General features: G+C 49.9%; 16 protein-coding genes across 16 annotated transcripts; 8 read left to right on the plus strand and 8 right to left on the minus strand.

Annotated features, from left to right (window-relative positions):
• Positions 1 to 889: 889 nt before the first annotated feature.
• FSUBG_12188 (sec7-domain protein) lies at positions 890 to 5,164 on the plus strand (the record flags this gene model as incomplete). Its single annotated transcript, XM_036676951.1, has 2 exons — positions 890 to 1,277; positions 1,344 to 5,164. The coding sequence occupies 2 exons, from the start codon at positions 890 to 892 to the stop codon at positions 5,162 to 5,164; spliced, it is 4,209 nt and encodes a 1,402-aa protein (XP_036532320.1).
• Positions 5,165 to 5,667: 503 nt separating this feature from the next.
• On the minus strand, positions 5,668 to 7,652 carry FSUBG_12189 (signal recognition particle subunit SRP72; the record flags this gene model as incomplete). Its single annotated transcript, XM_036676952.1, has 2 exons — positions 5,668 to 6,862; positions 6,913 to 7,652. 2 exons carry the CDS (start codon positions 7,650 to 7,652, stop codon positions 5,668 to 5,670), a joined length of 1,935 nt encoding a protein of 644 aa, XP_036532321.1.
• A 4,369-nt stretch (positions 7,653 to 12,021) lies between these two features.
• Positions 12,022 to 13,452, plus strand: FSUBG_12190 (uncharacterized protein; the record flags this gene model as incomplete). Its single annotated transcript, XM_036676954.1, has 1 exon — positions 12,022 to 13,452. One exon carries the CDS (start codon positions 12,022 to 12,024, stop codon positions 13,450 to 13,452), a length of 1,431 nt encoding a protein of 476 aa, XP_036532322.1.
• Positions 13,453 to 13,781: 329 nt separating this feature from the next.
• On the minus strand, positions 13,782 to 15,049 carry FSUBG_12191 (transcription initiation factor TFIIE subunit alpha; the record flags this gene model as incomplete). Its single annotated transcript, XM_036676955.1, has 3 exons — positions 13,782 to 14,718; positions 14,773 to 14,868; positions 14,955 to 15,049. The coding sequence occupies 3 exons, from the start codon at positions 15,047 to 15,049 to the stop codon at positions 13,782 to 13,784; spliced, it is 1,128 nt and encodes a 375-aa protein (XP_036532323.1).
• Positions 15,050 to 15,773: 724 nt separating this feature from the next.
• On the minus strand, positions 15,774 to 19,774 carry FSUBG_12192 (structural maintenance-chromosome 1; the record flags this gene model as incomplete). Its single annotated transcript, XM_036676956.1, has 5 exons — positions 15,774 to 15,791; positions 15,844 to 16,521; positions 16,592 to 19,535; positions 19,585 to 19,678; positions 19,744 to 19,774. 5 exons carry the CDS (start codon positions 19,772 to 19,774, stop codon positions 15,774 to 15,776), a joined length of 3,765 nt encoding a protein of 1,254 aa, XP_036532324.1.
• A 2,292-nt stretch (positions 19,775 to 22,066) lies between these two features.
• Positions 22,067 to 23,767, plus strand: FSUBG_12193 (f-box; the record flags this gene model as incomplete). Its single annotated transcript, XM_036676957.1, has 1 exon — positions 22,067 to 23,767. One exon carries the CDS (start codon positions 22,067 to 22,069, stop codon positions 23,765 to 23,767), a length of 1,701 nt encoding a protein of 566 aa, XP_036532325.1.
• Positions 23,768 to 24,633: 866 nt separating this feature from the next.
• On the minus strand, positions 24,634 to 26,566 carry FSUBG_12194 (cell division cycle 20 1 cofactor-APC complex; the record flags this gene model as incomplete). The annotated part of the gene is made up of 3 exons (XM_036676958.1): positions 24,634 to 26,003; positions 26,058 to 26,185; positions 26,235 to 26,566. The coding sequence occupies 3 exons, from the start codon at positions 26,564 to 26,566 to the stop codon at positions 24,634 to 24,636; spliced, it is 1,830 nt and encodes a 609-aa protein (XP_036532326.1).
• Positions 26,567 to 29,397: 2,831 nt separating this feature from the next.
• FSUBG_12195 (uncharacterized protein) lies at positions 29,398 to 30,582 on the minus strand (the record flags this gene model as incomplete). The annotated part of the gene is made up of 2 exons (XM_036676959.1): positions 29,398 to 29,902; positions 29,957 to 30,582. 2 exons carry the CDS (start codon positions 30,580 to 30,582, stop codon positions 29,398 to 29,400), a joined length of 1,131 nt encoding a protein of 376 aa, XP_036532327.1.
• Positions 30,583 to 31,835: 1,253 nt separating this feature from the next.
• FSUBG_12196 (acetyltransferase) lies at positions 31,836 to 32,237 on the plus strand (the record flags this gene model as incomplete). The annotated part of the gene is made up of 1 exon (XM_036676960.1): positions 31,836 to 32,237. The coding sequence occupies one exon, from the start codon at positions 31,836 to 31,838 to the stop codon at positions 32,235 to 32,237; it is 402 nt and encodes a 133-aa protein (XP_036532328.1).
• A 441-nt stretch (positions 32,238 to 32,678) lies between these two features.
• FSUBG_12197 (D-arabinitol 2-dehydrogenase) lies at positions 32,679 to 33,158 on the minus strand (the record flags this gene model as incomplete). Its single annotated transcript, XM_036676961.1, has 1 exon — positions 32,679 to 33,158. The coding sequence occupies one exon, from the start codon at positions 33,156 to 33,158 to the stop codon at positions 32,679 to 32,681; it is 480 nt and encodes a 159-aa protein (XP_036532329.1).
• A 1,339-nt stretch (positions 33,159 to 34,497) lies between these two features.
• On the plus strand, positions 34,498 to 35,915 carry FSUBG_12198 (TATA-binding associated factor; the record flags this gene model as incomplete). Its single annotated transcript, XM_036676962.1, has 5 exons — positions 34,498 to 34,549; positions 34,714 to 34,840; positions 34,898 to 35,244; positions 35,295 to 35,837; positions 35,890 to 35,915. The coding sequence occupies 5 exons, from the start codon at positions 34,498 to 34,500 to the stop codon at positions 35,913 to 35,915; spliced, it is 1,095 nt and encodes a 364-aa protein (XP_036532330.1).
• Positions 35,916 to 37,497: 1,582 nt separating this feature from the next.
• Positions 37,498 to 40,362, minus strand: FSUBG_12199 (transport sec39; the record flags this gene model as incomplete). Its single annotated transcript, XM_036676963.1, has 3 exons — positions 37,498 to 38,539; positions 38,635 to 38,794; positions 38,844 to 40,362. The coding sequence occupies 3 exons, from the start codon at positions 40,360 to 40,362 to the stop codon at positions 37,498 to 37,500; spliced, it is 2,721 nt and encodes a 906-aa protein (XP_036532331.1).
• A 483-nt stretch (positions 40,363 to 40,845) lies between these two features.
• Positions 40,846 to 41,312, plus strand: FSUBG_12200 (NADH:ubiquinone oxidoreductase subunit; the record flags this gene model as incomplete). The annotated part of the gene is made up of 3 exons (XM_036676966.1): positions 40,846 to 40,873; positions 40,956 to 41,095; positions 41,166 to 41,312. The coding sequence occupies 3 exons, from the start codon at positions 40,846 to 40,848 to the stop codon at positions 41,310 to 41,312; spliced, it is 315 nt and encodes a 104-aa protein (XP_036532332.1).
• Positions 41,313 to 41,995: 683 nt separating this feature from the next.
• FSUBG_12201 (uncharacterized protein) lies at positions 41,996 to 43,522 on the plus strand (the record flags this gene model as incomplete). Its single annotated transcript, XM_036676967.1, has 3 exons — positions 41,996 to 42,215; positions 42,270 to 42,633; positions 42,685 to 43,522. 3 exons carry the CDS (start codon positions 41,996 to 41,998, stop codon positions 43,520 to 43,522), a joined length of 1,422 nt encoding a protein of 473 aa, XP_036532333.1.
• Positions 43,523 to 44,022: 500 nt separating this feature from the next.
• FSUBG_12202 (uncharacterized protein) lies at positions 44,023 to 45,555 on the plus strand (the record flags this gene model as incomplete). The annotated part of the gene is made up of 3 exons (XM_036676968.1): positions 44,023 to 44,716; positions 44,772 to 44,834; positions 44,900 to 45,555. 3 exons carry the CDS (start codon positions 44,023 to 44,025, stop codon positions 45,553 to 45,555), a joined length of 1,413 nt encoding a protein of 470 aa, XP_036532334.1.
• An 8,852-nt stretch (positions 45,556 to 54,407) lies between these two features.
• On the minus strand, positions 54,408 to 55,262 carry FSUBG_12203 (myb-like DNA-binding protein; the record flags this gene model as incomplete). The annotated part of the gene is made up of 1 exon (XM_036676969.1): positions 54,408 to 55,262. One exon carries the CDS (start codon positions 55,260 to 55,262, stop codon positions 54,408 to 54,410), a length of 855 nt encoding a protein of 284 aa, XP_036532335.1.
• Between the last annotated feature and the right edge of the window lie 5,115 nt (positions 55,263 to 60,377).

Consider the following 60,377-nt stretch of genomic DNA (forward strand, 5'->3'; position numbering starts at 1 on the left):
AAATATATATAAATAATAATAGAATTTTAAAAAAAATTTCTAATTAGTTTTTTATCTAAAAAAGACTTAATTATTAAGAAAAATAATAATATTTAACTTAAGCCCCTGTAACTAAGTATTGCGCTAACAAACATTCAGGGGCTGACCTGTACGTTACGCGTATCGCTGCGTTACAGATATACTGTATGTAGTAGCCACCTGAGATAGGATCAAAAGATCTTAAAAAGAAATTATTGCGATGCCTAATAAGCTGTAATTTCAGCCCATTCTTGGGACAATGTTTCTCAATCATCACCTCCTTACGGAATACACCAGCCACACTAATAACCCAGCGGGCTAGCTTCTTTACACCTGAAGTGCCTTTTACAGCGGGTCATTCAGGAACCCCTACTCCCAGCCACATGCCTTGAACTGCTTTGTACTTACTGTAGAAGTGGGTCCGGACACTGTGCATTGGTAGGTACCTTAGTCTGACATGCGCTGGGATGGGCTGGGCTGGGCTGGGTTAATTGAGGCTGCCACGACCAGCAGCCCCTGGCCTTGGTGGGAAAGCTCCCGCGGAAAGCGAATGCTCAATGGAAGTGTCGAATACGGATCAACCTCCAACTAACTACTAACCCAAGTAACTACCTACCTTACCTTAAGTAACTTACGCTGCATCGACAGCGCTCACAATCCGACCCTTTCACGCCACATTTACTCTTGCTGAATTATTATCATCGATTTAGGCACTTCGAGTTGTCTCAATGAACACCACCGCGACTGGGTACCAGCCTTTCGCTTGGTAGGTCGTGAGACGCCTGCCGCCCTCAACTGGCACGCTCTCTCATCGACGTCGCCTGGTCTTGACAACGCCTGGGCTGGCTGCGTATCATGATTAGTCGCCGTTATGGCTTTTCGTCGCCGCCGAGGCAACTTGTCTGATGACACTGAAAAACGCCGCCATACACTCTTCGAACCCAGCGCATCCGGTGATCTTCCTCTTCCAGTTCCTTCTCAGCCCGACCACAACGATGACGAGGGACAAGGACCTGGAGAGTCTTCCCACCCGCAGCAACCTCGTGAGTTAGCTCGTGAATCAACAACTAGTCGTCCTGAAGGTCTCCCCGAGAGTCAAACCGAGAGTCGCCCTGGAAGTCGCCCAGACACCCCTCCTATACAAGAAGAAAACAGCAAACATCATCGCTTCTCCGTCTTGCGTTTCCGAAACGCGAGTGATTCTCAACTGTCTCTACGAGCCAAGCAACAATCCGAGAAGCCGCCACCCGTTCCGCGACGTAACACACCCCTATCTACCGTACTTCGCATCTGGGACATGCTTAGCTAACCTATGTTCGACTTAGCCCCCGAAATCATCACCACCGCTCCAACAAATGACTTCAATGGACCGAAAAAGAAATCGTCACGGATAGGCCTGACTGCCAGGTTCCGTCGCTCGACGGATTTACCCCGTGAGGACGTCAACACCAACAATGGAACGGGACGCCAGAAGACACTTCGGAAATCCTTCACTGATGACAGACGACGCCCCATGCTCGCTACACTGGAGGAACCTGAATCTCCGCGACCATCGACAACAGCTACAACAAGTAGTCCTAATAGTACAATCTTAACACCCCCAAACCGCCCTTCCGAGTCATCCAGGTCTGATGCTAGCTCCAACGATCGCTTGTCTCACCAGAGTTCGTCATATCAGAGTCCGGAGACGACACCCAAGAAATCCGGCCCGTTCTTTCGATTGCGACGGCATAAGAAAGCACCAGAGCCTCTCTTTCCATTTGCGCATCTTCAGCAGCAAGGAAAAGCACCCTCAGGCATCTCCTCGGCTTCATCCCTTGGTATTTCCACTACGCCACGTCCAGCTTCCGCCCAGAGCGGCCGAACAGCTGGCGGAAACACTGCCAAAGGAGATTCCGATTTAATATCAGGTCAATCACCTGCGACCACTCTGGTGGCACCTGGGGGAATACAGTCGGGGCATTCTTCGCCCACTAGGGGTGATCTGTTGCGAGGAAGGTCCTCTACTATGAGTTCGATGCGCCGTGACTCCAATGACGATCACCTTCTACCGCCGACGACACGAACGTCGTCCTCTACTGGTCGTAAAAGCTTCGGTGATTTGTTTGGCCTCAGTCGTTTGCGACAGAACTCGGAACTCAGCCGTCAGGGCACGATGACTCCTACAACCCCCGGTTCCGTTGGATCTAAAAACAACTCACTCCAGCTTGCCAGAGACTCCTTTATTCTCCCAGAACGCAACGGAGATGAGTCACCCGCCAAATATCTTGCGCGGGTCGAAGAAGTTGCAAACCGAGGCATCATTGCTGCGACTCTTTCAAAAAGCGCTGATCCATTCATGACTTCTGTCCTTCGGAGCTACATGCGTAGTTTTAGCTTCTTTGGTGATCCTATGGATATGGCTATTCGAAAACTGCTCATGGAAGCTGAGCTACCTAAGGAAACACAGCAGATCGACCGCTGCTTGCAAGCGTTTGCCAATCGCTACCATGAGTGTAACCCAGGCATTTACTCATCGCCTGATCAGGCGTACTTCATTGCATTCTCCCTACTCATTCTACATACCGATGTCTTCAACAAGAATAACAAGCACAAAATGCAGAAAGCTGATTACCTGAAGAACACAAACGGAGAGGGCATATTTGACGACATTCTGGAATGTTTTTATGACAACATAACTTATACCCCTTTTATTCACGTTGAGGATGATCTAGACCCTACAAGCGACCGCTATGCTTCACATAAATCTCGACGAAAACCTCTGATCTCCTCCACAGTAAACGACCCCGCAAAACGAGCTGTCAAAGAGCCCATCGATCCCTATACCCTGATCTTGGACGGAAGCCTCGATGCTCTGAGACCAAACTTCAAGGATGCCATGGAGCTGGAGGATCACTACAATTACCTAGGCTCTGCGACTAGCCTGAACTTGAAGGACTTGCAGAAAACGTTTTTTAGAACAGGTGTACTGCAGATCGTGTCAGCCCGGTCTCGACCCGACGCTTTCATGACGGAACAGACAGCTAGCAACCCGGCCGAGGCACATCCCGGTATCGTCGACATCAAGGTCACCAAGGTCGGGTTACTTTGGCGGAAAGATGCGAAGAAACGCAAGGCAAGGTCTCCGTGGCAGGAATGGGGCGCCATTCTTACTGGGGCGCAGCTCTACTTCTTCCGCAATACAGGCTGGGTGAAGTCTTTAATGCATCAGTATGAGAACCACATCAAGGCGGGACACGATGGAACACCGTTGATCTTCACTCCCCCGCTCCAAGAGTTCAAACCAGACGGTCTCATGTCAACTTATGCTGCTGTGGCCCTCCATGATACGGAGTATAAGAAGCACAAGAACGCTTTCGTCTACGTGCGGCAGGGTGGTCTAGAAGAAGTGCTATTGGCAGATAATGAAGAAGAAATGAACGACTGGCTCGCCAAACTCAATTATGCTGCCGCCTTCCGTACTACGGGTGTTAAGATGCGTGGTGTCATTGGCGGCAACTATGACGGACAGAGCCGCCGAGGTTTACGTCGATTGGATAGCGCTGATGCTGCCACCCTCATCCAGACACCAACCGGGCCAGTGTCTATCGCGAGGAGTCGAATAGACCATAAAATGGCCGAAGATATCTCAGCTGCTCGAAGAGACGTGATGAAGCAGAAGATTGCTGAAGCTGATGAGCATGTCCAGGAGATTCAGAAACAGCTGGAACACCAGCTCAGGAACGCACGCCACCTGCTAATCCTTGCGCCCATCCAGCCAAGAACGAGGGAACAGCTTTTATCTGCTGCTGCACGGATATCTGCTCAGCTGAAGTGGACGCGCCAAGATATGTGGAAACACAAATGCCATCGTGATATCTTGATACAGGATCTCGAAGAAGAACACCCATCCTCGACCTTGACTCCTACCAAGCAACAATCAAACCGACTTTCACAGAGAACAGGGTCGCCTACGCCACGGGGCAACGTGGGACGTAGAGGATCGCGGTCAACGCACCATTCTGGAACCGAGGCCGGCCCAAGAACACCCACCGAGCCCCAAGTCGCCCACGTCCCTAACACAGCCGAAGTCACAGAGGATGTCGATTCACCTCTGGACCAGGTCTTCACAACACCTCCTCAGAGTGCCACTAAACGCCGGCATAGTTCACGCGATCTCTCCTTTGTTCGACCAGAAGCTGCTAGCACGAGACACGGGTCAATATCTAGTATCGCCCAGTCTCCCATAGCATCCATCCCTTCCACACCGCTAGCAAAACCCCCTTCGGCCCAAGGTGAAATCAACAAGCCACCGCTGCGCAAGGAGGACGACGGAAATCATGACCCTGACGCCGATGAACGAGACTTCCTGGAGCAGACCGGCCTACTTGAGCAACGACCCAGCCGTGACCCTACAGACAAAGCAACCGTTTCAACAGGTGCCGATATACCGGGGGAGTCTGGGACACCCACAGACAAGGGTGACAGGAGCAAAATTCGCCGCAGTCTCCAACGCACACTTCGAGAGGGCGCCGGACATCTCTCGCACCACCGTGGCAGCCGCAAGGGCAAGGAGGTCGCTGGGTCAGGGGAAGAATCGGCCCAAGAGCACCAACTTTCCAGAGGCACTGGGAGCTTCGTGGTACATGGCAAGAAGGCATCAGTGATTAACTTCGGCGATGGCCTGCAGAACATGACCCATGATGAGAAACTCCGTGCTCGAAAGTCCTCACAGCAGCAAGATCCTCCGCTGTCGCCAATGCCTAGTGGACCAGAGGATGAAGACTTCTACTCTGCCGTTGGTGTGCCGGTGGAGTCGAGTGAGCGTAGAGAATCCATTGCAAGTGCAAGCACTGCAACCGCACGAAGCTTCCGCGAACTGCATAGGAAGTATTCGACCGCCCAAGCAGCTAGAAGCACATCAGCTGGCGGTAGGTTAACAATACCGTCGGACACGGAGAGCGAAGTTGCAGTCAGCTTCTCAGATGGGCGCCGCAGTCCCCTGCCTCCAATGGAGACAGAGACGGACGAGGAGTCGGACGGTACTGGTGCAAGAAGAGGCCGAAGCATCAAGAAGGACGGCCTTGAAAGTCAAGACTCGGATTCTGAGTCACTTCAGGATATAGAGCAGCTTCCGAGCCGGCCCGTGCAGCCCGTTAACGCCTGATACTTGGAAGATATGGAGGGCTCTCGTGTGGAGTGTAGTCCGCGCGCATAACGTTTATTTATATAGAATTGGGGCTTGCTGGGACGGGCGTTGTGAGTACCTTCGTTTTATACTTGTGCTATTGAGTGGCCACAGAAGAAGCAGGCGTGAGATGTCGAGCTTGATGGACTCATGTCAGGGGGGCGACGACGACGACATATGTTTCTAGATATTCTATAGTGGCTGAGGCCTTTTGTTCATTTGTACTCGCTTGCACCAGGGCTCGGGCAGAGCATTAAAAGTCAGCGTTAGAATCAATTTTTGACTTTACAGTCGAATCGAAAATGGATGAATGTGCATGTATAACATCATTCATTCTTTTGATTTCAATGACAGTAACTGCACCAATAGAACCTGGGCGTATACTTGGATGGAAAAACCATATCAAGGGTCAAGAATGTCATAATGAGACAGAGTAATGTTGGACTAATATATGCGATATGCAGTATCCGCAAACTGCTGTACTATTTCTTACTCTTCTTCTTCTTCTTCGAGGGTGGAGGCGCCTTCTCAACCTTGACACCTCCTCCGCCTACAAGCTCAAGAGTCTCCTCTTCCTTCACGATTCCTCCCTGTGTTGAATCAACAGCCTTCTTCTTACCCTTCTTGCCCTTGGGACGATACGAGCTTCTGTCACGCAAAGGCAGCCAGCGCTCAGGATCGGGCTTGGTGCCCTCGACGTAGTTCTTGGGAAGGCGGATCTTCCTGCGTCGCTTGCTTGTCTTTTCAGATGGTCCTGAGGGAGCCGAGCGCTTCAAAGTTGAGGAGCCAGTCTTACTGACTGCGGTGGCAACACCAGCGCTGAGGAGAGCTGTTATATCGATGCCCTCGATAAGCGAATCCACGGGAGGGAAGTTCTGGAGGTGCTTTTCCACACGGGAGGGGTTCGAGGGTGCGAAGGATGCGACGAGGCCAGCCGCAGCAATGTCTGAGCCCTTCCGCTCATCGACTAGTTTCTGGAATGAAGTGCCCGCGAGCTGCAAATCCTGGGCGTTGGATGACTTCATCAGTTCGACGCCAACCTCTTCGAGGAGTGAGATAGCTGAGCTAGCCGGGCGAGACTGCCAATATGTAGCAGCCTTGGCAAGTTCAGCCTTTGCCGAGGATTCCCGCCCCTGTGTCCTCAAAAGGGTCACAGTAAGCGCAACAAGACCAGGGCTGAATCGAGCATTTTGAGAATCATCAGTGTCGTTCTTTTCAAGACGCTCGAGAAAAGACTCAAGAATAGACAAAGCAGAGCCTGCTTTTCCTTCATTGAGTTGTATTTGCACAATAGTTAACACTAGACCGACATCATGTGGTCTCTTCTGGGTCAGTACTTGTAAATTCTTCAGAAGTTGCTTCCCGGATGTTCCTTGTGCGCTGGCAGCAGCGTTAAGAACAGAGAGGATGCTAGTTTCAGCAGCTGTCGAGGGATGTTTTGCTTCGGCGAGGAGGGCATTAGTGCGGCGCTTGACTCCGGCAGCCTTGAGAATTTGCAAGTCGACGGTTAGTTGGTTGCGTCGCAAGATATCAGACTGGTGCTGGAAGAGCTTGGCATTCCCTGCCTTGGCCGTCAGGGTCGAGAATCTTCGCTCGAGAAGATAGGGGTTCTCGTCCTTTGGCTCCAAAGTGACCAGATTGTTGCCGATTATTAGTGCCAGATCGGAATCTTCTTCTCTGTCCATGATAGTCAGTTCAGCCCTGAGCGTAATTGTAATAAAACCTACTTTGTGCTTGATAGAGAGTTATAGAGACCGAGAGCCTCCTTGAGCTTGCCCAACTTGGCAAAGACGTAGGCCTGCTGTGCAAGAATCGGCCGCATTTCCGCCTGCTTGTCCTCATCTGTCAAGTCATCGGAAGCATCACACAATCGACTTGCACGCTGCAATAGATCATCTGCGGTCTCAAGGGAGCCGTTGGCAATATGCGCACATGCGGCGTTATAACACAGTTCAAATCCATCAGAGTCTTGGACAGAAATCTTGTCAGTAACCGAGTATCCCAGCCAGCTAGACTGGGCAAAAGCGGCTCGAAGGTTGATGCTGATATCGTTCTCCTCATCCGCAGGCTCGGTATCGAGTAGACGGCTGTAGATGTTGCAAGCCTCATCAAAGCGCTCGGCACGGTAAGCAACTTGTGCGGCAACATGCTGTAGACTCCTCTTTTTCTCAAGACCGAAAGCCTGGAGGGCAGAAGTAGCCTCGTTGAGCTTTCCCGTCTTGTAGAGAGCATAGGCGTGTTCGAGGGCAATTCGTGCGTGGAGGGCCGGGGAGCCATCAGCAATGGCGCGCAAAGCATCGTCGAATCGATCGAGCTTCAACAAGGCGATGATACGGGTATGCTGGCTGTCGACATCGTTCTTGTTAGCCTTGAGGGCGGCGTTGGCAATCTTGAGGGCCTCATCGTGATCTTCGACGGAGGATTGGCGCAATAAGGCGCTGAGGGCAGCAGCAGGGTCTTGAGGCATGATGGCGAAGCTATCAAGACGAAGACATATCCCTGAGGGGTCACGTCGATAGCAACACCGTCAGATGGAGAGGGAATGGGATGAGACCAGAGAGTGAATCGGCTGTATCTCGTTTCGTTTTCGATGCTCTTCGCTCGTCGTCGAGTTGAATGCGATGACCTGTCGTGTGTTCGTCCAGTCCTGTCGTGATGCTGGCGGGGCAGTTTTGAATAGCGGGGGCACAACAGAATAATTCCAATTAAGCTCTTTCTGTGGCTGGCGTTGCAGCCTCAACGTCGGGCAGTGTCCTGCACAGTGTAAGAAGTATACTCATACTCTATTTGACCACTCACAGGTAGGTTGTCAATAGGTATAGTAGGTAGTTAAGGCACTGTACCTACCTAGGTTAAGGTACCTTAGTTTCTTAGGTACTTATATACCTAGGTAGGTTAGTAGGTACTAGGTATGAAGGAAAACGAGAAAGTATCGTGCAAAAGTTTTTAATGTATTCGCTACTACTTTTAAATTCTTCCTCAATAACCCTATTTGTGATGCAAGTTGGCAGGTACCTATCTGTTTATGTCTTCAAGACTTGACTGTCTGAATGCGTTGTAGGATGCATAAGCTACCTTAAAGCTGGCAAGCTCATTGTGTGTAGGTGTATACAATATGAAATGGGTTCATAGCTACTAATTTACATTTTTCAATTTCTTACCTTTACCTGGAGGGCGTTACGGTCTCCTCGAGAGATGACTCAGTCGAAGGTGTTCTTTAATTGGTGTGTGTGATGAGATCAAGATCCCAAGCCGACGGAGTAACGAGTTCTACATTGTAGCTGTAGACCACCAAGAAACAACAATATTCATATGTAGCATCGGGTATCATATACATCAAGACCAAGTCCAAAGTAGCTTTCGCCAGTACTCAGCGTCTGAAAGGATTCCACCATTTCTTACGCACTGGTGCCTCTTGGCCATGATAGGCATACAATGGATAAGCGACCCTATTCTCATACTCTTCCAAAGGCATCTGCTTCGACAAGCGCCGCCTGATCTCTCCCAACTTGGTTGAATCCGAAGCAATGGTCACTATGGAGACTCGGTTATGAGACCCTTTTATTTCCGACAAGTGCCGGCTTCTGGAACCATGTTGATGATGCCGCCGATCGGAGGACGTCCGTCTCCGTCTCCGGCTATGGCTCGTGGGCCTCCGACTTCTGGTCTTGCCACGCTTAGCCCGCTCTTCTGTTGGCCGTATCTTAGACTTTGTTCCTGTTTTCTGGCTATGACGGCAGGATCTCTGTCGTCCTCTGCTCACGATGCTACCCCGTGAACTGGAACTTGACATTAATCCGACTCTGGTTGACAAGTCATTCATCGCGCGAACAGCGTCTAGACTTGAGCCTGTGGATAGAGCAAGAAGAGACTCGCAATTGATCGGCTGTCCTTTCGGATCATGAAATGAGCGGACTGCGTCGGCCAGGTTGTTTGTGAGTTTCCTCACAATGCGTCTAAGAGCTGATCGTGCAGGAGCTGGGACAGGCTTCAGAACAACTCATGCATTTTTACATACGCAACCAATGTAGAGAGAAGTGACTTACCATCACCCTTTTCAAACCGAGAACCATCTTGTGAAAGTCGCGAAGCATATTCTCGACGTACTCGAGCTCTGTCAGATCGAAGTGAGATGCTCAGTGTTGAGCGAGTCTCACTCAATGCCCCCGCATCCTCATCTTTAGGGAAACCTTTGAGAAGAGACAGGCATTTGGTGTAAGTGCCCAACAGGGAGTTGACAGCGGTTCCGAAATTACCCATAGTTGTTTACAAGTAGCAACTCGAGTGCGTCGCGTCGCTGGTCAAAGTCACGGCTTGCAACATACAGGTTCGAGATCACTCCATCGGTAAGCTATACATACACTGCTGTCCCAGAAGACTGCACGTGGGCAAATAAATCCTCCAGAGTCCGGGCACTGCTAACCATCTTGGGGTACAGTAGAGCCAGGGAGGGGCCAAGGCTTCTTACTTTCTGTTGTGCTTGTGCTGCTGCGCACAACCCACCCTGATGGCCGTTACGTACATGATATGTCCCGGCTGTTCTCAATTGCTACGTTTCAGGGTTGAAGAAGAATTTGGCATGACCACATAGCAAAGATGGGGGGAGGGCCTTTGGCAATCTCACTTAGTCTACCGGTTCCAACCGGCCATGATGTTCAATTTGGAGGTCCATGCCCGTACTGCGCAGCGCACACACACACTCATTACTATGATTTGCAAGGAAACAACCTGGCCAACCTTTGATCAAAACCTGGGGAGCGATCACATGCGTGCGGGCAACTTGGTCGATAACCTTGCAGCAACAGTAGGCGCCGATAAGGCGTACATACCGTACATACATACCACGTACGACCTCTAACTTACATGCATCCGATATCTGGAACACCTGGGACCAGGGACATGGAGTAAGAGGCGATCTCATGCAGCGAGTCAAGAGACATCGCTTTTCTCGACCGCATTTTGGGGGCTCCCTCTTCCAAAGTAAGTACCTGATGGAGACCTGAATACTTACTTATTTACTTACACCAACAAGGTTACTCTAGTACCTACCTAGCTATCTAATCCGATGACGGATTTGCCCTCCCGCCCATTGGCATCAGGTCGCTCGCTCCCGCTATTATCTACTAAGCTATGTATGTACAGTAGCAGCTACGGAACGGGGCCCGCCAGACCGGAGAGGTGACTGAGCAGCGGGGCCAGTCATTAGGTATGTGGCAGGTAAGCTAGGGAGGGCAATAAAAAATGACCCCTCGATGGGTGGAACAACAGCGAATTTTGGTGTAGTTGGGGTCGTTTCAATCCCCCCCGGAGGGTAAGGTACTACTTAACTTAGACTAGGTACTAATGTACCTAGTAGTTAGGTAATAGACGGGTACGGGTGCGGGAACTACCTATGTACCTCCCAAGAGTCAAATTTTGTCACTCCTGTCCAAACAAAGTCGCAGGCTTGGCAACAAAGAGGGTGTGGGGGTGGACCAGCCAGAGGAGGTCTGCTAATCTGTGAGACCCCATGCAGATGCTTCCATCAATCACCATTGCGATTCCGGCCACGACCACAATCATTGCGCAAGGGCCCTGGTTGATATCAACAACTCTTGGGTCTTGATTTCCTGCGCCCGCCCGTTACAGATCGCGTGGCCGCCCTCCAACTCGACTCGACTTTCTGCCTCTTGATACTTTCCGTCTCCGTCTCCCTCTTCGTCTCGACCTTGATCAATTCGACGGCTTCAGGGACCAAGCGCCAAGGGCCAATGGGAACGATCAGCCAAGCTTGTCATGTCAGAGTTGAGACATTTTGTTTATCAATCGGACTCTGGTGTGGGTTATCTTCTCATGGGTTCCAGGCCAGGGGTTCCCCCAAGAGAAGACAAGAAAACAGCGCGCCTTGCGCCAGGTAACCAAGATTTGGTTTGAGGGTCCTGCGTCTATGTACATACAGTACAACACTGCGAAGAATTGTAGCTTGACAACAGACCAACAAGATAACGGCGCTATCTTCTCTTAGCTGGGACTCTACTGCATCCCCTGAGTTCCCCGTGGTCTAGCGTGGACCTAGATTTCTTCTGGCAATAGACTGGAGTTGTGATTGTTCTCACCGCGTTCCATGACTCTACAATACATGGAGGAGATTGTTGATCGTGGCCATGGCTATGGTCATGGGCATGGGCAATCTCTGCTTTTATCCTCTCGGTGTTACTGGGCATGTACCTCAAGCAGTCACTGTTAGCCACGGCTAACCCCCACTGTCTATAATCGTCGGCTTGTGGTGCCATGACCATCTGCGGGTCTTCAACGTGGGAGTTTGTGATGCCATCAGCCGGCCTGCGGGCGCAGCCGGTCTAAGATTCGTGGGTTGTCCTGATGGCGAGACCAGAGCGGATGATAACGTCTCAAAAGCGGACCCTGGATATACCTGGAAACCGTTAACAGTCTACAGCCTCTCACGTGTATCATGCCACTGTTCTCAGGTACACCTGCCTGGACTTAGGTACCGTCCTAACGCGGCCAGACGGAATCACACAACCCCAACATCCCTGGGAGTCCAAATCTCGACATCGCCCTGCTTTATGATTAGAGCCGCCCGCCTACCTTGCCCTGCCGTGCCTTGCCCTGCCTTGCTGCACCTACCTACAGTACAGATTGCTGTTGGCTTCTTCTTCTTCTACTTCTTTTTCTCCCGTGCTCCATCTTTCATATCTAAAAGACTACCCCGTACCCATTCGTAACCATCCGTACCCGTTCTGTCCATATCAGGCTCCTACTGCCACCGACATTTCCATGGACGACCTATCTCAACCTCGATTCTTCTCTTCGATACCTTGGTTTGACGCAACTTAATGTCACCCTCATCCTCACCCTCTCGCTCTCCCCCACCGGCCCCGACGCCGCAGCCTGACGAGTCTCAGTTACCAAAGGGTCAATGCCGCTATATCCTCATGATACCTGAGCTCAAGGGTCAGCGGTGCGGCTGCGTGGGGTTCGATCACAACAAATCTTTACCTGGCGCCACTTGCAACTGTGGGCATCTATCCTGCTTTCACGTCGCCAATGCCGATACCCCAACACCAAGCACTAACAAGTCCGAGATCGATGCGATTCAACAGCGAGTACGAGCCTTGGAAGAACTTGCGAACCCACAAGACCGTGATCGACTTTCCCATGTTGTTCGTCGCATCAGCGAGCTGGAGGAGACAGTCGAGAAGAACAAGGACGAGACCGATACTGAACTCAAGGGCTCATACCGCAACGCATCTGCTGCATGGGCGCTTGTTACACAATTGCAGCAACAGATTAAAGGCTTGGAACAAACCCTTCGATCACAAGGCGAACAGCTGGCAAGGACAGGGAGCGAAGTGGACGATTTGCGCAATCGTCAACTTGAGCTACTAGATAGCGACGAATGTTTGGAAGAAAGGATCGAAAAGTTAGAGAGTACCGAGCCTTTATTGTCACCTCCACAAGACCCAGATCTAAGCGATGCCACCGTCAACACCTTTCATCTCTCGCCCACGACCACTGTCCCTTCACAACTGCCGTTGAACTCAACACACAACATACCGATAAAACCTACCGCCTCAACCGAACGTCCAAGGTCATGGACAGTGCATGTGTCCTTGATGCCTTCCAAGGACACACCCTTCCCATTTGAAAAGGATACAACCTCATACAAGAGATGTCTATCCCGTGGACTTCATCGTATGCTCGCAGTGGAAGGAGACGATGCCAAGTCTGTCACAGAGGCTGTATCGCGAGCATTTGAACCCCTACTCAGAGGACGGCCATGGGTTCCATTGCAAGCAAAGCTTTGCGATGCTGAGCGTCTACAAGGTTTGCCAATGTTACGACCCTTGGAGGCCAGGCTCATTCACGGTCCGTACGACCGCGCGTTCCTCAAGCAGCACTGCGCCGTACTGGATGCTAGCGGCAAGATGGACTCATTATATATTGCAATGGAGCATGACTCCTTATCATGGAACTTCTTGAAGAGGTCTCCAGTCTATCTGGACGGACTAGAGTCCGCATGGGAGCGCGATAGCGTACTCGACAAAAAGGACGAACAAGACCCGTCCAGGGATCATCACGGCGATGAAGGTGATGAGTCACCACCCGCTGGCAACATCGTTGGAGTTTTGACAGGCCTAAAGCGTAGCATGTCCGAGATTTCATGCTCTTCTCTCGATGACACCGAATTACCGTTGGCCAAGTTGCCACGAACATGCAAGACATCTCAACTCGAGATGCGACGCGGCCTAGAAACTGCAAGGTGATGCGCAGTACTTGGAAAATAGGAAATGAACGACTTGAATTTTATCAGGGACAGGTGTGAACATCATGAAAGCGACTCCCTTTTTTCTTTCTTTATTTTTTCTTTATTTTTTCTTTTTTCCCTTAACGGCATACAATGGGGCGTTCAAATATATGCTTGGGCAAGTACTGATACCTCGGGCATAGCATTGGCCTTTTTTCAAAAGCATAGCCGGTCTTGGTTAGATAGGTTAGACAGGAATTGGAATTAGAATAAGAATATTAGATGATAGAGTGGCTATTTATGTATAAGAACAAAGAGTCTGACCATTACTGGACAATTTTATGGGTTCTAAACGTCTTCGAACTCTATCTCGTCGCTGTCTTCGTCTTCTTTTTGTTCTTGAGTATCTGGTCCAGCCAGTTTCACTTTCTTGGCAGCAGGGACATCTTCGAATAAGTCTTCCTCTTCTTCGTCGTCCTCTTCGTCCTCTGATTTTTCTTGTGCTATCTCCGCCTTGAGCTTCTCGAATATGTCGTCTATTTGAGCATTGGCCACGGCCGGTGCTGCTGGGCCGGCATCTTTGCTGGACTCCTTCTTGACGACTGATGCAGTGCCAGGAACAGCGCTTGCTGAGAAGGACTCCCCAGTGACTGTACTATTAGACATCCATGATGGTAGCGCGTTTTGCTTCGCTATCTGCTCCTTGCGCGCCTGCTCTGCTGCCTTCTCGGCTTCTGTAGGGCCATCCGATGTTGAGATGTTAACTGCAATTGATTGAGGCCCTGTGTTGGTCAAGCCCTTGACCGCCATGGGTCGATTCGCGCCAGAGTCTACTGCAGTAGTCTGAGCGCGCTGATGTGTTTCGTCGCGCTTCACCGGACGTGCTTTAGCAAATGCGCGATCGAAATTGCATTCCGGGATGTGGACGGCATCGATCTTCGGAAGCAGTTCACTGATGAATTTGAACTGGTCGTTGAGTCGCGTTGACTGCTCGTGCCCAGTCGATGTCCGGTCGGCCTCAAAGGTCAGAACATGAGAGCAGCGATGGCATAAGAATCCTTCCGGGCCAACGTTGTCCAGGACCTCCATCGCCGTCCATTCTGCTTTGCAAAATGAGCAAAAGTACTCTTTTTTCTCGCTCGCGACTTGCGTAGTACCCTGTACTTCTTTATCGATGGTGTAAACGCGCCATTTGATGGCATCTATTGTGGCTCGGTAGTCGATGTAATACCATGTTTTGTTGCTCGGTCTTGGGTTGCCTTCTCGCAGCTCTGATCGTGTGTGTCTGCACCGGGTCCAGTCAGTCAAGAGCTATTCGGCGAAGATTCCCTTTACATACACCACCAAGAATCGATCCTCACGTAGCTTTCCGCATATCTTGTGGAGTTCCTTTGTGTTGGTAGACATCAAGTAGGCCAAATCATCGTCTCGAAGCCTAGCAAGACACTGTGGTTAGCAAGCAAGCGAGCAAGCGAGCAAGCACTTTTCCAGCACAGGAGTGTAATTAATAGTCGTACTTACGCCTCATGTAGAATAAGCGCATCAATCACAAGTATGTCGCGGGTTTCGTAGAACGCCCGCGCTACGGACTTGATAAGTGTGATTGCAAGATCCATGATGATGTTGGTTTAATCCGAGAGTGTGATCGCGAATATCAAGTGCAGGGGTATGAATTGAAGGTTTGATGACGTAATCAGAATCTCTCATGAATCTTAGTCTAAACTGCGGGCAACCAAGAGAAGAGTCCCATCTGCCTGCCTGCCTGCCTGCCCTACGGTACTCATTATTCCTAAGGTACCTTAGGTACGAGGTAAATAAAGAGTTTCAGGCGGCAGTGGTAACAAACAAGACTTGGAGCTAGATGCTCACGATCCAGGTTGAAATAGGCAGTGTCAGTTAGTTAGTTAGTTAGTTGCCTACGGGAACCATGAGCACTCCTTTGAGATGCCTCAATAGCCACGTTCATCTGACACTACCTACCTAGTTAAGGTGCCTTAACCTACAAAGCAATGCACTAACGCCAAGCAGGCACTAGCATAAAGTAGAGCCTTTATTTGACTGTTTCTTATATCTGCTCAATAGAAGCCTGTATAATCGCAGTCACAAAAGTCGGAGATAAGTTGAACATTACACAACTTGAATGAATAGATTCATCACTTAATATCATTAGGCCAGCATTGTTCATGCTAAACTCAGTGTTGCGGTGCTGAGTGACATAATGACTTCATTGGCCCATACGAAATTCCATGCCTCTTCCACGATGACGTGCGCCAGACACCCAGCTTTCCCCTTCAGGTCCCAGAGGAATGATCACAAAGATTCCAACTGCTCTAACCTCGCCTACACATATTGCCGCAGCTGTTCCATGTTAGTCAGAAATTTCCGAGGCCAGTATAATAGGGCAACTCACATCTAGAGTAAGAGTTCTTGAACTGTTAACCTCCTGGTCTCGGTAAACACCCACCAGGCTATCACTGTCTTGGAATAGGCCTGCCTTGAGACTGATCACAATGAATTGCATGCCGGGACCACGGTGGTCCTTGATGTACTTCTTGATCTTGTCCACGTTGGCGTTGTCTAAAGCGGCGTCTACTTCGTCGAGAACAAAGAAGGGGCTGGGTTGGTAGCTGTGAATAGCAAACAAAAGTGCCAGTGCTGCCATTGTCTTTTCGCCTCCAGACAAGTGCTCCATATCTCTGAAACGCTTCAGAGGCGGCATGGCATGGTATTTGATACCGGACAGATAGGGCATGTCCGTGTCTTCCTCAATGTCCAGATAGGCTTGACCACCAAGAGGGTATGCTTCTGACCGGGTGAGGTCCTTGTATACGTGTGATATTTGCTCCTGGATATGGCTGAAGGCCTTGTTAAAGAGGTCATATCTTTTTTGCTTGACCCGGTTGAAGACCTCTCTGGCCTCGTGTGCCGCTGTTTTCGAGTCTTCATACTCCTGATCTGTGACTCTCAGCCGGGACTCGACGCTTTCTAACCTTTCCATTGCTCGCATGTTGGGGTTCAACTTCTCGAGCTCCGATGTCAGATTCGTAATCTTCTCTGATAGACCTTCTTCAACGCTCTGGTCATCCGACTGGATAGTGTTAGCGTTATCACTCACTGACTTTAAGAAATTGATTAATAAAAAAACCATTAGTCCTTACAGCTTTCAGTTCTTCGTCAAGTCCACTAAAGTCAATGGTAATGCCGTGATCATCAAGTGCCATGCCCATCATCTCCTCATCATCGTCCTCATCATCTATGTCCATGGCATCTGGGTCCTGGTTAAGCAGACGGTCGTCATTGGGTAAATTCTCCAATGTGCCCTCCGCAAGCGGAATACGGATCTGCTCGAGTCGGCATCGTCGAAGTAATGCCGCTTTGCTGGCGCTGTTCTTCTGAACCACTGTTTCAAGTGAGTTGATATCTTTCAGATGACCTTCGATATCCTTTGACCCCTTTTGCACTTCGAGCTTGGCCTCTGACACCTTCTGGTTCTTTTCGGTGAGCTCTGACTTATTCTCGTCTAGTGCCTCGCGAAGAGCTTCTAAGTCTTCCTGCTCCTCGCGCATCGCATTCTCAATCGCATCCTTCTCTTTTGCATAAGACTTGATATCATTTCTGAGCTTTCGGACATGGGCTTGGTTGCGATCGATTCGCGCTTTGGCAGTCTCGTAACGTTGCTGCTCCCACTGGAGTCGACTCGACAGTTTTTGCTTTTGCACTTCGAATTCATTGCGCTTTTCAGAGACCTCCTGCTCCAGCTTGCCTTGCGAGTCACGGTAGCTGCGAATATCACTATAACCGAGTCGTCTGCAGAAATCTGCAAACACGTCATCTTCAACTCGTGCGATGGCACTCCGAAATTCTTCGCAAGTGGCAGTGGTGCTTTCAAGCTGAGATGCCTGTTCTTGGTATTTGGGTTCGAGCTCTCGAAGCTGCCTCCTTTGGTTGTCCAGCTCGCGTTTCTTACTAGCATGGTTTTTGTTGAAGGCTGCCAGTTCGTCTTTGACGGCTGCCAACCGTCTTTCGAGCCCGGACAGGTCGATCTGAAGGGTTTCTTCTTGTGAGCCCCGGCGGTCAGCCTTGGGTAGTCGGTCAATCTCGTCCTTAAGCTTGGTAGCCATTCGCTGGAGATTCTGAACGTCTGCCTCCTCGAAACGTCTCTTACTCTTCGACTCGGGTCCACGACCACCTGTCATCAGGCCTGCTTTATGGATGATGTAGCCTTCCAGTGTCACAGCTTTGACGGGGATCTTTTTTTCGTAACAAATGTGCTTGGCAATATCAAGAGTGTCACATACAACAGAGCTTCCACATGCATACGACATGGCACGCTCAACAGAAGAATCAAAGTCGATAGTATCAATCGTCAGTCGAGCGCCAGAAAATCCCTTGACGGCCGTGTTGACTGCGTTAACCTTGATGTTGTCCAGAGGGATGAATGTCATGGGCTGAAATCTTTGTTCCTTGAGGTATTGAACACATTCCACCCCGATTTTCTCGGAGTCGACAACGACAGCATCGAAGTCTCTTCCAAGTGCCACAATGACAGCTTCATCAAACTTTTTCTGCTTGGGTTTGCATAGGTCACCGACTCGACCACGGACACCTGGAAACATGCGCTTCAAAGAGGTCACCATCTCTTTCATCCTAGCTTCTCTGTCGTTCTGGCGCCGACCATCATCAGCTTCTCTAAGCTTTCTAGCGACATCCTCGAGCTTCTCCTCAAGCTCAGTTCGCTTCTGATTGGTCCTGACACGTTCTGATTGGAGTTTATTGAACTCTTTCTTTTTAGCTTCAATCTCCTGCGAGAGGTCTTTAGAGGTCGCCTGCGCTGCAGATCTGCGTTCCTCGACGCTCGATAGTTCTGCCTCAATCTTTTCGATGCTTGCCGCAATACTATCGACTTTTCCTTTCAGATTATTGACGGTGACTTCATCTGCTTTGCGCTGCCGGTCAAGGTTCTCAAGCTTGGCCTGATTAGAACCGGTCCTGGAGATGAGCTGAGTGCGCAGTCGGTTGTACTCTCGACGATCTTCATCGCTGATCTCGCGGCCTTGTTTCTTCATTTGTTCTTTGTAGTCGTTCTCGAAAACTTGACGGGCCTTCTCTACGCTGTCAATATCTTTCTGGACCTGGCGAACAACCTCGGCCTGTTCGTCACGTTCTCTGGTGGCCTTGGCGATCGCAGCCTGAAGTGTTTCAACTGCCTGCGAAGATTCATTGATCTTCTCCTCGATGGGAACAAGACTGTTCTCTTTATCCTCGATATCTCTTTCTTTGGCCTTGATCTCCTTGTCTAAACGGGCAACTTGCCTGTTAGCGGCAGCCTGTTCCTTCCTGGCGGCTTCAAGTCTCTTCTCAAAAGATTCCACGTTGCGGCGCAGTTCTTTGAGGTTTTCTTGATGATCCTGGATAGCGGCAAACGAATCTTCCATGGCTTTCTGAAAATGGTATAGTTTCCACAAACTATGTGTAACTATTGCCGCATCTCGCTCATCAGTCTTGTTCTGGAAGTTGTCTGCTTCCTTTTTCTGTTCCCTGTATTGCTTAATCTCCGAGTTGATACCACGTCGTCTATGAAGCTGGAAGTTCTGGTTCTCGGCAGCCTGTTCAGCCTCGAGCTGTGTCTTCTCATATTCTGTCTTGTACTCAAGACTTCCCGAGATTTGTTCGATCAGGCGCGTGAGATCCTGAGGGGATTGCGAAGCAATGGCCTCAACATCTCCTTGGAATACGAGAAAGTTTCGTGCCTTGATAAGAATGTTCTCGCTCTCAAGAGACTCGTTGTATTGCTGGGCTGTGACAACGCGATCGTTGATTCGGTACTCGCTGGCTCCTTGGTTCGTGATGGAGCGCTTCCATTTCTGCTCCTCGCCAGCATCGTCTTCGTACACAGCCATGACCCATGCCGTTTTGGGGTCGCCACGGGAGGCTTTGTCGTTACCATCAGCGTCACCGTTTGCGTCGCCATTGGTCTGCGCAGAACCATCGTCATTGATCTTGGCCGTTTTGAGGACTCGTCCGCGGTAAACGAGGTCTTTGAGGTGGGCGGAGCGTAGATGTGAGGATTTGATGCCCAGGACGAAAGATATGGCGTCCATGCTAGAGCTATGTCAGAAAGGCTCACTGGAGAGCAGGAGAAGCGACATACGAGTTAGACTTGCCGGATCCATTGGGTCCAATGATAGAGGTGAAGTATGAGTCTCCGAAGAGAAGAACATGATGCCCTTTGTACGATTTGAAGTCTGTAGCACAGGTTAGTTTAGATGACATTCGTCTCGTCTGAGATTACGCGTGAGGGAAAACACACTGAACAACTCCAGACGAATAAGTTTACCCATGATGAGGTCGTGGGGCAGCACTGCCGGGTATCTAGGAAAAGAGAGTGGAAGGCGTGTAGTCGCGACCGGAAAATACGATGCTAAGTTAGATTAGAGGGGTCACGCCTGGTCTCGAGCTCAACCGATGGTGTTGAGCGAGGGCGCGTCAAAGTGGTGGCCGGGGCTCGCTCGAATTGCGCAAACGAATAAGCCCGGAATCAGGAGCGCGTGAATGTTATGCGCAACAGAGGCCGACTTACGTTGCGAGATGTGAGAAAGTGCAACTAACAGCATGCATTATCGACTACGAGAATAAGCGACGGATAATCAAATCTCTGCGCGTGCCAGGAAAGTGGAAATGAAGGGTAACGCGTCGCGCGACTCGGCTTGAGTTTGGAGTAGTGGAGGTTTCCGGTATTGTACTTGTAGTCTACGGATACGGAGTAGGTCTTAAGGTACCTTAGCAATTGCACCTCAGATGCGGGACCTTAGGCAAGGACCAATCAAATAAGACTATAACGATATCGGCAGTAGTTCCTGGTTGCCTCAGGCATTCAATCTTGTTCTAGTGCTTCAGGATGAAACCTTCAAGCACCACCTATCTGAGGGTAAGGTATTAACCCATAAGGCACGGTAGTAGTGTTCACCAGACCAACTGTTTCCATCGGACACAGGCGACATGTACCAGGTGATGGATGCAGAACAGATAGGCAGGTAAGCTAAGATCAGGATAATGCAATGTGATAGGTAAGGTATGTGGTCTATTATTCATTCATAGCCAATTAGGTCTTGAGGAATCACCACGCAACGTCGAAACAAAGGTTGAAATAAATCCACATAATTACATTATCTCAACACCTTGGGACTCGAGACTCTGCAAAGACCAAAGGGCAGCGCCATATGCGTGCAGAGTCGGTCAGCCAGGTTTTGGAAGGCATAGGATACAGGGCAATGTACCAAACAGCAAAGTCTCTTAGTGCCTCGATACCTGTTTGCTGTTGTAAGTGAAGAGGATGATGGACGATGCAACAATTTATTAGTGGGAGGGAGATTTTTCCTAGCAGCAAAATGCTTGTTTGATGGATGCTATTTAATACGTACCTACCTATCTAGGCGGATCGTCGACTTGGGTGGCGTGTCCGTACTCCATACTACCCCTCGTAGTTCTGGGAATACCTTAGGTAGTAGGTACCTAGTACCTTGGTGTGTATCCGTATATCTCACACTACTAAGGTACCTACTAGGTATTCTAAGCTGAACTTCACTTATCAACCTTCCACAAGATACGCTTTGGAGGAGTATCTTGCAATGCTCTTTAGCTAGGTACCTATTTCTGGTTTATAGTGATTAGGTAAGGTAGTTCTTCGTTATTTACCTATAGGTAGTTACTTCTTAATACGGTATTTAATGCTTTGTGCTCTTGTTCTTAGCGTAAGTGCATGTGAAAATGTCTCCACTTCCCCAAGCAAGCTTTCAGCCCAGTCATTTTAGATACATTTCATCATCGGTCCCGGGGTCCATCCAGCCGACCTATGGAAGGGGAGGTAACAAAACTCTGGACCTTGACCCTAGGTAAGCGACAAAGGTATTCAGGTAAGTCTAGCCTAAACTCAGGGGACTCTTTGCTGAGTTTATTTTAGCAACCCCCTTCTAAAGTCTAAGTTTTCTTGCTCCCCTACCTACCTCAGGCCAACTCTGACTGACTGACTTGAATGAATACCGTACCTTGGTTGAGCTGTTGGCGTTGGTGGGCTTTGCCTGCTTCATGTCATTCGCATTCTAACTACCTACCTACCTTAGGTATCCATCCCACGTGCATGTTTTGTCACCGCTGGCATTCTCTCTTGGTTTCATCTCGACTCAATCAAACCTTTCTTCCACTCCCTCTTATCACGACCCGATTTAGCTCAAATCTGTCTGTCTCATCTCGTCTCGTCTCGTCTCGTCTTGCCTTGCCTTGCCTTGCCTTATCTTCAACCTGAATAGGTCTCTTCTATTTCGAATCACCCGACCCCTTGGTCCAGCTCCAAGTGACACACTATTATGATCCGCTAGCTACCTACTCCCTGTCCGCAGAACAGAGCTTGTCTCAGGATCCTATATAAGTGTTCGTGTCGCGCTCCCTTCCCCTGGGTACATTCTACTCCTGCTGCTTTGGCCACGCTTCCTCTTCGTCGTGAGTATTCCCTCTTTGGCCAGTACAGCCTCTACTCTCATACTGTATTGCCCAGCTGACAGAGGTTTCTTCCCAAGACTAAGGCAAGCACTTATACATCGCTCCCAACACGTGAACTTGGAAGAAGCGCCCAAGTGATGGATGACGATACAAAGGGAGCCTCAGGTATTGCCCAAGGCCTCAAATCCGACAACATCTCAACCGATAGCGAGATCATCCTCACGCCTGATCGTGAAGCTCCTTCGTCTCCGAACAACCCGCCTACTGACTCCGCCCTTCTTGACACTCCAATGATGGGTGCTACGACGCCCAGAGGCTCGATGCACTCAAGAAACCCGTCCTTTTCTGGTAGCAGTTCTAACCATGAGGACTGGGATGGTCTTCCACCTCTAGATCGCCTATCTGTGCTTGACCTTCTCGACAACTTTGCTCTTCCCCAGCAGCTCGAGAAGCTACAGAAGGGCATCTCAGCGCAGACGGACAAGGTCAGGCGTTCCAGGGAGGCTATCAAGACCAAGACACAATCTGCTCGGGATCGCATGGTCGAGCAGTGGAGACGCCGGGTCCCCGAGGCTGATGAACAGCTCGATCGGTACCGAAAACAGATGCAACGTCGTGTCGATAAGCTCGGGAAACGATGGAACGATACAAAAGCTATCAGTGCCAGAGAAAAGGTATCCTTTATCTTTGGTGTTATGAACATCTTCGTCAGCGGATACCTCATTGGCGCATACCCAGAATACTTTCATATATGGTACACCGTACAGCTCTTGTATTTCATGCCTATTCGATTCTTCACATATCACCGACGTGGCTACCACTACTTCCTAGCAGACCTCTGCTACTTCACCAACCTGCTACTGGCTCTCTCGATATGGATATTTCCCGGCTCGAAGCGTCTCTTTACCGCCTCATACTGCCTGGCTTTTGGTAACAACGCAGTCGCCATTATCATGTGGCGCAATTCACTGGTCTTTCACAGTTTCGACAAAGTCACGTCGCTGTTCATCCACATCATGCCATGTGCGACTCTGCATTGCATCGTTCACCTGTTCTCGCCTGATGAGCAGAAAGAACGGTTCCCTGCAATTTGGACCATCAAGAATTCCCCTCCAGGCTCCCCAACCGCATATGCCAATGTAGTCTCGATGCTTGCTTGGAGTTCCCTGCCCTATATCTTCTGGCAAGTCTTGTACTACATCTTCATCACTGTGCGCCGAAGAGACAAGATTGCGGCTGGTCGGCCAACCTCGTTCACTTGGCTCAAGAAATCATATGCCAAAACTTGGCTGGGAAAGTTTGTACTCCGACAACCAGAGCACATGCAAGAAGCAACCTTCATGATGATTCAGTATTCGTATGCCCTTCTGACTATGCTCCCTTGCCCCTTATGGTTCCTGAGCCGCTGGGCTTCTGCAGGCTTCCTCATGGTGGTCTTTATTTGGAGTATCTATAATGGCGCCACATATTATATCGATGTATTTGGGGTGCGCTTCCAGAAAGAGCTAGAGGCTATGAAGGCTGAGGTGGCTCAATGGCAAAATTCACCCGAATACATGCCACTATCGCCTCCGCTACATCCCCGACCCGATGCATCCTCTGTCCCTTGCCAAGCTCAACAGGGAGCGGCTCCCTCAGCATCCACTGGCCAGATTCCATCCGTGAGTGAGGTTAATCGAGAGAAGGACTTGATGGAGGGAACGTCTTTGTCTAGAGATGATGTGAATCGGCCTGTTAGTGTGGATAAAATTCCTCTTCTAGATGAGACACGAAGCTCTTCTGCTACTGGAGTTGCTGGCAATTCAGGTGACACAACACGTGGCAGACGAACGCGTTGAACTTGGTCGATAAATTAAGAATCATACACTCGCGCATGCCTTTGTAGTGGTTTGGGTTATATGATGAGACCTTTAGTTACCCTTTTCTCTTAATGGTTTGTGATATTTAAACAATGCGATGCTATTAGCGTTCACTAAACCTTTACCTATCAATTAATTCTCACTGAAAGATGAAATACTACTTGTGGATGCCCCAAAACAGGTACTGTGTTACTTTGACAGCTCTCCTTGGATGCATATCATTGTCAGCGTGAACGAGCATGTGCGGACTAGCTTCACGTAAATAACACTTGATCACGACGATCATCACAGTTAGGGGAAGTCTGTTCGCTGAACTTGAATGAGGAGGTTTGCCCCTGTCACATTCGTATTCATCAGGCATCTATCTACCTTACGATACGGCAATCCGCTTTGTTGTGCGGGCCGAATGGCCAAAATCAACAGAAAACAATCGCTAAAGCTCGCCCGCTTGCTCACTTTACCTGCCTGAAAGGTAAAGAGAGATCCATTTCCATCGTTAAACTTATCCTTTCATCCAAATGGGGTGTCATGATCCGTCACAAACCCCTAAGTCCCAAAAACCAGCAAAGCAATCCTGCCAACACCGCCTTCCCTAGCCCACTGAGACACTGAGTGTGTCCTGATACAACGCCAATAAATGCATAATGCAATAGCCTTGGGGGCATGAATTTGTAGCGCACAATATGCGACTTTCAAGAATTCCAGGAACTCTTTGCACCGTGCCTGTAGTAAAAATGCGTATTCCATATGGTATATGGTCATAATCTAGAGCGAACATATCGAAACGCTTCTGAGCAACTCATGAAATGATGAAGGTAACCCCTGATTGTCATCAGCTAGAAGACTCAGCGAATAACGGCCAAGTCGGCAAGCCGACCTCCATTATCTCCGTCTTCTCGGGTCCCAGGTCTGCGGCCGAAGGTCGACCAGAATCTCAAGGTCTCATCTCCAGCGCCAGTCACGATTGTTCGGCCATCTGGGCTCATAGCCAAGTAAAGCACACGATAGGTGTGGCCTGTGAGGCTGGCCACCTGGGTCATGGAAGGATACTTCCAGACAACAATCTGATTTTGGCTGTATCCATGCGTAGATACGATTTCATTCGAGTTTTTCGACCAAGCAATATTGCAAACCTGGCTGCCTGTATCTATCTCGTTGATGACTGAGCCCTTGACCGTGTCGTGAAATATTATGCGACGGTCTGCAGTTCCACCTCCAGAAGCCAGAAGGCCACGCTGATGGGGCGACCACGATATTGCTTTGACGGCTGCGGTGTGATCCGAGAACTTCCAAAGCGGTGTCTCCGAGAGCTTATCCCAGACCATCAGCTTGTTGTCATTGCCACCACTCGCTAGTTGACCGTCTTCACAATTCCATTTGAGTCCACAGACTTCCTGTTTATGGCCGACCAGTTTCCTCAGCCACTGATCCGGGGCCCGTACATCCCGATGATAGATCAATCGATCGCGTGACCCAGATGTGAGAATGTGCGTGTTCCAAGCGAGAGAACCTACTCTTGCTGTGTGTCCGGTCATGGTTCGTAACCTGCGAGCCTTTTCCGCGTCCCAGATTTGTACAAGGCCTTTGCCCGTTCCTATAGCAAGATGCGTGCCTTTTTGAATCCACGAAACGCTTGTGACAGTGTCATCGTCGAGTGTGCAGAGCTTGTTGACTTTGCTAGTTTGCGCATTCCACATGTACACACTCGAGCCCAGGCCAACTCCGAGAATGTTGGCACTTCCCCAGTCGACCAAGTTAAGGTAGAAGTCATCGGCTAGTTCAGGAGCATCGAGAACCTTGTAAGGAACCTTACTGACAGCCCTGGGTTGACGTCTGGGACTCAGTAGCATTTGTTGACTTCCAAACCGCACTGGCGACAAGCTGTAGATCTCACTCTGAGTATCGAGGTTGGGGCCATGCCGGCTTTGCGGTGTCTTTGAGGGAGTGGGGTGCCCCGCGACCTGATTATGATGTCGAGGTGACATGTACGAGAAGAGATTTTTGTGAGGAGTAGAAGGTGTTAATGATGATGGCAGTGATGGAGCTGTCGCATTTGTGGGAGGAGTGTGAGCCCGCGTACCATCATTCGTGGGAATATGAGAGCTAGTAGGAAGGGTTTGAGTTGGGGTGAGGGTTGGGGTAGCTGCTTGTGGTACAGAGCTCTCGAAGAGTTCAGCACGTAGCAGGTGGGAAAAGGTCCGGTTTGCTTCTTCCGCTAGCATTACATGTCAATATTTGAATTAGATAGGGTGTTTAGAAATCAACGTACTCTTCTGAAAATGGAGCTCGCCATGCGGTGTACGTTTCTTTTGCTTTGATGGTGTGGCAGGAGATCCATCCTCATGCAATAGACTAAAGCTTGCTTGCAGGTCCTGGCCAGAGCGGGTCGGAATAAATCTGCAGGATAATGAGCACATGCGGCGGTCAAAGTAAGGGATCTACAAACCGATCGCCATTTATTCGCTGCCGCTTACGATGAGGGCTGGCACCTGGGGTGCTCTCACGTTGCGGACGTTGAAACTCTCGGAGCAGCGCACTATCGACGGCATCGATGTCGAAAGGACTCGCACGAGCACCTTCGCTTTTCCTTGCAGTGCTGCGGAGAGCACGGTTTGGTGCGTTATCGTGGCTATGTCGGGGTTCTAAACGGGCGCGATCTGAGCGGGGAGGTGTAGATGAGCGAGGAGTGGCGGTATGGCTCTTGGATTCGTCGATAGCTCGCTTTGCTGATTGATGATTCAAGGCAGCCATTCCCGCGACTTCTGGGAGCGCCGCCATAATTGCGATATTGGTGATACAGTTTGCAGCCAATGTACTGAAGGGCTGTTGTAGCAGGTGGTAGTAAGGGGGCGTAAAGAGATGACGATTGTGAGGCAGTCGTAGGAGCGTCGTTTGATTGATATTGGTCAAGCGATGAGTATAAAAAGAGAGTCGAAGCGAGACGGTGAGGGCACAGTCCCAAACACCGTCCAGCTAATATCAATCTTTGTTCGTTGTAAGGCGTTTATCGCATCGTCCCAATATTCTCGCAGAAACCCAGACAGGAACTGGAAGCGTTGATCACAATACTCGATGACGTTAATAAAGCGAGCTCGTTCTTAATCGATAAAGGTAATATTATGCTGAAGAGAACCGATGGCCGTCGACTGGAAGAAAGCGAAAAGGGCAAGCCTGTGATGGCGCACGACGCGATAGTTGACGATATGAGGCGTGAGGTGCAAGATCCAAGTCAAACAGAGCCAGCAGTAGTGGAGGACGGAGGTTGGAGCGGGCGGGTGAGGTGCGGTAATGTCCAGCGCTGAGGTGGTGCTGGGCAGAAATGCGCTAGGGGTGGCGGGAAGAGGGTCGCAGCTCTCGTGAGGGATGGCTGTTGCTTGTTGCTGCTGGAGGGAGGTTGAACTGGGGCTCTCATGGCGCGCTAGAGACCGCGTGGCCAATCAGATAGCTCAGACGTCGGAACAAAACCCCCTGTGCCCCCCGGACTGGCTTGACAAGGAGGGACCGCGGACGACCAGGAAACGCGCGGGTCAATAACAACAACCAAAATAATAGCAGAAGAACCGTGATTCTGTTATTGAACGCAATGGACTAGAGCATAGTGACACGCGATCGAATGAACAAGCACTGTTCGTCATGGGCAGGTATCTTGTTTTTCAAATAGAACTTATGAGGCTCAATTCTTCTTCCCCATTCCTCTTCTTCTTGCGACCGTTGAAACTATATTGTTCCTTGTTACCCCCTCCCTCTCTTATCAGGAGGATCCCTCTTGATTCATGATAGCAGTACCTTACTTACCAACATAGGCAATCCGGGTATTCGGTTGGTGCCGGCGAGCACATGGCACGGCATTTGTCTGTCTTTAGTGTCAGCTGCTGCGTCATTCTCAACGGCTACGAGGAAAAGAGGTATCGACTCTGGAAGAAAGCATCACCAAACAAAGGCATGCTGTGCATTCGATTTGGATCTCAATAAGAAATGGAGCTTTGACAAGGTACATATGATTATTTCACGGCCGCCATAGTGATTAAAATTAATACTACTGGCCTCTCAAACTAACCATAATAAACATAATAAAGATTTATATATGATGCATGTCATTGAGAAGAAGCGCATACATTCGCCTTGTGCATGACTTAGACGCATACAAAAACAACAACATGCACATGGGCAACGCAACAAGAAGGGCGTGAGATACAGGAAGTAGGAGAATAATAAAAATTTGAGGCTGACTGATTGAGGCTGATCCCTTGCAACATACATACGCATATTTGTAAGGCCTGCTGCCCGGATGTGAGACGACTATTTATTTTTATTTTGTTTGTATCTGGACAATCAATATTTTCGGAGCCGGTCTCGGAGCAGTCTACACGCTAAGGTTATAACAAACAAGCGGGACGTTCCGCAGCTAGTCAGTCCAGGCCTCATCGTTTGAACGATCACAGACAATGAGAGAGCGACATGCTCTACTCACCTTTCCTAGGTGCCTACGCATCTTGATATCAGTGATCTTCACTAATAATATAGCTAATCCACTAACTGGATCGCAAGCAGAACGTAACACGCGCGTATATAGCGCGATCTCTCTGCCCCAGCCTTGGGGGCTTAAGTTAGTTGATTGGCTCTGAATTGTCATCAATTGCATTGCTTGTTTGTGTCCTTTGTCTGTGGCCTCTCAGACAGTCAGCGTGTCAGCGTCCAATAAGCGTCTGGCTCTGTCTACAGTGCTATTACGGATGAGGAATACTGTTGACACGGTTCGCGTTAATTCGCGACAACACGCCACTCAACGCGTCTAATCCGCGTCGCTCTTTTCCCCTCTTGTCCCCTTTTTTCTCCTCCCCCCACCTGAATTCCAATGGAATGTTTTGGCCAGATGATGGGTCGCAGGAACCTAGCATGAATACTGGACTGTGGCCACGCGGATGGCTTCTAAATTCCACCCCACACACGACCTGATGTCGATTCTGGGAAAACAAGCCTGAGGAGCAAGAAGAAATCAGACCTTGGCGTGGGGAGTCAAAGTAGATACAGCAAAAGATATTCTAAACTTATGCTAAGTTACCTAAGTCTTTTATATTTTTTAAAATTGAAGTCGTGGATTTTCTTTCCTCCCCTAGATAAGCTGTGGTAAATAATTACAACCGTTCACGCTGTACGATATCTTGGGTGTTATTGTACGCCCGACTGAAAGCTGAACTCTGAACTCTGTAACACTGAATGGAGTCTAATATCCTACAGCTTGCAGTCATGGGAACCTTGAGTCATCACTTCATTCTATTGTTCGTGCTTTGACGATACCTCTAAAAATTGTTCTATCGTGTCGAGGGCAGTCTCCCAACAGAGAACTCCCTCCATACCTTGATGCGCCTTGTTCCTTCAAAGCAAAGTCAAGCCACCCTGAAAAATTGTGAAAATGAACAAAGAAAAAAAATGGAATGGCATTTTCAAGGGGGCAAAAGAAAAGGAAAAAGAATGATATCAGTCAGTCAGGGATATATATGTATGCGCAACAAAATGAAGGCCCCAAGGCCCGAATGTTGGAAAGGGTCGGCATGTGAGTGAGTATGTCCCGCACCACCAGCACACGAGCATTCGACTCATTCCACTGTTCATGCTTGAGACTCTGCTTGCGCGAGCAGCCTCTCTCGCCATCCATTGCAGACCTCCTCAAATCCGCCAATCACATCTCCACACACTCCTGCACATTCTCGCTTCTCCAGACGTTCTCCCCAATTGCCCCTTGTCAACCATCGCTCGCCCTCCTCTCTAAGCTCCTCTTCCCTCCTCATCTCAGCCACAATCTCCTTTGCGCTCTTCAGTCTTCTTGTCGCCATTGTCGTTGTCTGGCGAGACATGTGTAGTGTGTCGGAAAGGTAATTGAGGTTTTGGACAAGCTCAGTTGTAAGGGTGTGGAGGCTAGTCAAGGAGTTGAAGGCCGATGTTGAAGGCCGCGGCATGGCATCAGAGAGGTTTAAGAGCAACGGTATCAAGTCGTCAATGGTCTCTGGGTCCGGTGGTGCAACAAGAGGAGACAGCAAAGAGAAGGACAGGTTATGGATCTGGCGAGATTGGTGATTCAGGTGCGTGGTCAACGCTGAGTGTGCCGTTATCAACCTATGATCTATGTTAGCCTCAAATTGTATTAAAAACGCCATCGTATCTACAAACCTTGAGGCGCTAGCTTCAACACTTGACTGGGAGCCGAGATCCCGCAGGGCGTTCGTCACTCTCCTGAAAACATCGTCTGTTGGGCCACCGTAGTTCTCTGTTCCTCTCCGAGCCAGCGACTCTACAGCATCCATTTTGGACACCAAGCCCGGTGGCATACCAGGGGAATCCAGGTCGGATTCCGAGCCATATTCACTCCCATCGTAATTACTAGTTTGACGCTGGTGTTTCCGTCGAGGTGAGAGAAGCGTGAGGTTCATAGCCTTTGCCCTATCACTTCCTTGCTTTTTTGGACTACTGGTGTCCTCGGTATCTTCGATCTCATCCATCTGATCATTGCCCTGTCCTTCCCCTTCAGCTCCAAACATGTCACTGTTGACATCACCATCTGTGTATTCTCCTTCGTCTCCTGAGTCAGAAAAGGCATCGGCAAGCTCATCAGCTAGGTTGCCCATGCCGTTTCCACCCAAGTCGGATGCATCCTGCTGATTGAAGCTGTTCCGGAATGGGGTCGAAGGTTCCTGCACCGATGACTTGGAGAGCCTTCGGGCTTGGGGCGAGCCGGAGAAGCTATCGAAGGCGGACGAATTCCGAGAGTGTCTGGGAGTATGCGGCGATGATGGCATCTTTGATGTGTCGAACTGCAGATGGAGGAGTCCTCCCACGACCTGGCTAGACTCACAGGCCTGTGACTACCACCGTTCCACCGCCAAGTGCAGCGGATTGGACACCGCCTTGATTCACGAGTCGCGATGTGAATCAGGAAGCTTCGGTCTTTTTATCGATTCTCTCTTCCAATAAAATATTGTATCACAGAGTTAGTGGTTGCTTGATCTCCTTTCAAAATGGGGGATGTCGAGGGAGGGTCGGCGACGCTTGAAATGATATCGGCTTAGGTGACCAGGGACCCTTGCTAGGTGCTGGCTAACGACCTACTAAGGTACCGAGTACTAAATTATTGATCACACCAAGTTGGCCGCCAATAAAAGGGCAGGACATTGAACGGACGGAGCTCCCAGCACGTCTCATATGCTTGAGGTTCGTTTCTTTATGCGATATGCGATATCCCCTTTCGATGGTATGGAATCTTACCAATACATCCCAGGGTAACTCTGTACCTATTCCGACTTGACTCGACTATCACAGCGTTTAATATTTCTTAATATAGTCGTGGCGGCTCGATGTTAGTAGCGAAACACAAGGTAGACCGTGCCAGGACTGGCGCTAATGCGGGCAAAGGGTATTGGTGTTAGGTAGTGCCAGCCTAGTGGAAGAGATACCTTGATGTTATGCAGAATTGTCTGGTAATAGGGAATGAATATCAAAACGGTTCCGTTACTCAGGTACCTAGTACTTTTTAGTTAATCCAACATTTGTGGCCTAGGTTGTCTCCAAATAAATCGCACAGCCACGATACACCAAAAAGAAGCAAACTTGACTTTTAGGTAGGGACCAGAAGCTCCCGCGGAGCAGTCTGAAGTCCGGATTTCTCATGTACATCTCTCGTTCTCATCAGACACGCCCCCAAACTGTGTCGATTCCACTTGTTTGGCTGAAGACAAACAAACTCCAGCTTCGTACGACTATTCCTTTACATATAGTGCGGCTCCTATATTTCTTGATCAGAAGACGCAAAAGTAGCTCTGAATATGGCGACGTTTCGGCGGTTTCGACCTGACGATGTGAACAAGTTTTCCAAGTGCAATCTCGACCCTTTCACGGAAACTTACGAGCTCAATTTCTACCTCCAATACCACGCAAAATGGCCATCTCTCTTTCAAGTTTGTGAGGATCTGGATGGAAACATTGTTGGATATAGTGAGATTTATCCTTTACATTCAGTACCAGCTTATTGAGGCTAACCTATTGGCTGGCAGTCATGGGCAAGGTCGAGTCTTCTCCGGACGCCTACAAATTCTCCGAGCATTACCTACCATGGCACGCTCACATAACGGCGCTCACTGTTGCCCCAGAAGCTAGAAGATCTGGCATTGCAAAGATCCTGACTGATCAGCTGGAAGTCGCAGCTGATGCTGAGAACGCCTGGTTTGTGGACTTGTTCGTTCGAAGCAGCAACCACAGAGCCATTGCCCTCTACAAGAATCTGGGTTACAGCGTCTTCCGCGTGGTGAAGGACTACTACGGTGACCACGCAACTGACCCTTCCAGGGCGAGCGAAGACGCATTCGACATGCGCAAGCCCATGAAGCGAGACAAGGATCATCAGCACATTCGAGATGATGGAGAAAATCATATGGTTGATCCCGAGGATGTTTGGTAAACGGTATCAATATGCGATTCTCCATTCCATAACTCCATCGAGCTTGAAACTCGACTCAAAATCCGGTGTATGGGCTTACCACCCTAGCATGCCATGATGAATACTAACCATTCATATCCAAGCTCCATCCACTTCATAAACGCTTCCACTCACAAAGGTACTTTCAGGACCGAGGAGAAAAGCTATCACATTGGCACACTCTTCCGACGTACCTTGGCGCTGGAAGGCAGTCGGCTCGTCGAAAGCGGCGTCCTCTGGTCGGTTGTGCATATCCCATGCCTTCTTCATCAATGGGGTATATATGGCTCCAGGGGCAACAGCGTTGACTCGCACCTCTCGGTGGCCGTTCTCCTTTGCTGCCGCTCTCGTCAACCCAACTATTCCATGTTTGCTGGCATCATAGGCGCCGTGCTTGGCAAATCCTGTTTATACTGGTCAGCTTTAGAGATCTCGTTTATGTGCAGTTTGCAGCCTGTCCTTGATGCCGTGAATAGAAGCAACGTTGACGATGGAGCCTCCGTCTACTATCCTGTTGAGCTGTGCCCGTAGACAATACATTGTTCCTGTCAAGTTCACAGCGATGATCTTATGCCACTCTTCGTCCTCAAGCTCCGCTACGGCACGAAGACCGTGGTGCTTCCCGATGATACCAGCCACGTTAGCTGCCCCATCGAGTCTTCCATATTTCTCAACAGTAGCGTCTAGCCAGTCTTCAACTTGGGGCCGTTGTGAGACGTCGACACGAGAAACTAGAGCCTCGAGGCCCTGCTCGTCAAAGTATGCCGTAGCAGTTGACACGGCATCGGGGTCAATATCGGCGATGCTCACAGTAGCCCCGCGTTTTGCAAGGACTTTGGCTGTTGCGAAGCCGATTCCGCTTGCACCGCCAGTCAGCGCGTAAACTTTTCCTCGGAGTGACATTGCCTGTGGCTTCAAGGTCGTGAGTTGGCTACTGGGTAGATAGCAGTTGAGAGATGAGTCAGATGCTATGGTACAAAAGGATATTTATGTATAGATATAGGCTTAGGCTTCATGGCTGGCTGGATCGAGATTCCCCGCTTGAAACAGCCAGTGGTTAGTTTGGGGAATAATTGACAGTATATTGGAGGCGTAGCATATACATGAAGCTCCAGGGTAGGCACTTGAAACTGAACTCTCCAGGTGACGTCGAGACACTTTACCAACAACCTCTCTTGTACCTTTACTCCATATATGCAGGACAATACTGTACCCATCCGATGGGTGGTACTGTAATAAGAGAATCACATGGTATGTACGTGCGGAGTACCGCCTAACGTTAGTTGCCAGACCGTCGGGTACGGCGGGTTATACCCTTCCATCGACTGAATGGAATGGACAGTGTTCCCTTCGGACAATGACACTGGCTTGAAGTTGAGGCGATACCCCAAACTCGACTTGCTTTTTACCCACCTTCAGGTACCTCAGCCTCAGCAATCAGCGCTTCAGACAGCAACCCAAGCCCTGTCCCCTGCTACGTTAGGTACAGCCCTCAGGGATAGCAAATGTAAAATCGGTACTTCTTCCAGTGGCCAATCTGCTATATTTCCCTTGCTGATCACTCTAGTATTATCTCTACAGATATACTAAGCCTATCTGATCTTATTGGTATATTTAATTCTATTGTGGGAATATATACCTAAAAAATCGCTGAAATGCACATTTGCTATCCCTGCGGACTGTAGTTGCCTCGCTGACGGGTAGCGCTAACGTCGCAATTGGATTCGCCCTTGTCCGCATCAATTTCCAACCAAACACGGGCAAGCACGCACACCTCGATTCATCATCCGTCCCCATCACCAGGCCCATCCACTTCCGAGCCAACTCGCCTGGTGCTGTTTGCCCATCACCATCTCGTACGTACGTTTGATCTTTGGCCTAACCAAAGTCTTTCTATCCGGCCAACGAACGTTGAGATTTCTTTGTTCTTTCTCTTTGTTGCACAGCATTTTTAATAAGACCGCTGTTAACTTAGTTTCCGCGTTCCCAGGCTCTCCTTTTTTTTTTTTTTTTTTTTTAAATCGTGTTTTATCACACTTATTAATACTCGGCTTTGCTGCCTTGCGGCGCCTTTGCTTTTCCCTTTCCCCTTACGCCGACTTTTTTTTTCTCCCTTCTTCAACATCGCCTTTTCACCAAACCAGCCTGCGCGTGAGCTATTCATCGTCAGCCACCGCACCTAAACCATTTCTGGCCTCATTGTCTATTTTCTATTTTACTAGACAAAGCTAGATCAACAGAGATGGCTACTACCGCGATGGATTACGAGGCTGCCAATGGCGACCGGTACGAAGGTTCGTTGCCAGCTCCAAGCGCGTGCATCAACGCGCTCGCTTGCTCTTCATTACTATTTGCTTGAACAACACTACATTAAACTCGCCTGCCGCACTCTATACTCAGCACCTCCCCGTCGCCCGATCAGCCCCTCCTCTCCTATCTTTTCAGCTTGCGCACATAGCTAACCAGCCTGCTCTAGATGAGGCTCCTCGATATGAGCGCGACAACCGAAGTGCCTCGCCTCGTCCTCGCGAGGACAACGAAGGCAGCCGCCGTCGCTCTGCCTCACCCGGTGGCCATGGTGACAGGTTCGTTCCAATGAGTCCCAGATCATCGACAAATACTGACATATATATCCACAATAGCAACATGAAGGACGTGTCTGCTTCCCGGGACGACGATGATGGTGCTATCAACCCTGGATCTAACCTCTTTGTCACAGGTATCCACCCGAAGCTTTCCGAAGCTGAGGTATCCAAGATGTTTGAGAAATATGGCGATGTTGAGAAGTGCCAAATTATGCGTGACCCTCACACCAAAGAGTCCCGCGGATTTGGCTTTGTCAAGATGGTTACATCTGAACAAGCCGAAGCTGCCAAAGAGGGTCTTCAGGGCGAACAGATCGAGGGCCGCACCCTGAGCATCGAGAAGGCCCGTCGAGCCCGCCCTCGTACCCCAACTCCTGGCAAGTACTTTGGCCCACCCAAACGAGGTAAGGAATCCCAGCAGCGACATATTGGGTATTGTACTGAACAGTCACAGAGCCTCGTCCTGGACGTTACGATGACCGCCGACGTGGTGGTTACGGCGGCGGCGGCGGCGGTGGTTACGGCCGTGATGACCCTTACCGCTACCGTGGCTACGACCGCAACTATGAGCGACGCTATGATGACCGTGGAGGTGGTTATGGTGGCAGCAGCGGCGGCGGCGGCGGCGGCGGCGGAGGAGGAGGAAGTGGCGGTGGCCGCGACTACGATCGCAGCTACCGCGATGAGCGTCGTTATGAGGATCGAGGAGGCTATGGTGGCCGCGACTATGATCGAGGCTATGAACGCCGTGACCGTGACGAGGGCTACGGCCGTGATCGCTACGGAGGAGGAGGTGGTGGCGGTGGCGGTCGTGAAGAGCGAGACCGCTATGGCCCTCGGGGAGGCCCTGGAGGTTCTGGCTACGAACGTGGTGGTGACCGATACGAACGCGGAGGCGACCGAGATGCTGCTCGAACTCGCGACCCGGCTGCCAGCGCTGGAGGCGCTGGTTATGGCGAATCTGCCTCTCGATCCGAGACACGCGATGCCTATGGAGGTTCGCTTTACCACTGACTTCCTCCCAATCATTTACACGCTAACCCTACCAGGCGCTCCCGATCGTAACATTCAGTGAACGAATAACTGATGTTTGTCACGACTCGACTGAAAGATCCGTCTCTCGGATTACGCGTCCATTCTTCTTTCCTTTACTAACCCCGTAACTTTGCTTGTTCAATTTTCTTCTGTTAACTGTTATTTACTCGTTGTTTTCTTATCTTTCATGGACCACAGCAGACTGAATCGGGCTCTGCTCACACAGGAGTTTAGTGTGATTGCGACAGTTAAGGGATTGGAATCAAAAAAGGGTACTCGGCCTGCGTCACTTGAGTTTTGTTGCTGGTCGTCGGTTTTGCAACAAGGTCACAGATGGACCACATTTGGCAGCTTCCGGATCTTTGCAAATCAAACACTTCATCAGTCATCCATCGCGTCTTCGACGACTTTATGATAGCTATTGCCAGCACAACATCAACCAGATGTCGACTCCGGCCTAATCGGTGAATCACATGGACTATCAAACTCAACTTCGAATGCGGCCTCGCGACTCAACTGCCCGTGCTGTCCTCGTATCACATATATACTATTATGGGGTATGCGAGATGGTCACTTGTGGCTGCTGCTCTGCTCTGCTCTGCTCGTCCTGACTGACTTTAGTTGTTGACTCAGAGACGCCTGTAAATGTTTCACCCACCGCCAATCAAATCACACATCGCTGTAAAACAACTTGATACCCCCTACAACTCTGACAATCAATCAATGAAAACCGCTATCGCTAGGTTCACGCGGGGGGGGGAGTTATAATGTTTCTCGGCTTTCAGCGATTCGGTACACGAAGTCCTCTCAACCACCGTCTTCTCGCCAAGCTCTTCCGACACACCGCTGGGATTATAATCCTGCAAACTTATCGCTAACATCCAGTCTAATTCTTGCAAAACTACAGGACTGGACCCGCGTACTGGTAAGGACTGCAAGTTGTGATCTTGCTGACTGAATGGTAGGGTGATCCCCCAAACTGGTTATCTTGATATACGAGGACAACTGCCGATGTCTTCGCTGCCTCAAGTCCAAACAGTGAGTTGGGTCAATGCTCCTTTAAGGGCTGACTCAGACAAGAGTTGTAGCCGTGCGGAAATACTATTTCAATTTCCCCATCACTCAAAGGGGATTGCAATGGAGCCTACATGGAGCATCCAGCGATGCATGCCTTTGACAGTGCGTTGTATTCACTTGAAAGCATATCGAGAAATTGGCTGTAATAAATAGTTGCCATAGAAGCAGTCTCTTAACTAGTTTCAGTTTATCACTCTGTAAATATTTGTGTTACCGAACTTCCTCCACCCTTGATGCGCCTTGACGTCTCCGCGGTTATTCAGCTCGGTATTTTGACCTGTCGGTCACGCTTTCGAGATGGTCATAGCTTCTTATCATATGTGTATAGGGACAATATGGAGATGATTCCATCAACTTATATTGAGGGCCCAGCCCGCCTGCATCCTTTGCATGGAAATTGAAAAAATGTAAGTAACTTTGATGGCAGGTCGATTGCGCTGAATGTCTGCCTGTGGTGACCTTTCGTTTCGGAAGAACCCGACCTGCTATTCCAAGGCTGCTTCCTCGCCCTCTGATAAATGGTCCCCGATGAGGCACACGTCTGGTTACTGCTGGCCACTTGTAGGTCGATTCGGATTTGCTCCAAGCAGCCACCCCACGCCAGATACCAGTGTACCAGTCGCAGCCTCTCTTAGCTGATCCCTCTTCCTTGTTCTGTTCTGCTCATGCGACTCGAACTCAGAGGACTCGGACTCTGCATTCGTCTTATCCGATGTAAAAGAACCCTGCAAGCTTGACAACACAGTCAGGTTCCTGGACGCGACCCTGGCTGTCGCTCTGGAAAGATCGAAGAGAGACATTGGTGCTTCCTCGGCTTGACGAGCTGTCGCGCTGGCAGATATGTTGCGGGGTGGATAAGCCTTATCTGGGCCTGGTGTATCGAACGAGCCAGGGAGACCCGAAAGGTCACCTGCGGTATCCCAGGCAGCTTCTCGAACAGCCTCCTCCTTGATTGCAGCATCTAACTGCTCTTCACAACGACGGAAGGTCTTTAATACTTCCTGAAGCTGAGACGGGGGTGCTATCCGTAGAGAAGTTGCTAGGCACTCAATCCGCTGCTCGAGATGACGTATCTCGGGATTTCCACTTGCCGTTCCGAGATGCGTTGGCTTCTGGGATCTCTCCGTGCGGACATACTTACCAGCGTCAAGCGCTGCCTTCCATGACCATTCGTCAGATATACCTGCAGGCTGTGACTTATGTACGTTCTCATCGGCACCAAGACGGGTTACCACGTAAGAGTATGCAGTTTCGAAGTCGTCTTCGCGCAAAGCAGCTTCGATGCACATGGCGACGATTCGTTTTGTGACCAATGATTTGGCCGTGTCTTGATCCTCTGCTATCGGCTGCTGTTTTCCTGGCCTCACGCAAATTGGCAAATTCGCATGGATCATGTTGTTTCCTAGTTCCTCAAACTCTTGCAAACGTGTGTACGCTTTGGGATTTTGTTCTAGAACTTTCTCGATAATCGAGACCGGATCAGAGTGCACTCGAAGTACAACAGGACTGAAAGGTTCGCCTTGTTTGAGTACCAGGCGATAGTCGCTCAAGGCATGAGTAGCCTTCAACAATGCTTCGATGCGTTTTCTGACGGGATGATTTGCACCCAACGTTCTCGGAAAAGCTTTGAGGCTGATTTGACTGTCAACAATGGTGCCCCGAGGACATAATAACTGACTTACATTTCGTCGCATCTTTTCAATCCCCCTCTATTTCGGTTTGGATTTGAAGCATTGTCAAACGCCCCAAGAGCTGCGTTTTGTGCCGTGTTTAGCACGGCAGATACCGACAGAGGCGCATCTGGCCCTTCTTGATCGTAAAGGGTTCTTGCTAGGTTGTATCCTAAGACGTGTCAGGTGTTTGGCCATATCGACATGCTCATGATACCTACGTGAGTGCGAAAGCATCGCTTTCAGAAGCTCTGTCTCAATGAACTCCAGGGTCACATTGCCAAATATGCCCTGCAAAGTTTCGTCTCCGGTGGCCTTCGGGCTGTTGCCCCAACCGTGCAGCCACAGTATCTCTTTTCGTGCCCGGATCCAGAAACCGTCGTCTTCAGATGCACGAGTTGGGAGGTTTCGTATAAGCCGGCTAATTTGCGATTTTTGTTCCTGCTGATCCTGAATAAACGCTAGATCCCCAGCTTTACGAACTGTGCAGGGGGCGCCTGAGTGTGTAAGAAGATAAGCGCTTTGGATGAGAGCAGGGAGAAGATCAAGAGATTCCTCCTTGGGGGTCGTAATAGGATTTGAGCTTTGTAATAGGTCGTTACGTAGGTATGTCGCAGCTTTGGCTCCGCCAAATGCATCCATATCGAAAGGCGGAACGGAGGTAAGATTTTCTACTGCTGATTGGAGTGTTATATCAGAGTCTTCGTCCAAGAGGGACCGAATCTTATTGCAAATTCTGAAGGCTGCCTCCAGAGCCCCCGCGTCTGCATCAGAGATAAGATATGCAGAAGCTAAGACGGCTCTGGCATAAGAGCGGTCGAGATACTGCTGTTGGTTTTCCTGAAGCCACGACCCGGCATCATTTCCCAGGTCTATATCCGATGGCCCATCCCAGGATTCAATGGCTTTGAGGGCGACTGGCCAGGATGTTGCCGCTTTAGAGGCGAGCCATTCGAGGGCCTGCTCCCAACCAGGACATGATAACTCAGACGCTGCATCCGTCTCATTTGATACATCTTGGTCAAAGGCCTCGCGTTTCCACCTCGATTCGTCATGGAGCCAAGGCCCAACAAGCCCACTCAGATCACGGCCAGCTAGGTTAAACTCATCATCGACGGCACCTGTCTCAGCGAGTAGATAATCGATGGCCATCCTGGCAGGTAGATTCTGGAACTCAAGCAGCGAATACCGTATAGGCCTTTGTGGATAATACTCGTAGTTTCGTCTGACTAGAGGGAGTACCGTTGAAATCATCCACGTGTGAAGTTCTTGCGATTGCTGCAGAAATGGGGATACCAGGTCAGGAACTTGGGGTAACATGCCCGCTTCTTCGTCCATTCTGTAAGCCCTCAAAAGTAAGAAAGAGGTGAATGGATCGGCCTCGTGAGCGAGAGTGAGAGGTACATCAGTATTTTTGAGAGAGAGAAGATGAAGTTTCTTGACTTTTCTTGAAGCCTGCTCTTCTGTTATACTCCGAACAGAAGAAGTGTCGAGGTGGTAGTCTGAATTTGTCTGTGATGGCGATTCGCCGCTGGCTATGGATTGTATGAGAGGTACATATACTGCCGGACTGAGGGTTTCGGGAAGATATGTGAGAATGATTCGGAGTACCAGCTCTGGCCGTAGTATTACTGCATGCTGACCAATGAGATAGGTCAAACTATCAATGTCGGCGATGGTTGCGAGGTGTACAGCCAAGAGCACCAGCTTCGCAGGACCCAACGTGACATGAGCCGCCATGATGATGACGACGATAGTATTCCCAGTCGGATGATGGATTCAATGAGAGCATATGTGTTAGTGAAGCTTTTAGAAATAGTTTCGCTTTGGGATTGGAAAAGGAGAGGAGGCCATGTGTTGGTTACCTTAGTAGCCGGGGCAGCTTCAACTAAGGTACCTAACAAAGTGGCAGGTTACCTTCCTTACCTGAGCACCTCCGTCCGTCTGTACCGAACAGGGTGGACAAGGTTAAGTTTGGCAGGGAGGTAGCTACAGCCACACATACCACGCCACACATACATCCATGAGCAAGCGTGATTTTCAGTGAGCCGATAGGATCCACTTCACCATCCAATCCACGGGCACCGATTTGCTACTCGGCCAAGGTACGGGAACTCAAGAGCCGGAAGCACTTCACGATTACAACGTCAAACGAACCGCGATTCAACGATCAGATACTGCCCGACCCGCGCAAAGCCTCGACACATACTCAATTGGCTCAAGATGGCGTCGGGATACGGCATGAACGGCGGTAAGTCTATCAAGGGAGCATCCACGCCCACGTGCAGCCAGTCAAACATTCTTTGGGCTGACGACATCTCCGTGGACTCTAGGCGTTGGCCGCTGCTTTCCCTTCTGGCAGGAGGTTATGGGATGCTATGTGGTAAACACCACTGCTGCTGATGACTCTGGCAAGAAGAAGTGCGGTCTGGTTCTCGAAGATTACTACGAGTGCCTCCACCACAAGAAGGAAGTAGGTTGAAGCATGCAGATTCGGCGTTACTTTCGGCATAGTAGGACATTCAATTAACAGCAATCGACAGCATGCTCGAGCTCTTGCTATGCAAGCCGCCTACGCCCGAAGCGAGTCCGCTACAGCGCGCGATGATGCGCCCAGTGTTAAACAAATAAGGAGTCTAGGACTCATCGACAAGGAGGAAGATACGAAGAAGGTGCTAGGACAAAGCTAGACGACGGATGGATCTGGAAATACTCAATGAATGACACTCGAATGCTGTTTATGCTAGCCGGATTGCCTGTATCGCTTAGCTACACATGAAGGGATAAATTTTGGTTTCGCTCAAGCTGCCAATCGTGACAACGCCCAAACCAGCTTGGACTTTGGACAAGCTATCAATGGTAGGACTGCCAGTTCCATCGATATGAAACAACTAGGTACCTATTTAATGATCCATGTTGCGAAAATTCTACAGCAATACCACCAAGCAGGCCAGTGTTGTGCTCGGAATCTTGTCGACATGTGCAGCCATGTCACATAAACCGGGCTAAGGGCGAGCCTGACCGAAATTGCTTCATCGTAATGTGTCCAAGTCTAAGGGCGACAGGAACCAAAGCAAGGCACAAGCGCCAGGGAGGGAAAGGTGCGTACCTTACCTTAGTACCTAGGTAGGTAGGTAGGTAGGTAGGTAGGTAGGTAGCCGGTCCTAGGTATTTGCCAGCCGACAACAGCTGGCCGCCAGTTCCCCCTCATACCTCTCATCAACAATCTCCAAGCAACTCGGATCTCCTCGCAGTCAGTAAGGGCATATTGTTACTTAAGTTGCGACAGGCCGACCCTCAAAGACGCCCTCCTTCATCTTTGTCTGCACACGGCCTCCTCGGATCGCTGGTTGCCTGCTGGAGCTTGTGCAACATGCCTTCTCTTGAGGGAATTGAAGTTGCAATCGTCACTCAGCCCGAACTGGCTAAGCTTCCCGAGTTTCCTCTCTCGGATTCCTCCTCTCAGAGTATTCTGCCGTCTGCTAATCAACTGTCTTGCTTGAGTCTCGCCGCCTCGAGCCGACTTTGTTCATTGCCACGCCAACTTCGGAAGACCAGTCCTCGGATTTCTGTTTACATCCCCTCAGACCCAGGTTTGTCTTTGTCTGAACCAAAGCCTTCAAGGAGAACTGCCTGACTGGGTTTAGGATCACGATTTGGAATCCACTATGCACTCAACGAAACGTCACAACTGCCAAGCTACTTGTATTTCAAGATCTTGATGAATGGCAGAAACGTCACAAACTGTGGCGTGAGAGTTCTCAATGGAGCTTCGGGCTCCATCACACGCTCCCTCTGTGAGCCAAGCGAGCGCTGGAAATACAAGGAAGATGGCGTGTTACGCATCAGGGATGGGATAGAGGCACGTTGCTTCTCTTTTCTTCCACACGCGCATCAATCAGTTGCGGAAGATGGCGGCTTGATAGAGGTCCAAGTCTTTCGGGCCAAGGGCCGGGTTCGAAGATTGCCCATACTAGAAGGCCACCGCGGTCAAGAGTCATACGGTATTGGGTTGGTGTGCCTTGCATAGATGTTCAGTGACGCTAGGCTAATAGGTTGCAGGTCGCCCTCTGGTGGTCTCCTCGATTCACCAGATGAAGCCTGTTTCTACGATTGGATCCTAATCGACTCAAAAGAGTCACCTTTCGTCTCTTTCCGTTTTCTCTATAGATCGTTACTAAACCTGCGCCAACTGAGCCTCGCGCCGGATCCTGAGTTGGACGACAGTTCAATCGGCATGGAAGAGGACACTGCTAAGCTCGCAAGCGAAGGGTTTTACTCAATCAAACCCCTTCGTATTGGTGGTCTTTGTACAGAGAGTCCAAGTAGCTCAGCGTTGGATGATGCTCTGTCGGTCCAGGGGGAGCCCCGTTCGTCAACACGTCCCAGGCGGTTGACCGAAGTAGCCCCTAAGATTGCACCACCAAAAGCCTCAGCTCGTCCTCTCCCCGAGGTTCCGATCAAGAAGCCTGTAGACCCTGGAGACATTGAAAAGCAGGTCGCGGCGCATGAATACACTGCTCTATCTGATATCCAAGAGGAGATGGAGCACACTGATACCAGCATAGCGAGCACTACTAGCGTCCCAGGCAGATCCGATTCTCCTCGCAGTGTCAAAGCGAGGGTTCTCGAGTTGAACGATTGCGGTATAATACCGCTTCAGCCGGCTCTCAAGAGAGACACCAGCTCGACCATCCTCGAATCACTTGTGAACTACTCAGAACAGCCTGGCCCGGGACAAGCCCGTGCGTTATTAACATCGACGGGGAGGATGGGCTACCTGCAAACAGATGAGCCTGAGCAAACATCGGAAATGAAATCGATTGTTGCGGAAGCAGAACGCTCATTCAGGACTGGTTGGAGGCTGAGTGAGAGCGAGTGGATCAAGGGGGAGGTTTGAGTGCACAAATGGCAATAGGGCAGAGTTTGTAACACCTGAGAGTTGTTTGATTCTGGACTGGCAGGGGATTGCTTAATGGATGTGTGATAATGATGGACTCGTAAAGGAAGTGTATGTAGATAGACCCGATTATTCCAGTTATGCCAACTCGACTGAGCACCCAGGTACAATGTATACCTACCTTACCTTACCTTACCTTACCTTACCTTACCTAGGTAAGGTAGGTAAGTTTTGCGCCCACCCAACAGCAGATGAAATAGGTACCTTAGGATGGTGAGGGACTGTGAGCAACAGCAATGACGTACTTGCCTGCATTCACGCGTAGCGAGTTTGTTGTCCTCGAGGTAAAAATGACTGTCACCGGCAGTGACAGTGACAGTGACAGTCAGTAGCAGATACCTTACTCAGTCACACACCTCAGGCAGCCAGAGTACATATTCCAACATCCTCATCAACACTTCATACCTAGCAGACAAACACCGAAACAAATGCAACGCATCATGGCGGATCAAAGCTGGCTACGATTTCTTGGAGGCAACAGAACTCGACAGCACGATCTGAGGTACCGTCGCTCCGAGGCAGCCCTACAAGACTTGTACAAAGATCCTCCCAGAAGCAAAGAAGTGCATGGCCACCGCGTGAAGAAGAGCATGACACGACTCCCTAGCTGGCAAGCAGTATCTCAGGCAAACCAGGCAAATCCCACGGCGGCCGAGGCGGGATACAGTTTGGACGAAGTAGACAAGTTGTTCATCAATGCAGGCCAGCAGATCTGGCACAACCCTTCCATTGACCAAGTGGCAGAAACTTTGCAAGTTGCAGTAATGTCCAATCCTGCAAGCGAAGCACTTTCCGCAGAGTATCGCTCACATATCCTACTCCTTTGCGAAGCTTATGGTACTCGACACAGCAAGATTGCCAAGCTCGAAAGAGAGCTTGCAGAAGCAAAAATGGCACTCAAGGACGAGGCAAGTAGACACAGCTCCATAGAAGAACACTGGATGGTCCAGGATGCACGGTACAAAGCTGAGGTTAAACGCCTTGAGATGTTTATTCATCGAACGTCTGATCAAGGCATGGAGGGTGTTGCACTCGCCAGGGCCGGTAGTCTCCTCAGGGGAAGAGCTGGAGCTGCCGCAGGAGGTCAAAGAGGCACCAATAGTGACGTGGTCGAGGAGGACACCTCGAATAGAGGTAAGTATATCCAACCGTAAAGCACTTGATTACACTGACATTTGACGTAAAACAGTCCCTGAAGTCACTGCCAAGAACGAACGTAATCCCACCTTGCTAACACGGCAAGATACAGTGTGTAAGTGTTCATGCTCATTTCCAGACTTGTTTAATATCTGCTCCATACTAACGTCTTATGGGCAGTATCTCGAACACGAACCATGGACACCAGCAACGAGATCAGGTTGAGTAGACGGTTCCGGGTCCACGACCACCTCAAGAAGAAGAAAGTAACAACCGACGCTCGCCCACTTGAGACACATGCAGACAGTGATGGAAAGACACGTCCCGAGCAAGGCCGAGAAGAATTGCATCCACGAAGCGCTTCTATACTCTCGATTGGTCCAGATGGACGAGGCACAGCAGACATGTCGCCACACAAACGTAGTGCCAGGAGGGAGCGCGTGTCTACCGAAGAGTCAACATTTATAGAGGAGGTTGGCATTGTTAGCCGGACAGACTCTACATCCACATCTCTCACACAAAACCAGTCAAGCCAGGATACGGTTACTGATCTCCGGTGCGATCGAAGAAGCCACCAAGATGACTCTCGCCATCATCGTCAATTCTCGTTTGTTCCTGGAGACGATATAACAGCTGTACGTTTGGGCGGGCCCAGAGGATCTGGAATTGCTCTGGGTCAACATATCCAGAAGAGTCAGGCACCGACGACTGATAGAGAGACTGGCAGTTTCTGTGAGGAGAACCGTAGGTCGAGATCGGCCGAGTGGATACGGATGATAGAGCAGCGTCGATCGGACATTGACGACAACACCGTAGCGTCAGACCTGCGACTCTAGCCGCTTCAGAAGATAAGCCAAGCCATCAGACCTCAGTGCCGTTTCTCATATCGAGCCTGGAGGTGATTGACTAACTCCTCAAAAGGTTCTTTTGTCAGTAGCATGTGGAGCCTTGAATATAGGGCAATTAGAGTTTCCATTATATCAACGGCGAAAGTTTATACGAGGGGGGAAGGCGGATGGAGTTTGTTGCAAGACGGACAGCATGGGGGTGTTGGGAATATCACACGATGAGAAAGGTCCCACAGGGCGAAGGCCAATAACTCTTTCCAACTCGGCGTGACGAATGATGCAAGCGGTAGGCCCGGAGTGGAAGGATGTTCGGATGACCGAGAGGCGTCGCAACGACGAGGCTCAAGACTCGACGGAAGAAGCATAGTATGTGACGACGGATGTGACACGGGTGAGGCGAGCTTGACGGGCACGACGGGGGCGACACGGGATCTAGCCCTAGAAGACAAAGGCAACAAGCAAACAAACGAGCAGTTTTGGTAAAACCTGGAGAAGACTAGACAAGCCCGGAACAGCCTGTCAAGCCTGTCAAGTCAAGGCAAAGACGCCGGTGCCGAACCTTATATCGGATTCAATTTTCATTCAATCGGCAAATATATAATCACCCTTACGTGACTCAGTGAATTTGACGAATTAAGGTTAAAAGACCTTGGAACCGCTCAGAGTGGCGCTCGTGAGAGGAATGTCAATACAGCGCCTGCTGAATCGAGCCATGCTTCATCGACAGCGTCAGGAATGTGACTGTCGCTAAATCAAGGAACCATCAACGGGACGGGTAAGGCAGACGAAGCGTCTATCAACCTGTCTCCTCAGCGACAGTATGGCATGCGACTAGACCAGGGCATGCCGTTATTCAAACGATGGTCTAGCAAAGTCTAGAGCTGTGTGGTGCCTGAGGTCAAGAGCGGAGAGACGAGTCGTGCCTGAATCGTGCAACGTCTTTGTTGGTGTTTTTCATTGGTTTCGCTTAATTGAAGGAGCCTCGGCCGATTGAAGCACACGCTCTCTATCCTGTGTGTTGCTGGTTGGTACCGGTACCAGGGGCAATGCACTGAAATGTTGTGAGTACCAATTGGGGCAAATGCATGTCTGTCTGTACTGTCAATTGACAAATGTGTTTTGTTTTGATTGCAGTAATGATACGGAATAGATACGTCAGAGACGATGGTGATGGCTTCACCATAGCTTGGATCGTCGGCCAAGTCATTGGACATTGGGCGATGAAGGGGAAATAAAGTTTTCCCAAGCTGTTAGTCGTGAGTGAGGCGATCCGTATGCGGCCAACTCGAACCGAACGGAGCAGACGGGAGCAGAGCAGAGCTGTAGGGGTGCCTAAGGTGAAGCTGGCGGATGACTAAGGTAGCTAGCGCCAGTGAGAGTGCGTTGGCGTTGGCGCTCCGTTGGCGTTGGCGCTGTTGGGTGGCGGATCGAGCACCCTACCACTCACTACCTTAGTACGTTTAGCTTAGTGAGTGTCTGCTCGATCTCCCCAGAACGGCGGCGCGGCGATAAGCGAGACTGCTGAATCCAGATCCCTGGGTCTTGCTTGTTGCCCCGATTTGTTGTTGGTCTAGACGGAGGCCATAAACATCCGCGTTCGTTGAGTTTCCCTCCCTCCCGTCCGTCCCTTCCCTTCCCTTGCCTTGCCTTACCTTGCCTTGCCTCTCGATTTCTTTTGTTTTTCTGTCTCCATTTTGTCTCCATTCCCATGCCATCCAATTCACGCACCCCCGTCCGTTTTTGGTTAGGGGGATCGGAGACAAGGAGTCATTTCTTCAACCGTCGAGCAGAATGTGTAGGTTTGTTTGGTTGGTTGTTTGCTGCTACCTTGCAGTTGTCTCTTCTCCTTTCCTGCTTCCAATACGTGTGGCTCCGTAGGACTGGGTCTCTTGGCTGTTGGCTTACCTACCTAGGTACTAACCTTGGGCTGCTCCCTACTGGATACTAGGCAAGTTAGAGCTCCCGTCTTGACGGAATACCCGGTACAGAGGACCGGTTCTGCAGTATGTAATATGGCAACCAGCAAAGTTACCAAAAATACGACCAAGCAGGGGAAATTTTCTCCCGATGGAATGCCTCTGTCGCGAGGCCTCATGGACGCATTTGGTCCGGTCGTAGGTAGGCCTTGCAAAGATTTGTCATTTGCCAACTGGTATTTGCCTCGTTGGTTGCACGATGCATCCACTTCAATGCAGTACTCTGGGGGGGACGAAGTTTTACGTAGCGACAGACTGCATATCCATACCGAGGTAGCTGTTACTAGGATTCCATCCTCTGCCGCTGGTGAAATCTCCGATCAAAGTATGAAGATAAGCGGCTGGTAAAGTGGATGGATTACATCACATCCTCTAGGAGAGTTTTCTTTCTGCGTTGTTGTCAGAAGAAACACAGAACACAGGAATGAAACTCAAATTCGGTTAGAGGTGTCTCCATGACCACAATTGGTAAGGATTTTCTCATGTATAGATACGTTCGTTGGAGAGTCAGTATAATGCTCGAGCTGTTGGGCCTTACCTGACACGTAAACACTCGATCTCACCATTTGAAATCAGCAAGGACATCGAGGACAAATCTCAACGTTGTCGTGACGCACTAAAAGACCAGGACTTCCACTATGACCTCGGACCAGACGGCGGGCAAACTCCCCAACTGATGTCCAGTATGTATACACATGCATACATACACGATACTGTGCATGCGCAGTGGTTTCTTTTTCGTAGGACAGTATGTAGAGATATGATTAGGTGCAATGAAATCTTCCCACGATCCGGGTCGAAACCATCCACCGCCGTACCGGTCCTTGCGACACAGAAGCACCACCCAGCTCCAGCACCAACAACTGAATCCAGTAGAGTAGGGGGGTGTCAGCGGCGACGACTCAAGAAGCGTTCAGGCCTGAGCAATGCCAAGCTGCCAGGGGCCAGGGGCCAGGGGGAGCGAGCGGCCTTTATGCGCTAAGGAAGAGAGACTGAGCAGTGAGGAGATGGAGATGGAGGGGGTGTAGATTTAGCCAACGGTGAGCGGGAGCGGTCGGTAGTGGACCTCTTAGCTGGATCAACGATCCATGCTCGAATCCGAGACATTGGCATGGATCATCCCCATCCGCACCAGCGTGGAAAAACCCCGTCCGTCTGTGGCTGACTCGATGTTGACAAGTAGCGGCACGATCTAAGCCGCAAACAGTCACCCAAGTGTCGACAGACCGCAAATAGTTTCAACCGTCATGGTCAAGGCTCAAAGTAGAGATAGGAAGACCAGTTTGATTGTGAGCGAATGGTCAATGACCGGGTATGATTATCTGAATCGCGTGAATGGAGCGAAGTAATCAATAGTGCTGTTGAGCTAGCCAGCCCCGTCAGTAAACAAGACAGTTAGTTGTTCGTTCATTAATTAGGCCGGTCGACTGGCATGGCATGGCATGTCATAGCATAGCCAAGTCTCAGCAGCTGGACAAACAATGGATATGATCAACAACGGTCTCCATCCGTGTGCGTGTGTGTGCATGTCTCCGTGACAGGCGCCGCCAGAACGGTGGAAGCACCAGGGAAGCATCAGCTTGACAGGGTCAGAGGGGTCTGACTCTGGGAACAAGGGTTACAGAAACCAAGGAAGATCATTCTCAACGGGGAACAGGGCGTGATGTGATGGTCCATTGGCACGTCAAACGACCCAATCAAAGCAGACAGCGACTAGCCCAAAGGCCGAAACGCAACGGGCGCCCGAAGATTTTCGGGACATGGCCCAAGCTCCCGACCGAACACAGAAACACAATGACAGAAACACAGAGCCATCGTGACGTGACACTCAGTATCAGGAAGGCCCCTGGCGATCAGTAATCGTGAATGGGAAAGAAACCGTTGAGACTGCCATCTTTCCCCCACGTAAGCTAAGGTATATGTTAACTAAACCCCCAGCTGCCGTCCGTACATACAAGATGATAGATCCATCCAATTGCCTGTCCCTGTCTCAGACGTTATGAACACACAGCATACGGTAGCTCGACTTCTTCAACTCGATCTCTGGCAAGTTTACAGGCAGAGTGGAGGGCGAGGGGGGGAGGGGGTGTATTGGTCGATTCAGTGTGATGATGCGTTGTGTACATACCTTACCTCTTGTAGGTAGGCATGTAAAATTGGGGCCAGGATGGACACCTCTTATTAGCTGATGATCGCAATCGATCTGAATTAAGCTGAGCTTCTAATAACGGAAAAGGAGATTTTAAAAAAGTCCATATTGCTAAGGCATGCAATTTCAAAACTGTCCAGGATTGACATTGATTTGACCGACTGACCGTCAAGGCTGAAGTCGGTATGTGATAAGCAACCGTACAGACGGTAACAGGATTGAGGATCAAACAAAATGTCCGCTCGCAGATCATCAATTGCATCACGAGAGGAGTGTAATCTCGTTCTTGCATATATAATTCGGGTGTAGGTACCTGTAGTACCTAGGTAGGTAGTATGTATGTATACTGTATCTCGAACCTTCCTGTGCAGCGTAGATCTTGTTCCTAACGGTCGAGCGGGTTAGACTTTGCGATCGCAGCCGATTCACTTTGAATTCGAGCTTGGAGTTTTACATACTTTCACAGTGCATTCATTCACTCCTGGTGCATTTCGTATTCGTCATCGATGGGTTGCAACGTCTAGGTTTCATGAGAGCCACCCCGAATGTCATCGGCTGCCACCAAGAACCCTGCTCCAGCTCTCAGCTAAACGGGCAGCCCGCCTCATCGGTGACACTACTACCCTGTACACCCACTCGATCGTCATGGTCCCCTGAAACAGAAGTTTATTTGCTTTGGCTGAGCAGCTCAGCTTGCGATCAATCTTTCGGTTTGATTGCCTGTGGAATTTTAGCTCTTGGCCATCGTTGGCTGATGGAGCCTGGAGGTCAATAATTCCATCAAGCGCCTGAAACCCCTAAGTTACTACCTTATTGTTCATCCATGTATGTGATTTCCAAAACCCGGAAATCGTCAGCTGGCTTCTGATCCAATCAGTGGCTCTTCGTATCCTGGAACAAGGGTGCATTACAACGATATCTCCGTTGTGCAGGTCTCCATCTTGACTAAAATCTACCTAGCCTCTCGCCCTTGTTTGTGACCGTTGAGACTACGACAACGCTGATTGATGCTCAACTGCGCCTGCGAGGGTTGCGCTGCGTTACACGCAGGAGGGCGGAACGACCGTGAGGTTTCGTGCCATCCACACGGAACCAGCAGAAAATAGAAACATTGGTTCCACTGCCCGAGATGCTGCACAAGAAATGCGAGGTTGCATAAGTGCAACGCCGAGGTAGGTACGTACGTACGTGTTTGAGACAGATGAATGATTGGCTCATCGTTCTGCACTGCCAAAAAAAAAAAAAAAAAAAAAAAACAAAACGAGTGGTGAGTCTTGAACCCTTCACGTTTGAGCTCAGAAACACTCCCCGAAGCTATTCGGACTGAACATCTCCGGCCCGGCACGTCATTATGGTTGGAGAAGAGAAGAAAAGAGATTGTGAGCGATATCCCATCGACCCCTAAATCCGCCATTATGATAAAGACATGGATTATCGTATCGTCGGGAATTGTCCTTCCCGGGTGATTGGCTCAAGGATCCCTGTAGATTCGATCACTTGGGGTACAGTACGTACATGCATTACAATACGGTAATTTTCCATGCAACCCTTGCTTGACCAGCGGGATCGGCGCCAAGCTGTCGGCAACGGGTACAGTCCTTACAGGTTCAAGATTGGCTCCCGTGTTGCGCGCTGTGGACACACATACAAACACTACAGATATGTAGCTAGAAAGATGGTTGACTGGAGAGCGAGTGCCGACGCTGATAAGATCAAGCACTACCAGATGTCAACTGCGCCGAGGAAGAGGAGAGGAAGTTATCCCCAGAGGCCTCAGTCGACCTCCCTGTTAGTACACCCCGGCTTCCCAGGCCCCCGGAGACAGACATGGGTGATATTGGATAGTGCACCTGCATCTAACATCAGTGGCTGCCGATGCTGGGTTGGTGGATGGTTCCGTCTCGCCTTGCCCTGTATCACAGATTAAAATGAGATCCAAGACGATGCCGGTCAACCAGCCTCGGCACTGGTCGAGGTACGGATACTGGCTATACGTTTAAGAAGGAGGGACAAGGGGTAGTGTGATGTAAAGGTACGATACCGTAGGTAGACGATTATGTCGATCACGGTATGTTAATGGTGGAGGATAAATATCCCCGATGAGACTTGCTTGAATAGAGGTCCTTGCTTTACTGGGTTTGAGTCAGGCAAAGGAGGCTTGTGCACGCAGCATGAGCAAGAAGAGCAACCCTCACTTGCTCACCCCCGGAAGTGCACTGCACTGTACAGCACCCTGTTTGACCCGAGGCAGATCCTTCCTCACTACCAGATTAACGTTGGATCAAGTGCCAGATCGAATGTCGCAAATGACCGATGGGGCTGACTTGGAGGAAGAAGGAAGAAGAAAGGAAAAAAGAAATTCATACTTACCTTGACCATGGTGTATGTGCAGTAGCATATAGACAGGGTAGCGAATACGCAAAAGCAATCAAGAGATGAAAGTAGCATCGATTGCGAACGTACTCATCAGCCAGGTCAGGTCAGGTCAGGTCAATAATAGCAACTCTACTCACCAAGTACGGACAGTACAGTAATTCGAGGGAGCCTGAGCCTAGGTAGAGAGGACTGAACACATGGATCGTGTCAGATACCGGTAGCTGCTAGACATTCATCACCCAGAGACCGGGGCGCTTGGCGGCTCCCCCGGTCTCTCCACCAATACCCACCCAATCAAGAAGATCAAACCAGCCGTCGGTGAATGTACATAATGCACCCACCTAGGCATGGATCACAGCACAGCACAGCAGCTAGAGCAGCCCGTACATAGACACCCCGACCCGTTAGGTAGGTAGGTGGTGACTGTAGGTACATTAGTCCGTCACTAATGAAATCTGCACCCATCATCTTCAGTTCAAAACCCGCGCCCGTGGCTCTTGGGCCACACGCACCCGAAAAAGCGTTGCGTTGACGGAAGCATTCACAGCAACGGCACACGATGCTACCCTGTCTTGCTCAAATTTCCAGGTTGGGCCATGCCATATTCCGACTCAGGACTAGTCCAGCGCCTAGAGCAGTAACGATGGGTTCCCTTTCGTTCGGGACACCGTCCAGCCGGTAGCTACCTAGTCAGATGCATCTTTCAATCATCGATCATTCGTCATCTCAGCCAGGTCTTTTACCGTAGCAGGGAACAAACCCCAACAGAGATCCGCTCATCTCATCTCATCTCAGGTTAGTAGATCCCGTTCACCTGTAGATGCCTCGATCGAAACCAACAGGGCACGACATCCCCCAAAACCAAGAGAGCTCAGTAATCAAGAATAAGAAACAAATCAAAGCGCCATCCCCGAGGGAAGGGGTCCCTATTGGGCCTGCACCACCACTAGGGCACCAGCCAACTGGTCCTTGTTAGTGTCCTTGGATCCATTGGTGCCAGCCTGAAGAGAACAGGAGAGCCATCGACCTCGATCAATCAATCAATTAATGAACTTGGACGGTAGAGAAGACACCCACTAGAAATCGAAACCCGCCTTTCTTACGGATGGAGTCTCGTACCTTGAATCACTGCCCAAGTTTGTATCCCTGGCCCTATTTGCATCATCCATTGCCCGGCCGCCTACACCACGGTACTATCGACTTTCAGCCGTGGACTAGGGGTGCAGAATCGAGATTTTCCATCTGAATCTTGGTAGGCAAGTTGATATGTGTACGTATATATATATGCATGTATATGTAGTATCTGTACGGATACCTCACAACAATGCAAGTCTCTGAGCCTTTAATCTGTATAGTATAGATCAACGTCGATCCCCTGTCCCGCCGGTGTATGCATGTCTTGGCTTCTCCGTGTCCCTGTCTCTGCCTCTGTCTCTGCCTGTCGACCTTGGTCCTGCGGCTAGCCGTACTTCTTTTTGTCTCTGAGAAAAAGAGAGGTGACCGGGAAATCCCTCCCATCCACCACAATAGGCGTGCATGGATCATGTTTGTTGTTAGTTACCTACCTTACCTTGGGAGCTTGCTCTATGAAGAAGCAACTCTTCTCCACAACTCAAGTTACCTGTCTTGGTGTATGCGTAGAGAGAGAAAGTTGCTCGTTGAGACTACAACTGCAACTGTGACTGTAATTCCGCTCTGCCCTGCTCTTCTCAGGGCATCAGGTCGGGGTCAACGCCAAACACACGTCTGACAGCGACCGTACTTTGTCCCGTCAAATCGGACTTTTTGACTATCAAGCAGCCTAGCTGCTCTCGTAGTTCTGTGACCTGACTATCACGCTGCCACATTCCAACGTCAACCTTCCCCCACCAGGTCACTCTGTAATATTGGCATATCCCGGTACGTTGACAAGCGTTTCAAGCCGGCCTATTCAAAGCTAAGGTCCTGAGAAGTTTCACCCTTCAGATCCTGACAAGACATTCTGACCTTGAATGCATCTACAGAGACAACTACCACATGTGCACATATCAGGACAGACATCCAGAGGAGTTGGATAATCCAAAGTTTATTTTGTTTTCTTAAACCGTCATTCGAGATCTAGTCTCGGGTTTATTAGTATTTCGTAAAAACTTCATACGCTTTCAATTCCGAGAAACCTTCCCATGAACGCCTGGTATCTTTTGCCAAATCCAATGTCCCCTGGACCCTTTAAGACTCCTTCACGGCCTTGAAGTTCGCAGTAACGGCACGCCCGATCAATATCTACACGTTACCGCACACACCATCACATTGCATGCGTGGTCAAGGCCCGTCTTCGACCGTATAACTGCGACATCATCTTAATCCATGAGGGCGGAGAGATGCATCCTGGAATCCTGTGCCTTTCGGTTTTGTGATTGCTGCTGCTGCTGCTGCTGCTGTACAGGCGAGTTGGGAGCGGTGGGCAGTTGCGCTTGAGGAGCAAAAGGAGGCAGCCTGGGTTGATACTCATGCCTGTCCGCATAAGCATGGGGAGCAGGAGCCAATCTATCAAAGCTGGGTAGCCTGTCACCAGCTGTTTGCAAGCCCGAGTGACGCAGCGGTGGCAATTCGACAGGCACAGCGAGTTGCATGGTCTGATGGGAAGGTGATGTGGTATAGTTGGATCCCATTTCGGATTCAGCAGAGTCTGAAGAGCATGGTGAGGGGAGAGGAGCCTCAATCCATGAATGCATGGGGTGACGCATGGCAGTGCCAGTTAGGGGTGAGAGTTGTGCTCCATGCATGGGCATGCCTGGTGTAGAGATGGATAGTCCGGGGCGGCTCGGGGGATAGTAGCCTTCGTGGTGATCCTGTGCAGCACGTCGTCGATCCGTGCGCTTGCGTCTATTTTGGCTACCATTCCACCAGTTCTTGACGGCATTGTCGCTCCTGCCGTTGAGACGGCGTGCAATTTCGGCCCAGCGTTTCCCGACCTCCGCGACAAGTTTTTCGATTATGACACCTTCCTCGGGTGTGATGGGTTCGTGGTTGAGTGTTGGCTTTAGGTTCTGATGATAACGCTCGCGGCACTGCTTTGGTGTTCGAGTTCCCAGGGTTGACGCAATGCGAACCCAGTTGAGAGCACCATGCGTGCGAACAAGATCCATCAGATACACATCCTCGTATTGTGACCAAGGTCCTCTTCGCTGCTGGTTGGGAGCGGCGTTGTTCATGTTGGGTGACGGCTACTGATTGGTGACGAGTGTGTATATGTATATATAAGTGTGTGTGTATGTGTGTGTATGAAGGTGCCTCTTGGCGACGCTGTTTCAAATGAGATTATTGAAACTTGGTTGGTTATGAGTTGTTGTCAAAGTGTTGGGATTAGTTTGTATGAAGATGGTGATGAGATGGAGAGAAATGAGGCTCTGGGGAAGAGATGGAAGTTGATATAGAAGGAGGGAGGAAGGTGATAAAATATCCGTGAGAAAAGGATGGGGCGGAAGGAAGGCATGAAGCCTATATGGGAGTTAATGTATGGGGAAGAGGTGTAAGGCAAGGCAACGAAAAGTAAAAGTAAAGTAAAATCGTGACACCAACGAACAAGGACAAGGCTCGGGGGGGGGAGGAGGAGGGGTGTGAAGGATAAAAGAACCGAACAGGGCCCAGGAGAACAGAACAGGACAAGACAGGACAGGTACTGTAAGTGCTGGAGTGGCCGAATTCTTGGTCAACAAACTAAAGTAAGGTAACTTTGTTGATCTGCCACCAGGATGGCCGCTGTCGAGTTCGACTTGGGGGCTGTGGCGCTCTTAGCCAGGGGGGGCGTAAATCTGGTTTATCTCAAATCACTTTTGGGGAGTGAATGGAGTGGAAAAGGTTGTTTGCAGGGTGTAAAGTATCCGAGGGAGAGCACCTGGGGGTGCAGTGGGGTGAAAATAGGCATCATTGACGGGATTGGTTAGGCGTCTTGACCCGCTGGGCTGCCAAAGCGACACACACTCTCACTGATAGACTGAGAGACTGACTGACATGACTTCTCACAGCGGCAACGGAAGGGCAACTCTACTAAAACTTTGCGGAGGTTGTTCGTTGGTTGGCTGAACGTTGACCGGATGCGATTAACTCCGCCCGTAGCTAGGTAGGTAGGCAGGTAGGTAGGTACCCAGATCACTAACCAGTCAGTAACCAGTCAGTACTTCAAGAATGCTTGCAGCTACCTACTACCTAGGTAAGTTAGTACCTACTGATCCATTAACAACACGCACACGAGCTGGTGATCAAATCGAGGTTCCCAAAAGTCAAAGACTGTATGTTTAATAAAGTTCACTTTGAAAACAACGTACGCATGTATGTGTTCGTTGAGCAAAGTAGAATCAAGGAAATAAACATTTGGAGACAAGCCTTTGACAGCATTCACGCTTGACTCATCTATCGTAGAGCCACTGAGTGCCTCCAGTCTTGGGCTGTCTTCATGTCACTCACTCACACTCACCTTGGACGCCCTGGAACTATCCTCTCGGAGCTTCCTTGTTGAAGGTACTGTGTAGTTCCTGACTTGTTGATATGGCGTATTACCTAGTCTGGGCTGGAAGCGGTTGTTTCTCACGAGTTCCTGATTGCAAATCAGATCAAGATCCGCCAAGGAATTACCTGCTTGTGCGGACCAATATCATGATCGTGGAATGGAAAAATAAGGTCCAGAGCCACTGTGCTGTTTGCAGTCTGTGTTGGTCACGCACAAGACAAGCCATTCTTATTTTGTTGGTGAGAACTACAGCGCAGCCATGGCTACCTACCTGCCACTGTTAGTCGGCGCGATAAGGTGCTTGAGTTTGAGTCTCTCCAGGCAGCTGTTTTATTTACCAGTAAGCAGATTGAGCTTTGTTGCCGCAGTCACTTCCAAAACCCTATAGCTCGAGGGCTTGCTCCACCGTTCACTGGTAAACGAACTCAACTGTCCTTGTTATCATGCCCTTCGCTTCGTTCATTGGATGAGTTCCCCCTCACCTGATCCCACTGAATTCAAAGAGGTGTCAAGTATTCTTGCAGGACGGCATTCTGTTCAGCCGATTATAACATAACGCTGGCTGTTGGTTGCGTAAGTGGTCGATGACTTGCATCGTACAAGCCCGGCGGGCTCAGCGTATCAGCTTGGCACCATCTTCATCCGCTAGGCTGTTGTCGAGACAGTGGAGGTTATTGTTGGCTACTCTACTCTACCTGCAGAGTATCAACAGATATCGCAACCGCCCAAGGTCTGCCCTCGGCCCAACTCACTCGGACCTTACCGTCTACTAAGCCACTGTAGTGTGCCCTCGATTTCAGCCTGTAACCGTCGCATCTGGTAAGTCACTCGTCTGTTAGAGTTTGATACACCTTCAAGTTCAACGCCGCTGGCTTGTATGATCTTGTCATCCATTAGTCCGAGTTCACGTCCCAACAGCCAGTCAGTCAGTCAGTCGGTCATTCAGGCGTTTGTTGTTGGGTCTGTATGGGTGACAGCTCAGTTGTCATCTAGGGGGGACTTTGAAGTGGATAGAGGTAGATCGGAATAATTCCTTATTGATTTGAGTGCTGTATCAATACGAATGATACCAGAAGGGAGGGAACACCAGCCCTTCTGTACCATTCATTATGTTAGATTTATCGGCCTATCCGCTTCTCTCGGTTCAACCGCTTTGCGTTTGTATGCATGCAGGCAAGTTACGATGGTTTCCTGGTAGACTGAATAATGCTTGCTGTAATATGGCAATATCAAGTTGTTGACTATGATGGCCACTGGGAATAGGTAGTTTCTGTCTGCCACGGATACGGATACTAGGAACATGGATTGATCGATTGACTGACTGACTTACTACTGTCCACCACTGAGTCGTTTCATAGCCAGGGTCACATATTTCACCGTCACCATCGCTACCAGCGTGTGCGCTGTGGGCCTGTTGACTGTTCGTCCTGTGCATTGACGGCCAGGACCAGGGTTTGAAGCAGGGCGATCATCGTCAACGGGTGGCTACTGTCAATGCCAAACCCAATGCTACAGTGCAGGTCTAGCTAAGTAGGTACGTATCCGTACTGCTACGCTACCTTATGAACAACCCTTCCATTTGGTTGGGATCTTCGGATCAACAGACGGATCCAATGCTATGTGTAGTCAGCAGGGTCAAGGGTGCACTACCAAGACTACCTACCTAGGTACTGTACCTACTAAGGTAAGGTTAGTAGTCTTCTGCTCGGGCTTCTTTGTAGGTAGGGGTACCTACCTTACCTACCTACCTACCTACCTACCCAGTACGGAGTACCTAATAAGGTATAATTTGTTTGATTGTCCTTCGGGCGGACCTTTTGGTTTTTGGCAGTGCACCTCCGAACCTGTTCGGCCCAAGGAGATGCGCATTCTGAGTGTCTTGCTTCACTACCTACCTACTTAAAACCTTCTCGACTGATGAGTGTATCTATGTCGGTACTTGTGAAGAAACGCAGTCTTGTCCGCAATGCACGGCAGTCCATCATCATCTAGGTACTTTCACTCTTTCTCTTGAACAGGGCCCATTTCACAAGCATTACGGATACTCAGGGTCAATAAAGGGCGGGCGAGTGAGAGATTTCCATCCCTGATTTCGTTAATCCCAACCCAGTCAAGTCAAGTCAAGGCGAGGCCAGACCAGACCAGACCACACAGCACAAGAAAGCGGTGGTGGTGACCTTCCAAGCCCTGACTCGACTGTCCGACTACCGTAGCAATGGATGGGAAAATAAGATTGCTGCATCCAAATGCAGAGTGATCGATGGATGGGCACTTTCCTGGACAACCGAATAATATCTAGACCCTAGGCCGTCACGGTCATCATCTTGTTCTCGTTGCTCTACTAGTCCTTTAGTTAGTTCTTTGTTCTAATTAACTTCTCCCTATATACTAACTGCGTTACAGGCCGTTCGTCCACGTTTAATCAGGTGCGGAGAATGCTAACCCGCCCAGGTCTGAACGAACAGGGGTTCGGTAACGACGATGGGGTCATAGCAACGCTGCAGTTTGCACCAACCATTCTCCCATTGGAAACGAAACGAAACGAAACAAAAACGGGCGGGCAGGTAGGCTCGTCTAAAATCAAAATGAGAAGATTGTCCAGGGCCAATGCGTCTGCCGAGATCAGATCAGACCATGCGTTGGATCAATCAGAGACAGCACATGGCATAGCATGGCCATGGTCGTCCCATACGCATAGGAGAGACTTACTGAGAGCTCCTGGACTGCGTGTACATGGTACTCGTACATGATTACTTTTCTTGAGAGCAGAGCCGGGTAGATAGGCCCATCGGGGCCCGCCAGCTTGGGCTCTCTACACACACACGTACTGTATCTTCATGTCAACCGACCAAGGTATGGTTACATCACGGCTGTCATTATTGAATCCACAATGCGCTGTTGCACTCTGCAGCCTCCCTCCTTTGTCATCTATCTATCTATCTATCCACTGACATCACAGCATCTGATCCGTATTGTGTGCTGTATGGTCTGTCTGTCTGGCTGGCATAGCAAAGCGAACCGAAACAACAGGAGCTGCCCCTTTGGTGAATGCTACTCCGTACTTTATAAATACTCCATGGACGACCGACCTCTTGACCGAATGAGGGAGGCTCCGATGGACTGATGACGATATTGGCAATAGTCAGGTCAGTCTACAGTATCCCCCGCCCGGACTTTGATGGGGCCCCTAGTCCAAAGCTCCATTCTCCATTCGACACCGGCCACTAACAACAAAAAACGTTGTGGCGTCAGGCCTCCCTTCAGCGTCCAAGCCCTTCTTGGGTCGTGCCAAGCGAAACAGACAACGGCTTTTCAGCTCGGCTCAGCTGGCTTCTCAGTTTGACGTCTGCATCGCCCAATGAAACCATCCCTTTCCCCTGTCTTGTTGTCCAGATCCCTGCTGCTTACCCTGACCTCAGCTGGGGATATGGTCACATCATTTACCTCATGCGGATGGTCTGCTCCAGAACCAGCCGCATCCGGAGTCTTTGCGACCTCTTTAAGCGCCATCATCCATCCCATCCCTTATCCCTTTGGAATCCGTTAGGCAGATAACTCGTACCGACAGGGGGACTAACTAATGAAAATTCCTGTAATAATCTATACATTAATTTCTATATATTATAGGCAGTAATAGAAGTACTAGTAATTTCCTAACTAATAAATAGCTACTTTACAGTTAATATACTACTAATTTATTATCTAGGCCTAATATTTTTATTAGTAAGGCTATAAATTAAAGCTATTTATAAAAGCTAGCTATAAACCTAGCTTTTAGTAATTATTATTTTTTTTAAGTTTATAAGTTAGCCTTAAAAGG

Source organism: Fusarium subglutinans (genome assembly GCF_013396075.1).
Source record: "Fusarium subglutinans strain NRRL 66333 chromosome Unknown NRRL66333_c0000254, whole genome shotgun sequence".
Taxonomy (NCBI): domain Eukaryota; kingdom Fungi; phylum Ascomycota; class Sordariomycetes; order Hypocreales; family Nectriaceae; genus Fusarium; species Fusarium subglutinans.